The sequence below is a fragment of the Lactuca saligna genome, chromosome 5 (genome assembly GCF_052625555.1).
Source record: "Lactuca saligna cultivar CGN05327 chromosome 5, ASM5262555v1, whole genome shotgun sequence".
Lineage (NCBI taxonomy): Eukaryota > Viridiplantae > Streptophyta > Magnoliopsida > Asterales > Asteraceae > Lactuca > Lactuca saligna.
The window spans coordinates 203,268,246-203,340,334 of record NC_136421.1 but is presented as its reverse complement, the minus strand read 5'-3'; positions in this window follow the sequence as shown (position 1 = coordinate 203,340,334).

Here is a 72,089-nt window from a genome sequence, read left to right as displayed (position 1 = left end):
TTCCAGGAGTAACTCGTCGGGTCAAGGAGGACACCCGACGAGTAGAAGGGAAAACTTAGAGGATTGGAGGACGACTAGACTCACCGAGTCGCTAGAGTACTCGCCGAGTCCGGTCGAGTTGACCGTGGACTGTTGACCAGAGTTGACCTATGTGTGATTTCTTAGGGTCAGTTGTCTTGAAAGATAAAAGTATTAATAAAAGATTACATTATCCAGGGAGTTTGAAGCTCGGCGGATCAAGTGCAAGTGATTTCAGGAGTTGCCAATTTCCAGTATCCACGAGGTGAGTCGTCTCACTATACTGTACCCGGAAGGGTTTGACTGTGTGACCGGAAGGTCGGATATGATATGTGTTATAAGTGCTATAAATGGAAAGGTAATTGCTATGCGTGCTATGTATGTTATGTGGGCCGGAAGGCAGTATGTTATGTGACCGAAAGGTCGGATATGATATATGATATATGTGTTATATGTGTTAGGATAAATGTATTATGTGCTGTGTATGTTTATGGGCCGGAAGGCATTATGTTATGGGCCGGAAGGCAATATGTTATGGGCCGGAAGGCAATATGTTATGGGCCGGAAGGCATTATGTTATGGGCCGGAAGGCAATATGTTATGGGCCGGAAGGCAATATGTTATGGGCTGGAAGGCGAATATGTTATGGGCCGGAAGGCATTTATCTCATGGGCCGGAAGGCGTTGTTTTGTGGACCGGAAGGTGGAAAGGCGTATATGCGTAAGTTGTATATTGGGGAACTCACTAAGCTTCGTGCTTACAGTGTTTTGTGTTATGTTGTTTTCAGGTTCTTTCAGTAACACGGGATGGCACCGGCTCGATTGTACACACCAGAGAAAGAATTATGTTTTGGAGGATCCTGGTTTTCTATTCAAGTGAAAATGAACTATGTTTTGTAATTCAATTATGAATGAGATTTTAAACAAGTGTTCTAATAAAATGATTATTTTAAATGAAAAATTTTGCCTTGAAAATCACGGTGTTACAATTCACTTCATCCAAGTGCTTATAGGCGTCTTCATGATCTCTCTCGTGAAAAGATATCTCCTTGAGTTGAGCGAGAATATGGCCCTTTAGTTCAAACGTAGCGGTAGCGGGAATTGCGGGTTGCACAAGTCCCGGGCCAGTGTCATCACACATCCTTTTCTTCCACTCCCCCATGGGGATTTCGTCAATATTAGCCATAGCGGTGGCTAAATCGTCTTCAAACTCGGATGTGTGCTCGCTTTCTTCCTCGGTCTTGTAATCGGTGTCTTTTGGGATCGGGTCTTCGGTTGTCAACGATGCACTAGATGCTCCTGAATTGCTGCTCCTCTTCTTGCTAAAAACGGACTTGAGGTTTTTGAGTGGTGAGTTCTTTGAAGAAGCGGTTTCTCCAACGGTTTTGCCCTTGTTTCTTCTTAATGCGGTTTCCGGATCTTCAAGAGGGGGAACTAGAGGCGTAGCAGATCCTCGAGTCATGAACCAACTGCAAACAAAACAAAATAAAACGCGTAAAAAAGAACAAAAAATTAAATCTGATTCAGCGTTGTACTCACCGAGTCGGGGCGAATGCACTCGGCGAGTTAAAGTTAAAATCAGGGTTTTTTTTTTTTTTTTTTTTTTTTTTTATATACCTAAAAACTAAAAAAATTAAACAGAAATTAACTTTGTGTAAGATGAATCTTACACAAAAGATCGATTGAATTAGAATTTTAATGCTAATTTTAGAACCGTTCCCCAGCAACGGCGCCAAAAACTTGATGTGTGTAAAACTCACTTAGTTTTAATCCTACTTTAATTATCAAATAACACACAAAAGGCAGTGAACCTATCGATTGTGGTATAGCTAAATAAGCAGGGTATCGAACACAGGGAACGGCAAATTAAATTAAAAACTAATTCTATCTAAGTTGATTAAGCAAAAAGGGGTTTTTCTCTAGTTTTACAAGACTAGAAACTTACTAACTAAAACTAATTTAAGACTAGAAAATGACAATTTAACTAGATTCAATAATGGGAAAGGAACTTCTGTTTAGTTCAACTCGGTTAACTTTATGGTTGATTTTAAGGTAATAGTGCAATGGATTAATTCTTTCGTTGGTTACCGATTCAAGTGATTAGGTTTATGTTCACTACCCTAATCCTTAGCAAATAAACTAATTCAAACAGTGGCCAATTGCTTAATTTAATTATATTTACTAGATTAATTATTCGGGTTAAGTTAGACTTGCAATAGCTAATTAATTCATTATTCTTAATTAACCTCTTGTTTGATGGTCCTCTTACAAGCTTGCAAATAAATTTACTCAATTTCCTTATTAATCCTAGTTTCATATTCATTAATTCTAGACATATGGTATAGTGGTCACATATCATATGAGGTTGATAATCAATAGATGTTCATGCTAATCAATTATCTTCCTATTAACAGAAAATTAATTATCATTCATACACAAGGTTCTTTAGCAAGCTAAAATAACAATAATTCACCAACTTGGAATTAATCCTACCAATTAATCAAACCATATTGTCAACTTTGTATTCCCAAACAGAAGTCTAAAGAATTTAGTTCATAACTAAGGTAAATAACAGCAAACAAATAAGTTCAAGTTGCTTAACCATGTTGACAAAACAAAAGAAATAAGTAGAATGATGAAATTATGCCTTAATTACTCCCGGAATTGGATTTTAGCTTCCTTGGTCGACTTCTAGGGTTCTTCTTGCTTCTTATTCGCAGCTAAGCACTTCTGAAACTTCCCAGAATTTTTCTTTCTCTCGATTTGTGGAGTTATCTTTAAATATGCGTTCCGACTCGTCGAGTCATATTGTGACTCTTTGAATCCCTCTCACATTCTTCGTATTACGATAACTATCTTGACTTCCGAATCATTATCCTTCTGATTCCGCGACCGGACTCGTCGAGTCCATGCCCGACTCGACGAGTAGAAGCCTTTTTTTGGGTGTTTTCCTTCTTCATTCCACTCTTGAGCTCCTAACTGCTTCTCTTGCTTCCTTTCGCTTCGGAGCTTCATCTTTGGACTGAAAAACATAATTTAACACTTTTAAGTACCTTTTGTCCATAATATGCAACAATTTAGCTAATATATGAATAAATAAACTACACTTAATACACACTAAATATGCACATATCAAACTTCCATACAAGCCTAGCCCATTAACAAATGGGTGTTAGCCCACACCATATAAAACCAATAGTCCACAATCTAATTAGTCTTCCTTTTAATCTCTAAATTAATTCATAATTAATTTAAGACTAAGACTAATTAAATAACATGACTTCATATTAATATATTATAACTTATAATATATTAATAATCATATGTGTATAACTCTCATAAAATTATCCATAAATAGTTTGGATCAAATGCAACCCAAATTGACCATATAGGGTCGGGTCAAGTATATACCAAATAAGTTATGGACTTAGACACCTTATCCAACAGACTCCCACTTGGATAAGTCTAATAACTGTATTTGCCTATTACTCCACAAATGTTAAGATTTTGATGTTCTAAGTCCATTCATGCAAGTCCCTAAGTCATATCTAAGCTCCAGAAGTGGTTTGGAACGGTTTTGGGGCTCCAAAACCCATTTAAGGGTGTTTACAGTTTGGGATTGTTCCTGGGCCATGAACACAAGTTTTTGGTCCTTTTGGATGATTTAGACATGGATTTAAAAGCTAAACATGCTACACGTTTCAGCTAGGATGGATTAGTTACCAGTTTTGAGCTTTAAATGGGTTATTTTTTTATCAAAACTTGGATTTGTAGAGAGAGAGTTGTGAGAGAGAGTGAAAAAGCTTCAAATGAGGTCCTCTCAACTTTATATATGGTTTGAGTTTGATACTCGGTGGAAATCTACCCGATACTGACATTAAACGAGGCTTATGGTCGTACCCGATTTAGTTGTCGTATCCCGATGTGGTCGAAACTAAGATTTTTCCAAATAAAAATTTGGGGTGTTTTCATGTGGTTTTATTTTGTTCTGAAACTTAAAATGAAAACATTAATTTATTTTCCTAATCCAAAAGTTAACGGAAAATTTCGATAAAATAAATTTTATTAACGGAAATAGGTTACAGTGACGGAATAAATTACGACTTGTCACAACTAAGTACCATGAATTTACAGCCGTAAACTCATGGGGGAAATGACCTTAGGCTGTAAACTCCTTAAGGAGTGGTCCATGGGCCATAAACTCAAATTCCATGCCATGCAACCTTTAGATGCAGCCCTTTGGTACCTATAGCACTTGAATCAAAGTGTTTTCATGTATTATATGATATTTAGGATCATGTGTGTTCAAGTCTTCACTTGACACCTAGCACATTTTCCAACACTTCCGTACAATCCACTCGCTACAGGTGAGTTCATACCCTTTAATTAACCTTTTAAATGTTTTTAAACACTTCTATGGTGGGAATAAAAGTTGAATCATACTAGTTATTAGATCAATCACATGTGGTTAATAACTAGCATACAAATGGATTTTCTATACTTTAAACTATTTTACTAAACAAATGACTTCAAACTACTTATCAAACTATTTTACATGTTAAACTTCTTATCAAACTCACTTTTATATACCAAACCTTTTCTATGACAACTTTTAAAGTTATATATTGTTAAAACCATGTCTATTACATATATAATGATATAAGTATGGATCGAAGGACTTAGGACTGCCAACTCACTTTATTTCCTGTACCTTGTTTGGTTGTGGACTTAGAGTATCATGTTGTTTGTCCAAGTGTCATTGGATCCTTACTTATATTTTATGTATATATATGTATAGATATAAAGACTTTTATCTCAGTTCAATAGATTCAGTCATACAAACGATTACCCTAGTAACTATAACTGGTATAGTTAGAGATATACTACTGTTGGATTAATGTCTAAGCCTGTAACTATATTTGGTATGTAATTGACCCGGTTATGCATGGTCCTTTTGGGTTGCCTTCACCAAAGCAACTTGACTAGGTAATTTAAGGAGAGAGAGAGAGAGAGAATATTACGGTTTATTAATATATTATAAGAATAATATATTAAAGGAGAAACCGTATTTAGTTAATTAGTATTGGTTATAAATTAATTAGGAATTAATTTGGTGACTAAAAGAGATTGAATAAATAAAGGGGTATAAACTCTCAAATATATGATAGTTGAGTTTTGGGCTGGGAAACCTAATGGACTATAGGAGGAACGAAATTATGATAGGGATCCATCATATTTTCATCCATGGCCTTATTCAAGAAGTTTCCTTGGGCTGCTTGGTGGCTAAGCTATCTATTAGGGTTTAGATTGAAACCCTAGCAGCCTGCAGTATAAATAAGACCCCTAGGCTATGAAAATTGGATAAACTTGATTCCAAGATAACCATAGGGTCGATTTTAGCATCTCTCACCCTCTCTCTTATTGCCTTCTTGATTGTGGGGTTTGTGAACCATTATAGGAGTTACAATTGTGACTCTAAACTCAAGATCAAGAAGACTACAAGCATTTCAATCTATTTGATAGAGGTAAACACTTAGATCTATCCTTATGATGTTAATTTTGAATTATATATGATAGATCTAGGGTTGTAAGTCTTGGATTCAAAGCATGCTCAATAAAGAAACCTAGATCCAAGCATTAGTGTTTGTGTGAGCACATAGGATTGTTCTTATGCATATAACCCATCAGTTGTCACACCCCAAAACCGAGAACGGCGGAAACGTTCTGGGGTGGAGGACGTCATGTACTGTATCACAACAATGAATAGTAGTAAACAAGCAACAACATCATCCATTGCATTAATAATATAATTTGAATACAAGTGTTCTAACATGTTTAATAGATACTAAAGTATGAATCAAAATGAAAGATGAGTCTTGAACGAGCTCCATCTTCTCTAAACATTGCATCGGTAGCTGTCTACTATTGACCTGAGGATACAAGTTATTTTTAAAGAGAGTATCAGCTTTAAAGCTAGTGAGATCATAAGTATTTTAGTGTCTGTAATTTTCATAATGTATTTGTAAGAATGTAATTGTAAGACTGTAATTATAAGTATGAGTATCTAAAAGTTTTCAATAACCTAGAAAACCCTATGCTTCCTACTGAAAGTAGCCTTCTACCAAGGCATCTAGTATCTGACTGTGTCTCTTGTAGGAGTGTGTATTTTCCCAAATCTAACTATCATTAACCAACAATATAGTATTTACATTACCGTGCATCGTGAGAATGTTCAAAAAGTGAATGTAATTGGGAAATAATAATGTACTGTAGTTTTATAATAAGTGACTACTACTGTACTAACTACCTTAAACCAAATGAAATATAAAGTAACATGGGATCAGCATGTATCCTGCTACGGATTCAATGGTAAAACGATGATGTAAGACATCATAAGAAATGACATTTGGCACCCGTAGACTTGCAAGTCCCACTGTAGCGAGTAACAAGGTGTAAGATAGTTAATCCAATATAGATCTATACGCAAGCTCATGCGCTCCCCAATTAAGGAGATTCTGGATAAAAAAACGGTCATGGAAGGTAGTGCCATGACCTATTTAATGGCTGACATAACTGAAAGTAATGTATATGTAATGTACGCTAGCTGTATTGTATGTTCTCCCTCTGTCTAGCTTGTATGTTCTCTCTGTATAGTATTGTAATGTATTGTGTCTACTAGCTGTATTGTGTGTTCTCTCTATCTAGTAAGTATTGTAATGTTCTGTGTGTACTAGTTGTATTGTGTGTTCTCTCTATTTAGGAAGTATTGTAATGTTCTGTGTGTACTAGCTGTATTGTATGTTCTCTCTATCTAGCAAGTATTGTAATGTTCTGTGTGTACTAGTTGTATTGTGTGTTCTCTCTATCTAGCAAGTATTTTAATAATCTGTGTGTACTAGATGTATTATGTGTTGTATCTATCTAGCAAGTATGGTAATGTTCTATGTGTACTAGCTGTATTGTGTGTTCTCTCTATCTAGCCAGTATTGACTCATTTATGAACTGACACTTTGTATGATTCATGGTTCTAGTATTAGTATTTGTAAAACCCTAAACCACGCCTCTTATAGTTTACTAGTAATTTGATTTGTACGTATGAACATGGAAGTATACCCTTGCTACCCAAGGGTATTGAATTGACTGGAAGAACCCTTACGACTATATATGTACACATGATATATAACTAATAGTTAAACAACCTTCGGACGGATACCCGATACCCTACCAGACCACATCCCAACGGGGAAAAGGAAATAAAGTGGGTTAGCCTTCGTAAGTCCTTCAAACATTACTTATATAACTATACATATCTAGGCATGCAATTGACAATATAAAGTATAGAAGAATTTTTGTAAAACCTTTGAAAAGTTTTATAACTAGGAAAAGATGACTTGATGTCAGTTTGTAAAACGATTTGAAAATAGTTTATTTGATAAGAATAGTCTAAAGTATATTGAAACCTTTGTTTTGGAAACACAATTGTAACAGAGTTTTGAAAAGAAACATTCAGAATGTAAGACAGTTTGATAAAGATTTATAAACTAGTAAAATTGTTTTGGAAAGCCATTTGAAGTAATTTGTTTGGTAAAACTGCTAAAAGTGTAGTAATTCTATTTGTATGCTAGTTATCAATCACATGTGATTGTTATAATAACTAGCATGATTCAACTTGTATCCCCCCATAATAGCATTTAAAAACGTTTAAAAGATAGATTTAGGGTATGAACTCACCTGTAGCAAGTGGTTAGGATGAACGGACTGTATAGGATGCTAGGTGTCAAGTGATGACTTGCACACACTCTATGATCCTAGATAACATACAATATCACATATATGTAACCAATTACCCTTTAAAAAATTAAATAACAAGGTTAAGACGTCCTAAAACATGTTAAACACTTTATATAAGTGTTATAAGTGCTAAGGATTGCATCTAAGTGTTGTAGGACAAAACTATTTAGCTTTAGGGTTCAAGGGAACCCCTAATATGAGTTTACTCCCTAAAGACCATAACCCCTTGAGTTTACGTTCGTAACCGTAAGCTCACAATCTTTTGACCATTTGTTGGTTTGAAGTCTTCTAAGCCATTCCAAGCATTCCTACTTCATGTTTAAGCCTTAGGAAATGTTTTGTGGCATCAATGCACTCATAAATGGAGTTTACGGCCCATGGACCATTTCTTCATGAGTTTGCTACCGTAAACTCCTATGGAACATGGTTTTATGATGTTTTCAAGTCTTAAACACTTCAAGGTAAAAGTCTAGGCTTGATTCAAGCCATAAAGCAGGAATATGGGTCATTTATACTCATCTATACTCACTTTGGGGTGTTTACGGTTTTGGGAGATTCCCAAACCGTAAACACATATAAATGAGAGATTTTTGTGCTTTTATACGATAAACACATCAAGGAAGGATTTAGACATGTCCCTAAGGCTCGTGAATGGACTAAGGCACCCTTTGGCACCTTTACTTGGTGTTTACTGTTCAAGAGCTTCTTGAACCGTGAACACCTTGTTCTTGGTGTTCTTGGGACATTTCCTTGATGTAAAGATGTATAACAATCTTTATAAGACTCTAGGATAGAAGTACTTACTATATTGAAGCTTGAAATGAGCTAAAAGTCCAAGAACACTAGTGTGTGTTCTTGGTGTTTTGGAAATCTAAACAAAACACGAAATTTGATGGGTGAAAAGATATATAATCACTAGTTGTTATGATATAACAACAAATCAAGCGAAGAAGTACTTACGTTTTCAGGAAATCGGGTGAAAGACGGGATGGTAGTTGAGAGTGTTTGAAGTGTGCTCTTGAGATTGTAAGTAAGAAGTAAGGTATTTTGGGGAGTAAACTGATGCCTAAGACATGAGTTTACGGTTTTCGAAGGATTTATGGCCCAAACATAAAAGTTTGGCCGTGAATTTCTTAACTACGTGGTACTCACGGTTTTGGAATTTCAAGACTCGAGACGACACTTCCTTTCATCCGTTCGTTTAAGGAATTATAATTAAAATAATCAAACGAACTTTAACTTTGCTAAAAAGAAATAAAAATGAACTTGACTTATAATTTGAAGTGATTGACTTTAGGGTTGGAGCGAACGAAAATTCCGGGTTGTCACATCAGTAGTATCAAAGCCTTGATTGGTTTCAATTGTATGTGATGCTTTAACTGTTTGCTTGCTGAAAATCATTTTTCTTGCCTCTGCCCGACTCAACTCGGCGAGTCAGTATCTAGACTCAGCGATTTGGCCCTACTCGGTGAGTCCATGAGTGACTCTATGTGTCTGTGCACCAGGCAAAGGATATTTCGAGATTTTGTTGTTGTTTTGTAATGGGATTAATGCCTAAATTGTTTTTTGAAGATAAAATCCGAATTTTATTGTATTTAAATGATTATCCCCGCCAAAACAGTAGATAATTCCAAATCTTTTGAATATTAGTTGTTTATATGATAAATATGGACTTTTTAAAGTTAATTGGTAATTATCTTATGACTAAAATAGGATTAGGTCAAATATAGGTAATCATGATATTAATTGTTTAATTTAAATAATTTGTTATTTGATCCCTTGTGTTTTGAAAAGTTCAAAAGTTGCCCTCAAGTTTTGAAATTTAAATTTTGTGATTAAAAGTTTAATTTTGAATAATTTAAATTTCAAACCATTAGAATTTTACAAGTTTAAAATCCAACCCTATAGTCTTATATTATTATAACTTAACAAATATATATATATATATATATATATATATATGTGTGTGTGTGTGTGTGTGTGTATATATATATATATATACATATAATTTAAACTGCTAGTCTTACCGTTAGTAGGCCTCATGCACGAAGCCGGTCTATAAGATGCGTATAAGGTTGCTGCCAATAAAATGGCGTTTAATGGGTGTACACTCACACATACCGCTTGCTTGACTGGTGGAGGGTCGTTAGTCGAATAGGTAGGATAGGGCAATCCTCTCCTCATTAAAAGTATAATGTAAGATTCAAAGTAACTACAATGTTTTTTTTTTACAAATTCCCAATCTTAGTAACTTTAGGGCAAAATGTGAAAATGAAACTATTCCATGGAATTACACTTTGTACCCTTGTCAAACATTACTGGAGCTTGCGTGGTTAACCGACACACTAATTTGGGATTAATATTGGTGGAAAAGGGTGACTCGATGGTTTTCATAGATCAATGGAGCGTGTGTGGTTTACCGGCACATTGATTAGGTGATAGAGACATTGAGTGCACCATGTTGATTTGCATGGTTTTTCACAACTTGTTTGCGGTCCTTGGTATCCCAGTCACAAATTTGAAGTGCACATCGAGATTTAAACATGCCATTGAAAAGTTCAAAGAATCTCAAAGATCTAGGAGTTTTCAATACATTTAAAACTTAAAAGCTTTTTTTGTTTTTTCATGGTGAGAATTAGTGAATCGTCATTCACTTAGCTTCAAATTATTTACTTTTAGAGTAAGCCATCCCTTTCTAAGTTATAAATAATGTGGTTGGGTCCTAGCCCTAATTTCTTAATTGGGTGTTTAATTAGGGACTCATTTCTAATTAAACTTTGTTCCTTTTCTTTTTCAGATGCCTGCAAACAACAACAACAACAACGATTCTAGTTCATTTTCGTTGATGAACCTATGTCAAAAGGTGACATTTGATGGGTTAAACTTTAACGAGTGGATGAGGTATATTCGCATGATCACTCGTGTAACGACCAAAATTTTCAACAAAATTTAACTTTTCAAAAACAATCCATTTTAATCACGTTATTACAAAAAGGTTTTAAATACATTTATTATCAGAGTATTCCCAGAAACATAACATGAAACATAAACACGAGAAGTGGTACGATCATGCCTTTGCCTTGCCACGGTCTCCTGAAGAACCTGAAAAACATTAAACCACAACTGTAAGCCCGAAAGCTTAGTGAGATACCCCCAAAATACCAACCACATATACCATACACATATAACATGTCATATCAAAACCGATCACAGAACATCCATGCATATCGGGTCTACTGTATGACTGGTCTGCTATATCGGGCCTTCATTGCATCGGGTCCACCCTCCAAGTCTAGTCATGTCCCTCGAGTCTACAGTGTGGTCGGTGCGCCCACATCAGGCCTTCAACCCACCTGGTACACTCTCTTAGTCTACCGTATGACTAGTCCGCCGTATCGGGCCTTCAATCGGCCTGGTCAACTCTTCGAGCCTCAGCATGTCTGGTCCACCCTCGTGGGGCCTACAGCCTATCCGGACCGCTCGCTGGGCCTTGGGAACAACGAGTCCGCCCTGGGTATCTTGGCTGACAGCACAAAGCATGACCTGCCTCAACCCAACTCCAGTCCAAACAACCATTTGCACATAAACATACAATCATATAACAGTTCACAGTCAACAAAGCTGATCAAGTAGATCGCATAACATATCATCATCCTAACCAGGATACCGACCTGACCGGTCACTAGCATATACCATCCTAACTACCAGCATGCAAACATATTAAAGCAATAGCATAACAACAAATACCCGAATCTCAATCCGATAAAGGGCCGAACTTGGTGCCTTAGACCCTGTTGATATAGTGAGGATAACTCACCTCGCGATTACTGATACTCTGAACAGAAGAAATTGATTCTCGAATCACCAACTCACCAAAAATGGAGGGAAAATAGGTTTCTAGGGTTTCTGAGGTTAAGGGTGAGCTTAAGGAGGCTAGGGTATGAACCAACATGTGCCTTATATAGTGGTTGACCCTAAAATTGGGGTTTGTGGTTTCTGAGAGTACGTTGGGCGTACCTCTAGTACGTTGGGTGTACTCACCCAAACACCCACGTATTACTCCCCTAACTACGTTGGGCGTACGTCCAGCTTACGTTGGGCGTACCCAGCCAACTTCGAGCATGCATGCCATGCATGCATGGGACATTTTCCACTTTTTCCATAAAGGGCTATAATCAATTATCATCTTCAAAACGCCGCAACTCCTCTACTCTAAACCCGCTCCTAATAAACTTAACATTCACACGAGGGTGGCGAGAAGCCCTATGCTTCTATCAACCTGCACACCTGAGCAACCCTTCTCGGATAAAACCCATTTCCCGCAAAAGGACCAGAATTACCCTTCCTCTTAAATCTCAGGGATTCATAATTAAACACTTTAAGAACGAGGTGTTACAATTCTCCCCCACTTAAATTACGCTTCGTCCTCGAAGCCTGCGACAACACTACTCCAAAAGTACCCCGCAACGCACCACCTAGCATTCACCGGACCAGGTTTCTCAAGAATCGACCATCGAGATCCGAAACCCAACTTTACCTTTCTTGCTGACAGGATGACACATGCTTCAGCCTCAGAGCCTCTCCCACGAGTTCTCCACCGCAATATCATAACCACACTGAACTGGCCCTGGTTTCCTCGGGTTAGGAAAAACCCGATACACTGATGATACTTCCAAACATCCTTCAGGATGAATTTCCACCACATAAAACCAAGTCTAACTAGAAATCCGAGATTCCATCCATGCATTCCTACCGAGTCTCTGCAACCATCCAACCTGGATGTGATCCCATACCACTGCCGCAATCACGCTGCTCAATGACCATAATGGACCACTCCAATCATAACTGTATGCTGCTACTTTCACTTCCGTAAATTTACACTCCCTCTCGGAGCTACATTTCTCTCTCTTTCGTTACGAAGGAAATCCACTCAGTCGCCTTGTCACTACGACAAGTACCACGGTGCTCGCCTAATGCTACACCACTCTGTTATAGCATAACCGCTAGCCATGCAAAACACATGATCTGGATATGCTCGCAAGGACTCTCAAGTCCATGCACTATCTGCACTAATCAAGATCAATACCCGGGGCCAGACCTTCTAATGATAACACATCACGGCATATTCAACCCTTTCCCTCGAACCAGTCTAACAAAACCTGCAGACTCTTCAGCATGAATAGTCCGCCTTAGCAGGCCTTCAGCCAATCTTGGCCACTCTTAAAACCTTCAGCCAATCTGGATCGCCCTCCAGGGCCTTCAGTCTGGTTGGATCGTCCTCCGAGCCTTCGACCTGACTGGTACGCCTACCGGCCTTCAGCCTATCTGGACCACTCAACTAGCATTCATCACTCCGAGTCATCTCTCCGGGAAATCCTCCCATGCATACTATTCTAGCCCTCAAAGGGGTTCCGAACTCTATCTCCATCATACATACTCGATCCTGGCCTGATCCCAGGGCCTCCACAAGCAAATGCCATAGGTCTGTATCCCGCCACGCACGCCTGCCAATTACTCATACCAACATGCACTCTTGACTGACAGAACCACTGCTGAATCCCAAGCAGCTAAACAACCTCTTATGCCTGTAACAACGCAAATTTTCAAATAATTTTTTTTTTCATTTAAAATAAAGTGGTTTCATTCAACCAATCATATTTATTTCATGTTCATATCAAATACAAATATAAAATCCCCAAGATCTCAAATAGCAGCAGTGTGTATGCATCATGCCGGCGCCTTCCCACGGTCCTCGCTAGTACCTGAAACACATACATAACAACTTGTAAGCATAAATGCTTAGTGAGTTCCCCAGTATACCACCTACACATATACGCCTTTCCAGGCCCGGACCTTCCGGTCCACAGTACAATGCCTTCCGGCCCATATGATTATCGCCTTCCGGCCCATAAGATAATTGCCTTCCGGCCCATAAGATAATTGCCTTCCGGCCCATAAGATAATTGCCTTCCGGCCCATAGGATAATTGCCTTCCGGCCCATAACATGATTGCCTTCCGGCCCATAAACATATATAACACATAATACATTTACTCTAACACATATATCACATATATCATATATCATACCTGACCTTCCTGTCACATAATACATTGCCTTCCGGCCCATAGAAACATACATAGCATGCATAGCAACTATTCCTTTCAATTATAGCATATATATAACACATAACATATCCGACCTTCCGGTCACACAGTCAAACCCTTCCGGGTACAATATAGTGAGAAGACTCACCTCGTGGTAATGTAAGCTATCAACTCTTGAAACTACTCGCACTCGATCCGCCGATCTGCAAACTCCCTATAATACCATATACCCTTATTAATACTCTTATCATTCAAGACAACTGACCCTAAGAATTTACATGCAGGTCAACTCTGGTCAACGACCAACTTGACCGGACTCGTCGAGTGCAAAGGCGACTCGGCGAGTCTAGACGTCCTCCCCAAATTTCCCTGTTGTTCCCCTTCTACTCGTCGAGTATCCCTCTTGACTCGACGAGGTCCTCGTGGTAGAATCGCGGGGCCACCCCGACTCCACTCGCCGAGTCTGAAGAACAACTCGGCGAGTCCCAGTGAATCTTCAAGCTACTCGCCGAGTCTGCTCATCCGACTCGGCGAGTCCATGCCATGCAGTCGATCAACTGCTTCCTGAAACACGTATGGTCCCGAAATACACACTCATGGGACTATCTGGACCTCTAAACATCCTATTACTGGGGTATAAACACTTGGGTAACAACATAATAATCCCTCTAATCATCAAATGGGTTCTATAAACCCTAACTTCATATACACATCAATCACAGAAGAACGAAATCCGAGATATTACCTGATTGATGCACTTTCTGTGTCCCCAATCCTCAGAACGTGATTCTATTGCTGTTCCTTTAGCTAAACCTTCCTCTTCCTTGCACACAACTCTTCCAAACCCAACAATGGTCTTCAATCCTTGTTCCAGATGCACACAATCGTTCTAGGGTTCTTCTCAGTAAGCAAAAACGAACAATGACGGCCTAAGAGGCGTTATAAACTATCCAAAACCAAACGGCTAGGGTTTCTGCTGAACAGCGTCGACTCGCCGAGTCCCTAATGGACTCGTCGAGTCCAGTCGCGAATCTGCGACCAAGTTTGTGGTCCTACTCGGCGAGTCAGGCGCCAACTCACCGAGTCCCTTCCTAAAATGTCCCCAAAAATAGTTTTAAAACAATACTTGAAATTCCGGGCTGTTACAATGCCTATCGACCTTCCGATGAATTTCCAATTCTCCCCCACTTAGGGTACTGACCATCGACCACCAGGCGCTGTCACCGACCTCCCAAACCAACCCTGCACAAACCTACACTTACATGCAGACTGATTCCCACTAGCACTAGCAACCTTTAGAAAATCACATTTCCACACTAATCATCCCACTCGAAAGAAACTCAATCTGTAGCTAACCATTCCTCAGAATGCAGATGCTACCCAATATTCAAACTAGACGCCAGATTTCCATTAATAACCCCCATGAAAGATAACCAACGAAATTCCAAAAACTAACCCATAACCATACCAAACCCTCAAGGAACAACGGATACCAAACCGAAAACCACATAACGAGACTAACAGATAATAATACTCCACAATAATCACTAGATAACAAGATATCAAGAAAGGAACATACCCGCAGCTGCATCCAGCACTGCTTTGACCTCCTCTGCTGTAAGCTGAAAAGCACGACCCTGAGCCCTTGGGGTCTCCGCTCCACCCTGACCTCCACCCGAGATCCTCAAAGTGGCCGGTGCTGGCGCCTGCACCGGTCTCGCAGCAAGCTGTGGAGAGTTGACCCTCAAGTGCCCAACCTGATGACTATGATAACAAATCCTCAAATCCCAACCCGGGGTTGCCTGCCGACAATCCCACGCATAGTGCCCCTCCTTTCCGCACTTGCGGCATGCACCACCGGACCTACAAACTCCAGTGTGACCCCTCTCACAATTCCCACAAACGTGGCTGCTCTGATCTCCCACCCTGGAATCAACGGTCTTGGACCGTTTCGACGCCGGATGCGAATGCACCGGAGCTTGCCTCAGATCACGCAACTGCAACTCAATCTCTAACTGATGCCGCTTGGCGGCCTCCTACAACTCCAACAAAGTCTCGCACCTCTACGTAGACACAAACTGTCTGATATCTCTCTTGAGCATACTCAGATATCGAGACATCTCAGCCTGCTCCGAAGCAAACTTGGGGCAAAACATCTCCCTCTCAGTGAACATCCTGGTGATCTCAGTCATCCACTCCGAACCCTGCTTCAGCTCAAGGAACTCCTGAGCCAATCTCTCTCTCTCTCAACCTGTGGAACATAAAGAGTGCTGAACCTCTCTCTGAACTGATCCCATGAAATCGCAGCCCTCTGCGCATCCGAATATGACCTCGTGGTCAATCTCCACCAATCCTTAGCCCCGAGCCTTACCAGGTTCAGAGCACACCTCACCCTCTGATCAGCAGGGCATGAACACATGTAGAAACACACCTCCACGTCCGATAACCATCTCATAGCAACAATTGGGTCCTGAAATCCATCAAAGGTGGGAGGCTTCGTATTATCGAAGTCCCGTTACTGAAAACCTCGACTGGCTCCTCCACCTGCCGCTGCTACAGCCGCAATAGTCGCCGCGACAGCCGTCTCAGTGAGAGCCGCATAACGCTCATCAATTTACTCCACTATGGCGGTCTTGATCCACCCAAACAGTTCTGGCAGCTCGGCCCGGAACAACGCAGCAACCTCATCATGCAGAATCTCGCGAATCTTCGCATCTAACTCGCACGTGCCCATTTGACCGATAACCTTGGGCGGTACTGACCCGCCCGGAACTCCCTCTCCTGCTCCCGATCCTGACCCGGATCCACTCCCAGCATGCCTTGAAATCTCCATACTGAAAATAAACCACAAAATCTCAAACATTTCCCACTATCGTGGGAACCAACTCTCAACCCAACCCTAGAGGTCATGGTTTCCCTGATATGCGTATGGGTCCTATGATTTCAGTAGTATGGGCCCATACTACCTTCCACACCTACCCATATTTGTATGAAGTACTACCACAACACCCTAGTAAGAAATATACATAACAAGCGCTCAATCCTCACTCCTAGAGGAACACTGGAAATCTCATACCGAAGGAAGCCCTAGGCTAGCAGGCATCATAAAACAGGCAACATTATCATGAAATCCTGAAGATCCCTAGCCTAGTACTAGCATGTTGTTCTATCAAAGCTCGAAAACAAATATCATGTATGGTATTTTCGGATTACTTACTGGCTCCAGCTGATCGTACCTCCGCATCCTCCTTTTACTTAATTTGAAAACCATTTTAAATTCTCTTTTAAAAACTCTCCTTGATTTGAGACTGGATTCACACGAATGTTCCTCCAATTCACTCAAACCAAGGCTCTGATACCAACTTGTAACGACCAAGATTTTCAACAAAATTTAACTTTTAAAAAACAACCCATTTTAATCACGTTATTACAAAAAGGTTTTCAATACATTTATTATCAGAGTATTCCCAAAAACATAACATGAAATATAAACACGAGGAGCGGTACGATCACGCCTTCGCCTTGCCAGGGTCTCCTGAAGAACCTGAAAAAACATTAAACCACAACTGTAAGCCCGAAAGCTTAGTGAGATACCCTGTAACAGCTCAAATTTTCAAATAAATTTTTTATTTAAAATAAACAGTTTCATTCAACAATAATATTTATTCCAAGTTTCATTCCAAAATACAATTAAAAGAATCCCCAAGATCTCCAACAATGGCAGTGTGTACGCGTCACGCCGGCGCCTTCCCACGGTCCTCGCTAGTAACTGAAATACATACATACAACTTGTAAGCATAAATGCTTAGTGAGTTCCCCAGTATACGACTTACACACATACGCCTTTCCAGGCCCTGACCTTCCGGTCCACTATACATTGCCTTCTGGCCCGTAACATATTCGCCTTCCGGCCCATAACATTTCGCCTTCCGGCCCATAGTATATTGCCTTCTGGCCCATAACATTTACAACACATAATACATATAACATAACAAACATAGCACATACATCATACATCATACCTGTTCTTTCTGTCACATAACATATCGCCTTCCGGCCCGTATAACATACATATCATGTATTGCATCTACCTTTCTAATTATAGCATAAGTAACACATATCACATATGACCTTCCGGTCTCACAGTCAAACCCTTCCGAAACTCACCTCGTAGTATGCAAGCTATAAATCCTTGGAGCTACTCGCACTCGATCCGCTAATCTGCAGGCTCCCTATAATACCACATACCTTTATTAATGATCTTATCAAACAAGACAACTGACCCTACGAAATTACATGCAGGTCAACGGTCAACTTGACCGGACTCGTCGAGTGCAAAGGCGACTCGGCGAGTCCAGATGTCCTCCCCAACTTCCCTGTTGTTCCCCTTTCTACCCGTCGAGTATCCCCCTTGACTCGACGAGATCCTCGTGGAAGAATCGCGGGGCCACCCCGACTCCACTTGCCGAGTCTAAAGAACGACTCGGCGAGTCCCAGTAAATCTTCAAGCTACTCGCCGAGTCTGAAGAACAACTCGGCGAGTCCCAGTGAACCTTCAAGCTACTCGCCGAGTCTGATCATTGGACTCGGCGAGTCCATGCCATGCAGTCAATCAACTGCCTCCTGTAATTCGCATGGTTCCGAAATATATAGACATGGGACTTCCTGGACCTTTAAACATACTATTACTGGGATTTAAACGCTTGGTAACAACACTATAATCTACCTAATCACTAAATGGGTTTCCTAAACCCTAGATTCGTGTACAACACCAAAACAACAGAATGATCCGAGTATTACCTGGAAAACGTGTTCTCTGTGTCCCCAACCTTCAGAGCTCAATCCTCTTGATCCTCCTTTGACCACAACCTTGCCTCTTCTTGCCTAACAACTTCTTCAAGTTTCCACTAGCCTTCACTCCTGCTCCAGATGCCCACAGACATTTAGGTTATCTTCAATCGGCCAAAAGATGAGAAATGATGGCCCTAAAGACGTTATATACGATCCGATATCAAAACGGCTAGGGTTTCTGCTGAACAGCGTCGACTCGTCGAGTCCAGTCGCGAATCTGTGACCAAGACCGTGGTCCTACTCGGCGAGTCAGGCACCAACTCGCCGAGTCCCCTCCTAAAAATGCCCCAAAAATAGTTTTAAAGCAATACCTGAAATTCCGGGCTGTTACATACCCCCAAAATACCAACCACATATACCATACACATATAACATGTCATATCAAAACCGATCACACAACAGCCATGCCTATCGGGTCTACTGTGTGTCTGGTCCGCCGTATCGGGCCTTCAGTCCACCGGGTCCACCCTCCGAGTCCAGTCATGTCCCTCGAGTCTGCAGTGTCGTTGGTCCACTCGCACCGGACCTTCAACCCACCTGGTCCACTCTCTGAGTCTATAGTATGACTGGTCCACCGTATCAGGCCTTCAGTCGGTATGGTTTACTATCCGAGCCTCGGCACGTCTGGTCCGCCCTCGTGGGGCCTACAGCCTATCCAGACCGCTCACTGGGCCTTCGGAACAACAGGTCCGCCCTGGGTATCTTAGCCTACAACACAAAGCAGGACCCGCCTCAACCCAACTCCGGTCCAAACAACCATTTGCACATAAACATACAATCATATAATAGTTCATAGTCAACAAGCCGATCAAATAGATCACATAACATATCATCATCTTAAGCAGGATACCGACCTAACCGGTCACTAGCATATACCATCCTAACTACCAGGATGCAAACATATCAAAACAATAACATAACAAAAAATACCCGGATCTCAATCCGATAAAGGGCCTGCCTTGGTGCCTTAGACCCTGTTGATATAGTGAGGATAACTCACCTCGCGATTGCCGATACTCTGAACTGAAGAAATAGATTCTCGAATCACCAACTCACCACAAATCCCGAACTAGCACACATAGCACAAATACCCATTAGGCCAAGCATATATTCACTTATCAGGCCAAGGCCAAAGTCCAAATCTTAAACAAAGTCCAATATTGGCCCAATTTACCAAATTTGGCCCACCTCACCAAATGGGCCTAGATCAAAGGTCCATAACAATAATTGGGCCCAAAATACCCTATCCATAATTTCCAAACATGGCCCATAAACCAACAACCCACAAACGACCCAAACTCTAAGGCCCAACATTAAAGTCCAATCAGGGGGAGTACGTGGGGTGTACCCTCCTTGGTACACGAGGCGTACACTCTTATTCGCAACAAGGGATCAGGGCTCTGGCCCGCTACGCGGGGCGTACGCATGTGTTATGCGGGGCGTAACTACGCTACTCATTAATTTCTTATAACTTCTTAATGACTTAAGCTCTTAAGCCTAAACTTTAGATCCTTAGGCCAAATATGCCTAAGATTCAGAAAATCTAAAGCTTTATCACTTGGGACGTCCAAAAGCTCTTTATCCAAGGTCTAAATCCATTAAGAACTATATTTCTCACACATGGAAACAACTACAGCCCTTGGGACCTCATTTTTCTCACTCAAGACCTTTCCAAAGGTCTGAAAGGACAGATAATCTCCGCCAACACGAAGCATCAATCAAGATGAGGACTTTTGGGACAAGAAAGACGCTAAAACTTCACAACACTTAGATCTATGCAAAATAATTGGCAAGCAAGAAGTTTTATACCTCAAATAAGCTCCAAAGGATGATATCTCTCCAGATCTACAAGTTCCAATCGTTCCTCTCCTTCTTTGACAACTTCTCCTTTCTTCTTCTAGCTTCTCTTTTGCCAAAATGAGCTTTCCAAGGCCAAACACACCAAAAAATGGAGGGAATACAAGTTTCTAGGGTTTCTGAGGTTAAGGGTGAGTTTAAGGAGGCTAGGGTATGAACCAACATGTGCCTTATATACTGGTTGACCCTAAAATTAGGGTTTGAGGTTTCTAAGAGTACGTTGGGCGTACCTCTAGTATGCTGGGTGTACTCACCCAAACACCCGCGTAATACTCCCCTCACTACGATGGGCGTACCCAGCCAACTTCAAGCATGCATGGGACCTTTTCCACTTTTTCCATCAAGAGATATAATCGATTATCATCTTCAAAACGCTGCAACTCCTCTACTCTAAACCCGCTCCCAATAAACTTTACATTCACACGAGGGTGGCGAGAAGCACTATGCTTCTATCAACCCACACACTTAACCAACCCTTCTCGGATAAAACCCATTTCCCTCAAAAGGACCAAAATTACCCTTCCTCTTAAATCTCAGGGATTCATAATTAAACACTTTAAGAACAGGGTGTTACAACTCGCTACGAGGACAAGAGTATGTCCTTGATGAAAAGCTTGAAAATATCATCCCAAATGTTGCTACTATTGAAGAGTTGGCCGCCTTTGAGGCCGACGAGCATGATGCTACGAAATTTCAATGCATCATGTTGGCCACCATGAACCTCGAACTCCAAAAGTCCTATGAGGACATGTATCCATATGAAATGCATCAGGATTTGCTGGACCGGTACCACCAAAGCGCGAGGTAAGAGCGCTATGAGATCATTACTAATATGATCATTGCTAAGACGGGGAGTGGAGAATCCCTAACCTCTCATTTGTAGAAAATGAAGAGGTATGTTGATCGTCTTCTCAAAATTAATGTTAAGTTTGATGAGGATTTGGCTATCGACATAATCCTCCACTCCTTGCCTTCATGCTACAACCAGTTCAAAATGACCAACCACATGAATAAGGAAGAGGTCTGCTTGAGCAAGCTCCAAGGACTGCTGAGAGCAACCTCAAAGACAAATCTGTTGCACCATCCCCTGCTGTGGCTACTCCCATGTTATTAATTGTTCAAGGAAAGGGAAAGAAGAGGAAGGCTCCATGTAACGGCCACCATAAGGGTAAGACCCAAGATGGTTCTTCTTCTAGTTGAACGAAAGCTGGTTTGGTCAAACCCTCTTCCGACCCCAAAGAAGCAGAGTGCTATTACTTCCACCAGAAGGCCCACTAGAAACGAAGCTGCCCTAAGTATCTGCAAGACATAAAGGATGGGATGATTAAGCCCACCTTCGCAGGTATGTATTCCATTAAATCTAATAACTCGTCATTTGCAACTTCATGGTTTCTTGATACAGGATGTGGTTACCACCTTTTTTCTGATTTGCAGGGCTGAAGAAGAAGTAGGGAGATGGAACATGTGAAGATAAACATGATTATGGGAAACAGAAGATCATCGCCTGTGACCAGAATCAGAGTTTATTCTTTAGTGCCGAGTAATAGGTTAAGGTTAGATATAGAAAACTGCTATTATTCGCCAGATATTGAAAGAAACATTATTTCATTTCATGGATTGTTTAGACAAGGTTTCAGATATTCTTTTGTAAATAGTAATGGTTCTATTAATGTTTATTTGAATGGTGTTTTTTTCAATGCATTACCTTGTAATGGGATTTATGAATATGTGATGGTTGTTGATAATTTTGGAAATGAAGTGTTGAATACTGATTCATCTACTAGCATAGACAAAGCATGCTTGTGGCTTTGTCTCCTTGGCCATGTCAGCAAGAAACACATAGCCCAACTCCAAAAGGATGGAGTGTTGGAGTCATTCGACCTTAGGGACGATGAAACATGTGAATCTTGTTTACTTGGGAAGATGACCAAGTAACCCTTTACTGGCACTTGTGAAAGGGGTGAGGGTCGACTGGATCTGATACACACCAATGTGTGTGGGCTCTTTAGATCCACCACAAGGGATGCTTGCCGCTTCTACGTGACTTTTACGGATGATTATCACAGATATGTATATATCTACTTAATCAAGCAAAAGTCGGAAATCTTTGAAAAGTTCAAAGAGTTTAAGAATGAAGTGGAGAATCAGCTGGGCAGGAATATCAAGATGCTTCGGTCAGGCCGAGGAAGAGAGTACCTAAGTATTGAGTTTCATGACTATCTAAAAGAATGTGGAATTGTTTCGCAATTGACGCCTCTATGAACGGCACAATTGAATGGTGTGGCTGAGAGACGTAATCGAACCTTGTTGGACATGGTTTGTTTTATGATGAGTCGGACTTCGTTACCAATAGCTTTCTGGGGGTATGCCTTAGAGACTACCGCCCACATCCTTAGCTTAGTTTCCACCAAGAAGGTTACCAAGACTCCTCATGAGATGTGGATAGGGAAAGCTCCCTCGTTGGCACATATTAAGGTTTGGGGTTGCGAGGGTTTCGTAAGACGAGAGAATCACGACAAGCTCAAACCTCATAGTGAGAAATGTTATTTCATCGGCTATCCACATAAGTCTTTTGGCTATCTTTTCTATATACTGGATGATAATGTTGTCTTAGTTGCTAGAAGAGGAGTTTTCCGAGAAAGGGAATTGATAAGCCAAGAAGACAATGGGAGGCAAATTGATCTTGAAGAGATTCAAGAGCAAAACGATGAAGGAACTTCTAACACTAGCACACAACACAAGGAGGAAACTCCTATTGAACCCGTTGACTAGTCCTTACCTCTTAGACGTTCTAGTAGGGTTAGTGTTCAACCCCAGTTTTATGGTTTTCGTATTACTACTGAAGGGGATACGATTATTAGTGATGAAACACTAATGAATTTGGAAGAACCTAGCAGCTACAAAGAAGCCATGGCAGGCACGGAGTCTGCTAAATGGAAAGAGGCGATGGACAGTGAGATTCAGTCCATGTACGACAACCAAGTTCAGAATTTGGTTGATAATGTATCGGGTCGTAAGACAGTCGGGTGCAAGTGGATCGTCAAGAAGAAGACGGACATGGATGGGAATGTGCACACTTATAAAGCGCAATTGGTTGCGAAGGGCTTTACTCAAACTCCCGGATCTATCTATGATGAGACCTTTTCACCAGTTGCGAAGATAAAGTCTATTCGGGTAATGATTGCAATAGCTACGTTTCATGATTATGAAATGTGGAAGATGGATGTGAAAATTGCTTTCCTTAATCGGAAGTTAGCTGAGGATCTGTATATGAATCTACCAGAGGGTTTGGTCGATGTGAAGCATCCAAATAGAGTGTGTAAGCTTGAGAAATCCATTTATGGGTTGAAACAAGCATCTCGCAAATGGAATCTTTGTTTTGAAGAGAAAGTTAAAGAGTTTGGCTTTATGCGAAGCGAAGATGAATATTGTGTATATGTCAACGCTAGTGGGAGTATAGTGAGCTTCCTCGTATTGTAAATTGATGACATACTACTCATAGGAAATGATGTCCCAACCTTGCAGGAGGTCAAGTCCTGTCTTCGGAAATGTTTCGCTATGAATGACCTTGTAACAACGCAAATTTTCAAACAAATTTTTCATTTAAAATAAAGTGATTTTATTCAATTGAATATAATTATTCCAAGTTTCATATCAAAATACAATCATAAAATCCCCAAGATCTCAAAATAACAACAGTGTGTACTCATCACGCCGGCGCCTTCCCACGGTCCTCGCTAGTCCCTGAAACACATACATAACAACTGTAAGCATAAATGCTTTGTGAGTTCCCCAGTATACTACTTACACATATACGCCTTTCCAGGCCCTGACCTTCCGGTCTACAACACAATGCCTTCCGGCCCGTAACATAATCGCCTTCCGGCCCATAACATATACGCCTTCCGTCCCATAACATATTGCCTTCCGGCCCATAAACATACACAACACATAATACATTTATCCTAACACGTATAGCACATATATCATACATCATATCCGACCTTTCGATCACATAACATATTGCCTTCCGGCCCACATAAACATACATAGCACGCATAGCAATTACCTTTCCATTTATAGCACTTATAACACATATCATATCCGACCTTCCAGTTACCCAGTCAAACCCTTCCGGGTACAGTATAGTGAGAAGACTCACCTCGTGGGTAATGAAAGCTAGCGACTCCTGAAATCACTCGCACTCGATCCGCCGAGCTACAGACTCCCTATAATATCATATATCCCTTATTAATAATTTTATCTTTCAAGACAACTGACCCTAAGAAATCACATGTAGGTCAACTCTGGTCAACGGTCAACTTGACCGGACTCGGCGAGTGCTAAGGCGACTCGGCGAGTCTAGACGTCCTCACCAAATCCTGATGTTCCCTTTCTACTCGTCGAGTATCCCTCTTGACTCGACGAGTTCCTCGTGGAAGAATCGCGGGGCCACCCCGACTCCACTCGCCGAGTCTGAAGAACAGCTCGACGAGTCCCAGTTAATCTTCAAGCTACTCGCCGAGTCTGTTCATTGGACTCGGCGAGTCCATGCCATGCAGTCGATCAAACTGCTTCCTAAGATCGGTATTGTCCCGACCATTCATAGGTTTGGTCCTCCTAAGTTGGTACAACACGTAAGGCCTTCATTTAGGTGCTCATGCTACACCCCAAAGCCTATAATTTACATTTTGACCTAAGGCATAAGGATTCCAATCCAAAACCTCTCTTAATTCCCGATATACACAGGCATGGGACATTCTGGACCTCTAAAGGTCCTAATACAGGGTTATAATCGTTTGGGAAACAAGGATAACAATCAATCTAGTCACAAAAGGGTTCCATAAACCCTAAATCCATGCACACATCAACATAGCAGATTATAATCCGAATTGTTACCTGAATAATGCACTCTCTGTGTCCCCAATCCTCAGAACTTGATTCCATTGCTGTTCCTTTAGCCAAACCCTTATCTTCCTTGCACAATAACTTCTTCATGATCACCAATGGCCTTCAATCCTTGCTCCAGATGCACACAACCGATTAGGGTTCTTCTCAGTAGGCTAAAGACGGACAATGACGGCGTATAAGTTCATTATATACATTCCAAAACCAAACGGCTAGGGTTTCCGCTGAACAGCGCAGACTCGCCGAGTCCATAATGGACTCGTCGAGTCCAGTCGCGAACCCGCGACCAAGTCTGTGGTCCTACTCGGCGAGTCTGGCTCCAACTCGCCGAGTCCCCTCCTAAAACACCCCAAAAACAATATTATGACAATACCTGAAATTCCAGGCTGTTACAACTCTCCCCCACTAGGACTAGACTTCGCCCTCGAAGTCTCACTCTGCAAATAACTCCGGATGTTGCTCCAGCATCTCACGCTCCGACTCCCAAGTCATCTTCGATCCTTTCCGGTGTTGCCACTGAACCAACACCAGAGGTACCTCCTTGTTCCTCAGAACCTTGATCTTCCGATCCCTGATGGCTACTGGTCTCTCGGCGTAATTCAGGCTCGCATCCACCTGAATATCCTCTAATGGAACCACTGCCGATTCATTGGCTATACACTTCCTCAACTGCGATACATGAAAAATATTGTGGATCTGTCCCAACTCTGCTGGCAACTCCAACCGATAAGCTACCCGGCCTACCCTTGCAATCACACGAAATGGACCTATAAACCGGGGCCCCAACTTGCCCCTCTTCCTGAACCGGATCACTCCTTTCCAAGGAGAAACCTTCAGGAGAACGAAGTCGCCAACCTGAAATTCAAGCTCAGACCGGCGTCTGTCCGCATAACTCTTCTGTCGGCTCTGGGCGGTCAATAACCTATGTCTAACCTGCTGAATCTGCTGTGTCGTCTGAAGTACGATCTCCGTACTGCCCATCACTCTCTGTCCCACCTCTCCCCAGCAAATGGGGGTCCGACACCTCCTACCAAACAACAACTCAAAAGGTGGCATACCAATGCTCGAATGATGGCTGTTGTTGTAGGAAAACTCTGCCAAGGGTAAATGCGCATCCCAGCTACCCCCGAAGTCTAACACACACGCTCGAAGCATGTCCTCCAATGTCTGAATCGTCCGCTCGCTCTAACCGTCTGTCTGGGGATGGTATGCAGTACTAAAATGCAGTTTAGTAGCCAGCTCCTCATGGAATTTCTTCCAGAACCTGGAAGTGAAGCGTACATCACGGTCCGAAACAATCGAGATCGGCACTCCATGCCGAGATACTACTTCCCTCACGTATATCTCCGCCAACTTCTCCACTGATGAACTCTCACTGATGGCAAGGAAATGTGCACTCTTCGTCAACCTATCCACAATCACCCAAATTGCATCGACTCCCCTGGCAGTTCTCGGCAATTTGGTGATGAAATCCATAGTAATCTGTTCCCACTTCCACTCAGGAATCTCCAAAGGCTGCAACTTGCCATGCGGTCTCTGGTGCTCGGCCTTAACCCTACGGCAGGTCAAACACCTCTCAACGAACCAGGCGATGTCTCTCTTCATACAAGGCCACCAGTCTTCTTTCCTCAAGTCCAAATACATCTTTGTAGCACCGGGATGAATCGAGAAATTCGATCTGTGAGCCTCTTCCATCAAAGTAGCATGCGTACCGCCCACGAACGGTACCCAAATCCGACCCTGAAACGTCAGAAGTCCTCGTCCATCCTTAACGAACTCTGAGATTAACCCAATGACCCGCTCTTTCTTCTTCATCTCGGATCTCACAGCCTCGGCCTGTACCCCACGAATAGCATCCAATACCGGAGTCATCACCGTCAGTCTCAGACATACATCTCGCAATGGAGTGCTCTCCGCCCTGCGGCTCAATGCATTGGCTACCACATTAGCCTTACCCGGGTGGTATAGAATTTCACAGTCATAATCCTTGACCACATCCAACCACCTCCTCTGACGCATATTTAGGTTGGGTTGATCCATCAAATACTTCAAGCTCTTATGGTCCGTGTATATCGTACATCGAACCCCATACAGGTAGTGACGCCAAATCTTGAGAGCGAACACTACTGCCCCCAACTCTAGGTCATGCGTGGGATATCTCGCCTCGTGAGGCTTTAGCTGCCTCGATGCATAAGCTATCACATGACCTCTCTGCATCAACACTGCACCCAGTCCCGAAATCGATGCGTCGCAATATACGACAAAATCTTCCATCCCTTCCGGGAGAGCTAATACCGGGGCTTCGCACAATCTCTGGCGAAGTGTCTCGAAAGAAGTCTGTTGCTCGGGTCCCCAAGAGAATGCAACACCCTTCTGTGTCAATCTGGTGAGCGGTACTGCGATCTTGGAGAAGTCCCTAATAAACCTCCGGTAGTACCCTGCCAACCCCAGGAAACTCCTGATCTCGGAAGGTGACCTCGGTACCTCCCAACTCATCACTGCCTCAACCTTGGCCGGATCGACCAATATCCCTGCCTGATTAACAACATGTCCAAGGAATTGGACCTCCCGCAACCAGAAGTCACATTTGGAGAATTTTGCATATAGCTTCTCCGACCTCAGTACCTCAAGGACCTCCCTCAAATGTCCCTCATGCTGCTCTCTAGATCGCGAATACACTAAGATGTCGTCGATAAATACAATCACTGACTGATCCAACATCGGCCTGCATACCCTGTTCATGAGGTCCATGAACACCGCCGGGGCATTGGTGAGCCCGAAAGGCATCACCACAAATTCGTAATGCCCATATCGCGTCCTGAATGCTGTCTTCTGGACGTCCTCATCCCGCACTCTTACCTGATGGTACCCTGATCTCAGATCGATCTTGGAGAACCAAGACGCCCCTTGCAACTGATCGAATAAATCATCGATCCTCGGTAACGGATAGCGGTTCTTGACCGTCACTTTGTTCAACTCCCGGTAATCAATGCACATCCGGTGTGAACCATCCTTCTTCTTGACGAACATGATCGGTGCTCCCCACGGCGAGCTGCTCGGCCGAATAAATCCCTTCCCCAGCAACTCCTGGAGTTGCGAGGACAACTCCTGCATCTCTGGAGGTGCGAGACGATAAGGCACCTTCGCAATAGGCGCGGCCCCCGGAATCAGGTCGATACCAAACTCTACTTGCCTCGCAGGAGGTACTCCCGGCAGTTCCTCGGGAAATACATCTGGAAACTCACGCACCATTGGAACCTCCTCCACTAACCTCGGTCTCTCGGAAGCCTCCCGCGTATCCATCACATACGCCACAAAACCCTTACATCCCTATTGTAGACATTGCCTCGCCCTAGCGGCCGGACAAAAAGCTGATCCCGAACGGGTACCCTTGCCGTACACCGTAAGAACTCCCCCACTAGGGTCTCGTATAGTCACTAGCTGGCGCTCACAGTCGATGACAGTGCTGAATCGACTCAACCAGTCCATGCCCACGATGACACAGACATCACCCATCGCAATAGGAATTAGGTCAATCGGAAACTCAACCCCGAAAATCTCTAGTACGCACCCCCGAAGAACCTCCGTGGCACAAATCACCTTCTCGGCCTCTATAGAAACGCTCAGAGGCCGACTTAACGGCTCACGACTACTGCTGATATGCTCACTAAAAGCTAAACATACAAAGGACCTACTCGCACCCGAGTCAAATAACACTAGAGTAGGCATAGAGTTCACAAGAAAAGTACCTGCCACAACATCGGGCGCAGCGCGGACCTCCTCCGCAGTCAGCTGAAAGGCTCTCCCGCGAGCCCTCGGGGACTCGACCTTCGCCGGTCGAGTCTCAGTAGTCCTGGTAGTAGGTGTAGATCCCTGACGAAGCTGCGGGCACTCGGCCTTCCGATGGCCTGTCTGGTTGCAATGAAAACAAACCATAAATCCCTTAGGACAATCCCTGGCAATGTGTCCTTCCTTGCCACACTTGTAGCAACCACCAGCTCGGCACATCCCCTCATGACCCTTGCCGCACTTTCCGCAAGTGCAGCCCTTCGGACCTCCCGTCTTCAAATCAGCGGACTTGGTCCGCTTGGCTGCCGGCTGAGACTGAGCCGGCCGCCGGTCCACCTGCCGAGACTCGGCCTCCTCCCTGGCCTGGGTCTCCAACTCGATCTCGCGCTTCCTGGCATTCGCCTGAAGCTCAGTGAAAGTACGATAGGTGGAGTTTGACACAAACTCCCAGATATCCCTCCTCAAAACGCCTAAGTACCGGCTCATCCGTGACTGCTCTATAGACACCAGCTCGGGGCAGAACATCTCCCTCTCGTGAAACTTCCGTGTGACCACCGCAACCGAATCAGTACCCTGCTTAAGGGTCAAGAACTCCTGAATCAATCGTTCCCTCTCCACTGGGGGAATGTACTCGTCCCTGAACATGTCAGTAAACCTCTCCCATGTCACTGCTGTAATCTCCGCCAGAGTGAAGTTCGCCGTCACGAACTTCCACCAATCCTTCGCTCCCAGACGGAGCTGGTTCAAAGCGAACCGTACCCTCAGGTGCTCTGGGCATGAGCAAGTGTAGAAGCACCCTTCAATGTCGGCGATCCACCTCATCGCAGCAATCGGATCCTGCATCCCATCGAACTCAGGGGGTTTCGTGTTGCTGAATTCCCGGAATAGCAACGAATCGCCCCCTTGCGGCCTGGCAGCAGCCACGGCTACGGTAGCGGTAGCGGCTGCAGTCTCAGTCAGTGCGGCGTACCGCTCTTCGAACGTCTCCATCAGAGTGGTCTTAATAGACCCAAACATCTTCGGGATCTCAGCCCGGATCGCTGCAGCTACCTCCTCCTGAATTATCTGACGAAGATCCTCGTCGCTCACACCGCTCGAACTCGCCCCGTGGCGTGTGGTAACCATGATGTCTCTGAAATACAACATAAAATTATCAGAGACTCCATCAAGTACAATTGCACTTGATACGCAACCCTACTCAGTCTCCGATATCCACGGATTCTTACTTGGGTCTCCCACCGACCCGGTGTCTTCGGTAGTACGGGCCCAATACTACCGACCACACCGTATCAGCATTCATCCCAAATCTTCCTCCCCAGACCCCGAAAAGTGAGTACTCTACTTTTGATATGCACTATCTACCTACACGCTATCAAATATCTCATATCGGCAAACTCCCTAGACTAAGGCATCACAAATCAGGCCACTCTAGTCCTATTATGAATACCTAGCCTTCTAGCATGCATAACAATTCATAATTAATTGCATAACATAACATTGTAAGGTATTCTGGGGATCTTTACCGTTCGAGCGCTGCCTGATTGTACACACTGCTTCTTTCTTGTTTACCACTTTACCATTTATAAAAGTTTATGCCTTTATTATTTTTAAAAGATTTTCCTCAAATCCTCGGTTTGAGTTCAGTTACACCCGAAGGTACACCCGAATCCCTCAAACCAAGGCTCTGATACCAATTGTAACAACGCAAATTTTCAAACAAATTTTTCATTTAAAATAAAGTGATTTTATTGAACTTAATATAATTATTCCAAGTTTCATATCAAAATACAATCATAAAATCCCCAAGATCTCAAAATAAGAACAGTGTGTACTCATCACGCCGGCGCCTTCCCACGGTCCTCGCTAGTACTTGAAACACATACATAACAACTGTAAGCATAAATGCTTAGTGAGTTCCCCAGTATACTACTTACACATATACGCCTTTTCCAGGCCCTGACCTTCCGGTCTACAACACAACGCCTTCCGGCCCGTAACATAATCACCTTCCGGCCCATAACATATACGCCTTCCGGCCCATAACATATTGCCTTCCGGCCCATAAACATACACAGCACATAATACATTTATCCTAACACGTATAACACATATATCATACATCATATCCGACCTTTCGGTCACATAACATACTGCCTTCCGGCCCACATAAACATACATAGCACGAATAGCAATTACCTTTCCATTTATAGCACTTATAACACATATCATATCCGACCTTCCGGTCACACAGTCAAACCCTTCCGGGTACAGTATAGTGAGAAGACTCGCCTCGTGGGTAATGAAAGCTAGCGACTCCTGAAATCACTCGCACTCGATCCGCCGAGCTACAGACTCCCTATAATATCATATATCCCTTATTAATAATTTTATCTTTCAAGACAACTGACCCTAAGAAATCACATGTAGGTCAACTCTGGTCAACGGTCAACTTGACCGGACTCGGCGAGTGCTAAGGCGACTCGGCGAGTCTAGACGTCCTCACCAAATCCTGATGTTCCCTTTCTACTCGTCGAGTATCCCTCTTGACTCAACGAGTTCCTCGTGGAAGAATCGCGGGGCCACCCCGACTCCACTCGCCGAGTCTGAAGAACAGCTCGACGAGTCCCAGTTAATCTTCAAGCTACTCGCCGAGTCTGTTCATTGGACTCGGCGAGTCCCAGCTACTCGCCGAAATACACAGGCATGGGACATTCTGGACCTCTAAAGGTCCTAATACAGGGTTATAATCGTTTGGGAAACAAGGATAACAATCAATCTAGTCACAAAAGGGTTCCATAAACCCTAAATCCATGCACACATCAACATAGCAGATTATAATCCGAATTGTTACCTGAATAATGCACTCTCTGTGTCCCCAATCCTCAGAACTTGATTCCCTTGCTGTTCCTTTAGCCAAACCCTTATCTTCCTTGCACAATAACTTCTTCAAGATCACCAATGGCCTTCAATCCTTGCTCCAGATGCACACAACCGATTAGGGTTCTTCTCAGTAGGCTAAAGACGGACAATGACGGCCTATAAGTTCATTATATACGTTCCAAAACCAAACGGCTAGGGTTTCCGCTGAACAGCGCAGACTCGCCGAGTCCATAATGGACTCGTCGAGTCCAGTCGCGAACCCGCGACCAAGTCTGTGGTCCTACTTGGCGAGTCTGGCTCCAACTCGCCGAGTCCCCTCCTAAAACACCCCAAAAACAATATTATGACAATACCTGAAATTCCAGGCTGTTACAGACCTCAGAGAGGCTGCTTATATTCTAGGGATAAGTATAGTAAGAAACATGGAAAAGAGACTGATAGGACTCAATCAAGATACATACTTTGATAAGGTACTAAATCATTTTAGTATGGAAATTCCAAGAAAGGGGAGTTGCCAATCCAAAGCAATGCCAAGTTAAGTAAGACTCAATGCTCGAGTACGGAGGCAGAGATAGCAGATATGAGCTGAGTACCTTATGCTTCCGTAGTAGGCTTCATTATGTACGCTACAACTTGTACTCACCCTGATGTGGCCTTCACTTTGAGCATGGTCAGTAGATATCAAGGAAATCCTGGTAGAGCTCATTGGATTGTAGTTAAGAATATTCTTAAGTACCTACGAAGGACCAAGGAATGGTTCCTAGTCCTCAGTGGGAGTGATGACTTAAGGGTACAAGGGTATAGTGACACTAGTTTTCAGACGGATCAGGATAGTTACCGATCGCAGTCGGGCTGGGTTTTTACCATAAATAGAGGAGCATTGACTTGGAAAAGTTCCAAACAGCATACCGTAGCTGATTCAACGTGTGAATCAGAGTACATTGCGGAAAGTGAAGCGTCGAAGGAGGCTATATGGTTGAAGGAATTCATTGGAGACCTTGGAGTTATGCCATCCATAAAAGAGCCAATGGAAATTTTATGTGATAATGAAGGAGCAGTTGCCTTAACCAAGGAACCAAGAGATCATGGTAGATCTCGAAATATCGAAAAAAAAACCATTTTTGCAGACATCGGGTAGAAGAGGGACTGCTTGTTGTGAAGAGGGTATCATTAGAAGAAAACCTAGCAGATCCCTTTACGAAGGGACTGAGTAGGGTCAAACATTTGCAGTACGCTAGGAGCATTGGGCTGAAGGATGATATAAGTTTGGGTTAGACAGATAAGAAACGTGTAATAGATATTTTGTACTTGACATTTTTATGAATAAATAAAGTTGTGTTATTTATGAGTAAAGCTACTATCTTGTGTATGTTATTTATCTATTGTTTCTATTTTGGATGTTTTAACTTCCTGAATAATAAGATTATTCAAACAGTCCACAGTCGTTCATATTTTTGAAGTAGGTGTGAATAAAGATTGTCATGAATTGTTTGTACAATGTCTAAAAGGTTTTGGGCATAGGAAAAGTTTGTTGCAAAGTTCATGAGTGCTTATGAATATGATTTGAGCATTGGAATAAAACTGTGTTTGCTGGTATCACTTCGTGGTGCTTTACCTAAAGTGATCACAAAGCGATAATATAATATACTTTTAAGACTTAGAGACATGGTTGTTGGTTACTGGTTGGTTATACATTCATGATGAGTAAATGAATCAGTAACATGATGTTATAAAAAACATTATTGTGCATGATTCAACTAGTAAATAATAGATGCATATGAGTCGAAGTTAATATGTTCCTTTTATTCTATAAGAATAAAAGTGATATCTTGGCCACTTGATTATTTGGTCTCACTTATGTGCCGGGCCCGGTCAAAATGAAGTTGATGTGTTCAATTAAATTCTATTTCTAACAAATTAGAGATCAAGAAACAAGTGCTAGATAATATGTATTATGAGCATGATATCTAGAACAGAGGATTATACGATCCCTTATCTGAAGGACGAGCTACTGATCAAAGTTGACAGCGAAGTATAAGAGCTACGATTGCAATTCAGATTCTGAAGTGATATGGGAGATATAGTTACTAGACTTATCAAAGTGGGAGACCGTTGGATTAGTGTCTAAGCCCGTAACTATATTTACTATGTACTTGACCCGTTTGGTCCTTTTGGGTTGCCTTCACCAATGCAACTTGACAAGGTAATTTAAAGAGAAAGAGAGAGAGAGAGAGAGAGAGAGAGAGAGAGAGAAAGAGAGAGAATATTAAGTTTTATTAATATATTATAAGAATAATATATTAAAGGAGAAATCATGTTTATTTAATTAGTATTGGTCATAAATTAATTAGGAATTAATTTGGTGACTAAAAGAGATTAAATAAATAAAGGAGTATAAACTGTCAAATGTATGATAGTTGAGTTTTGGGCTGGGAAACCTAATGGACTAAAGGGGGTACAAAATTATGATGGGGATCTATCATATTTTCGTCTAAGGGCTTATTCTAGAAGGTTCCTTGGGCTGCTTGGTGGCTAAGTTGTCCATTAGGATTTAGACTGAAACCCTAGCAGCGTGTAGTATAAATAAGACCCCTAGGTTATGAAAATCGACTACACTTGATTCCAAAAGAACCCTAGGGCCGATTTTAGCATATCTCACCCTCTCTCATGTTGCATTCTTGCTTGTGGGGTTTGTGAACCTTTAGAGGAGTTACAATTGTGACTCAAAGCTCAAGATCAAGAAGACTTCAAGCATTTCAAGCTATTTGAGAGAGGTAAACACTTAGATCTGTCCTTATGATGTTAATTTTGAATTATATAAGATAGATCTAGGGTTGTAAGTCTATGATTCAAAACATGTACAATAGATAAACGTAGATCCAAGCATTAGGGTTTGTATGTGCACATAGGATTGTTCTTACGCAGAAAATCCATCAACTACTACTAGTTTAATAAAACATACTAAGAGTCAGTTCATTCATGAGTTAATACGTAGTATGAGGAGAAACTATACAACTATACTATGATGACAAACTATACAACTATACTGTGATGAGGAACTATACAACGATACTATTATGAGAAAGTGTACAACGATACTATGTTGAGAAACAATACATTCACTACACTAGTACATACATTACATATACAAGTATACTATAACATAAATGTGATCAACTGTTTCAAAGCATGTCTTCACTGCCATGGCCTGATTTGTATCCAAAATTTCCTGCAGGGAGAGTGTGAGTTTGTGTATAGATCTATATTGGATTGACTATCCTACACCTTGTTGCTAGCTACAGTGGGATCTGCAGGTCTACAGGTGCCAAATGTCATTTCTTACGACGTCTTACATCGTTGTGTTCATAGTCGATAGTATGGTGAAATTAATCACATAATACCTTAATATAAATCCAGTTTAAGGTAGTTAGTACATCAATAGTTATTATAATACAAGACTTCAGTACTACATTAATTTATCCTTTACATTTATTTAGTGATCATTTCACTTAAACATTAATGTACAAACTATATTTTGATAATGATAGTTACACATGGGAAAATTATACACTTTTATAAGAAAAAAACGTACATAATAGTCGTACCTTGGTAGAAGGGTACTTTTAGTAGAAAATATAGGATTTTCTAGGAGTTACAAACCTTTACAAACACCTACAAACATTCACATACTTTTACTACAAATGTTTACAAACTCGTACTTCAAACACTGTTTCAAACATTTTGATACAATCATTGACACTAAAAGTCTTATGAACTCACCAACTTTAATGATGATAAACTCTTTCAAAATAACTTTTATTCTCAGGTCATTAGTAGACAGGTACCGCTGCCAGCTTTTGAGAAGTTGGAGCGCATACAAGACTCATCTTTATTTTGATTTATATTTTGGTGTCTTATAAACCACAAAACACACGTGTATGAAAGTTATATTATTAATGCAATATATGATGTTGTTTACTTGTTTACTATTATACTGTGCTGTGATAATATACATGACATCCTCCGCCCCAGAATGTTTTCGCCATTCTTTGTGTTGGGGTGTGACAATCTCGAATGGTCCGATGTACCTTGGACTTAGTTTTCCACTTTTGCAAAAGCATATAATTCCTTTCCAAGGCGATACCTTTAGCAAGACATTGTCACCAACCTGGAATTCCAAGGTTTTTCGTCATTCGTCCGCATAACTCTTCTGTCTATCTCTAGAAGCTTTCAATCATTCCCGGATTTGTACAATCTTTTCTGTGCTTTCTCAAATGATCTTGGGACCGGTTAGAGTACTGTTATTTATTTGGTTTTTGTCTAGTTGTGTATCGCTCACTTCAGCCCAACAAAGTGGAGATCTGCACTTATGGCCATAGAGAGCTTTAAAGGGTGCATATTTGATGCTAGTGTGATAGCAATTGTTGTAAGAGAATTCAACTAGTGGTAAATGGGTATCCCAAGCTTTACCAAAATCTATGAAAAAGATCTTAACATATCTTTCAGTGTTTGTACGGTTCTCTCACTTTTCCCATCTGTATAAGGACGGTAGGCTAAAATCATGTCAATATTTGTTCCCAAGGACTTTTGTAGTGATTGCCAAAAATGTGAGGTAAATCTACTATCTCTGTCAGAGATAATAGATATTGGCACACCATGCAAACGTACTATCTCTTTAAGGTACATCCTTGTTAACTTCTTCATTTTATCAGTTTGTTTTATTGGTAAGAAGTGTGCGAATTTGGTTAATCCATCAACAATAACCCAGATGGTGTCATGACTACCTGTTGCCATGGGTAACTTGGTTATGAAATCCATTGTAATTCGATCCTACATCCACTCATGTATTTCTGGATGTTGAAGTAAACCTAAGGGCTTTTGATATTATACTTTGATTTTGACACAAGTTTGCCCACATAAGTAGCAATTTCAGCTTTCATTTTGGCGACCAATAGAGTTTCTTAAGGTCCGGATACATCTTGTCTGAACTCGGGTGAATGGAGTATCGAGTTTTATGGGCTTCATTCATAACAACATCTCAGTAACCACCAAACTTCGGCCCGAGTACTATTTTCGACTAAGGGCATCTACTACCACATCGCCTTTTCGGGGTGATAGCGAATCACACATTCGTAATCATTTAGTAGCTCTACCCATCATTGCTTTCTCATGTTAAGAACGCAGCCTAGTCCTTGTTTCGACGCGTCGCGGTAAAATACAAAACCTTTTGTCGCTTCTAGGAGGGATAAGATTGGTGCGATGCAAAGGGATTGCTTTAGTGTCTGGAAAACAGTTTGTTGTCTCTCCTCCTAGGTGAATGTCACACTTTTCTTGGTCAATGTGGTAAGTGGCTTAGCAATATTTGAAAAGTTTTGAATGAATCTCCTATAGTAGCCAACGAGACGTAGAAACTAACGAAGCTCTATTGGGGTTCGTGGGGTCGGCCATTTTTTGATAGCTTTGATCTTGGAGGGATCAACATGTATCTTCCTTGTTGACTACCTGACTTAGGAATTCCACCCTTTGAATCCAAAATATAAATTTTGAGAACTTCGTATACAATTTCTCTACCCTTAAGGTTTCCAAGATTTGTTCAAGTGTTGGATATGTTCTTCTTTACTTCGGAAATAGACTAGTATATCGTCAATGAAAACTATAGCGTACTTGTCTAAGTAAGGTCGAAACACACGATTCAGTAGGTCCATGAATACTGCAGGCGTATTCGTTAGACATAAGGGCATTACTATGAATTCATAGTGAATATAGCGACTTCTGAAAGCAGACATTGGAATACTCTCCTCTTAGAGAAGAAACTTGCTCCTTGAAGTTGATCAAAGAAGTCATCAATTTGAGGAAAAGGTTATCAGTTTTTAATAGTAAGTTTATTCAATTCACCCTAGTCTATACACATGCAAAACGATCCATCCTTCTTTTTCATGAACAAGACTAGTGCTCCCCAGGGTGAGAAGCTTGGTGTGATAAAGCCATTACTGATAAGTTCATTCAATTGACTGGATAGTTCCTGTATCTCAGAAGGTGCAAGTCGATACAGGGATTTAGCTAATGGGTTAGCTCTAGGGATCAAGTCGATTCGGAATTTGACTTGGCGTTCAGGAGGAACTTCTGAGAGATTTTCAGGGAATACATCATGGAAATCATTGACTTCAGGAATATCCTTGATGTTTTCCACTTCTTGTGTTTTATCAACTACATGAGCTAAGAAGGCACAATAATCTTTGTGAAGATGCTTCTTTGCCTTTATGCAAGAAATAATTTGAAGATTGGCACCAGGTTTATCGCCATAGATAACAAGGGATTCACCATTTGGTAAATTGAGGCATGATGAGGACTTAACTAGTCCATGACGATGAGAATCTCAAAGCTTTTCATGGAGACCGACATAAGGTCTATTTGGAAGGAATAACTTTTTAATGTAAGTTTACACCCTGTGTAAATATCATTTGTGCTCTCGATCTTGCTGTTATCCATCTCTACAGTGAACATGTCGTTTAGGAATTGGAGATTTTGTTTTAGTAGATGTTTGAATTTATGTCTTACTAACATTTTCTCCACACCAATATCAAAAATAATGCATGCGTATGAATTGTTGAGAAGAAACATTTTGGTGACCACGGTAGGATTTGTCATTGCTTCTTCATGGCCAATTGCTAAAACTCTTCTTGTACCCCTAGCATTCTTAATCTTTGGACTGTTTCTCATGTAATGCCCAATTTTTCCTCACTCCTAACAAGCTTGACTAACTCTTGGGGTGGAGACTTGAGATATGGGTTGTATCGGTGCTTTACAGAAGCGGGTAGTATGCCCCTTCTTGTTTCAATTTCTGCAGTGCATTTTCCTGCAAAGTTGAGTGTGATGGAAGTTGCACTTATCGCACTTTGGCAATGTTCCATCATATCAACACAGGGTTGTTGAAGTAACAGAAGTAGTGGTAGATGTAGGAGTAGGAACGTCAGCAGGAATAATAGTAGTGTGTACTGCCACAGTTTGTTGTTTCTTACAAGGCTCTTGCTATGATTGCCCCTTCATTTATTCTAGAACTTATTTTTGCTACTTCCTTCCTTGGGTTTCTCAGGAATGGCTTGTATTAAATCTTGAATAACTCCATGATCCACTAATGTTTGTGGTAGGCGTTTCACACTATCAAAAGTAAGTGGATTTGCGATAATAACATTTCCTTGAGTCGGGGAAGTTAATCCCCATATATATATATATATATATATATATATATATATATATATATATATATATATATATATATATCTTTCCACCTTTTTACACTCCGGGGTGACCATTATGGAAAACAGTAAAGCTAGGTCACTGAACCTAGCAGTGTAAGAAATGATATCAGAGCCCTTCATCTTCAGACTCCAGAGTGCATGTTCTAGTTTTTTCATTTCTCCCCTCTAGCAGTATTCAACTAGCATTAGTTCTTTCAAATCATTCCAACCCATACTGTTGGCTATCGAGAGAGTCAAGGACTTGACTTGGCTATTCCAGCAAGTGAGTGCTCTGTCTGTAAAGGTGCATGCTACAAATTTTACATTGCTAGACTTGGGGCATGCGAACATATTTCGATGTCACACCCCAAAACCGATAACATCGGAATACGTTTCGGGGTGGAGGACATCATGTACAGTATCATCACGATTGCATAATACTAAAAACCAGAAACATACAACCATTTCATTTACTTAGTGAGTTTAGTTACAAGTGTGTTTCGTAATGTTCAACAAACACCAAAAGTAATTCAAAAATAAGAGATGGATCTTGTATGCTCCACCTTCTCCAAAATTTCTGCACTTGTACCTGTCTATCTTTGACCTGAGGATACAAGTTATTTTGAAAACGAATATCAGCATAAAGCTGGTGAGTTCATAAGAGTTTAGTGTGAGTTTTCATATCAAAAAGCATTAGAACCGATAGTGTGAAGAGTTGTAGTTCACAGTCATAAGTAGTGGTAAAAACTAGAAAGTCCTATATTTTCCAGAAATACATTGTAAGTGAAAACCTTTAAGAAACATGTCATTTTTCTTCTTTGAAAACCATTTATCGTAAAAGTATAATAGTGACTCTCCAATAAGAAATGCAATATGGTAAGTTATGCCTAAAGTCAATAATAGTAGTACCAACTTCCTTTAGTGCTAGATACTTGGTTACTTCAGGCTATTAACTTAACCTTGAGTTTAGTATTTTAGTGCGGTTATAGTGTATTCCTTGTATGTTTCTGATAGTGTGAGCAATAGAGGACCCCATGACCTTCCCGGTCATACATAGTGTACTGAAGTAGTGGCATCCCTGAGCCTGCACGGCTCGGACTGAAGTTAACAGTCGGGATGTTATAGTGTACTTTAGTTTAGTATTTTAGTGTGGATATAGTGTATTCCTTGTATGTTACCGATAATGTGAGCAATAGAGAACCCCATGACCTTCTCGGTCATACATAGTGTAGTGAAGTAGTGGCATTCTTGGGCCTGCATGGCTCAGACTGAAGTTAACAGTCGGGATGTTATAGTGTCTGCCCCGTATAGATCTATACATGTAGTGTCTTCTTCCTGTCGGAAAAACTCTGGGCATAGTATGTAGCGAATAGAGTATCTCATAGTGAGTTAGTGTGTTATCTTTTGTTTAGTGCCTTTTCTTGTATTATATTGTGGTAGTCTTTTGTATAGCTCGTAGTGTGTTCTCTTATTAGTGTATCATCTCGTAATAGTGTGTATTATAGTGTGTAGAGTAGTAGTTATAGCGAGTAGTAATGGCCTTAACTATACCTATTATAGTTAACTTAGTGGGTATAGTTCTTACCAATTTAGTGGTTTAAACATCGGATGCAATGAAAATGCTTGTATCCAACACTAATATACATGATATATAACTAAGAAATCATTGACAATCGGATGGATAACAACTAACCTAAGCCCACAATCAAACAAGAACAGGAAATAAGGCGAGCTATTGGTCCTAAGTCCTTCAAGTCTTACTTATATAAATATATTAGTGTGGTTACATTTTATAAGAAAATTTATTTAAGAAAAATCTTGTCCAAAGTGAACATTTAAAGAGTTGTTTATTTATTCAAAATAGTTTTGAAAGCGTAAAATCCTTTTATAAGGCGTAGTGGTAAATCACATGTGATTTGATCTACGAATAGTGAATCACATGTAATTAATTTCCATAAACATGTATAATTGACTTGTATCCCCCCCCTAAAACATATAAAAACATTTGAAAGGTTCATTAAAGGGGTATGAACTCACTTGTAGCGAGTGGTTCTGATGACAAAGTTGGATTTCATGCTAGGTGTCAAGTGGTGACTTGAGTACACACGCAAAGCCTATTTAGCATATGTAGGCACATATATAGATTTAATTAGTGTTATGAACATCTAATTGATGATTTTGGGACCACCTTAGGGACTAGTAAACACTTATAATGAAGTGTTATAAACATATATGATTGTATGAGGGTTTATAAGGCTATACAAGAGGGTGTATGGCCAACATACACAATATATGTGTGTGTGCGGCCATGTGTGCTACCGGCACTTGTGTGCGGCCCTATGTGTGTGTGCGGTTGCACACAAGTGTGTGCGGCCGTACACTCCTCTTATGAGTCCAAATTAAGTGTTTGCTCTTCACATTAAGGAGTTTTGAATGTGTGCTGCTCCCGCAGGAAGGTGTGCGGCCGTTCACGTTCAAGGGTCCATGAATATGATGAACATGATGAGTTCTAAGGCTTGGGACTCAAGTGTTTACCTCTAAATAAGCTTGAAGACGTACTAGATCACAAATATGAGGTCTTCAAGGTGTTCTTGGTTCAAGATTTTAGAGAGAGAAAGTAGGGAGAGAGTAAAGAGTATCCAAATGAATGAATGAAGAAGGTACCTAACTATATATATATATATATATATATATATATTTATATATATATATATATATATATATATGTTTGAGTGTGAGGCTGGAGGATGCGTGCTTGGGTGTGCGGCCGCACACATGGGTGTCTGGCCGTACGCAGAAAAGTGTGGCCGCACACACCTCTTTTCGTGTGTTTAATTCGATTTCATGATGTAAAACACTTTCCAACACCTCCTAAGACCCATAACTAGACTATATTGTGTCCAAAACGCATTCGGAACCACAAGATTTCCAAAGGGATGATAAATTCAAGATTTAAAGACAATATGCGGACCAATTACATAGGATGAAAGTTTCGGGTTGTCACATTCAAATATTGATTCGATTTTCTCGAACCAACGAGTTAAAGTAATGAAGCCTCCAGTGCCGTCAAAGGATCGATGTTTATGTGACATCCCCAATTTCACGGCCAGAAAAGACCGGTTTTATTTATACCTTATTTCAAAATCAGAGTAACCTTTTAATAAAAGAATGCGGAATTTGTCCCAAAACAATAATATGATAAAGATTTATCAAAAGCATTTCCTTAGAAATGTATTTCATTAAAAGACTTGGGATGTCATGTTCGATACAGTACGTAAGTATAAACAGTACATTATAAGCCTTACAACTAATGGCCTATAATCAAAAAGTCCCTCATCATCATCATAATTATGCTCTGAGTCCACTACCTGCAAAAAGAAAGCTGAGTGGGTCAGGCTTGGGAGCCTGGTGAGCATATAGGATTTTCAACCCACAAATAATAATAAATTTATTAATTTCATCGATCAACAATAAATTTATTAATTTCATCAACCAACAATAACCCTGATTACCCATTCCCGTTATCCTCACTTTACATCCCTAAACACGTATACATGAGACCTAGTCTAAGGATTTAATCATCGGGATGGACACTACTGCTTAGGGGGTTCCTCAACAATAAATATCCTAACGGCAACCATGAGGGGGATGGAGTACACCGGTGAACACATCGTTCACAACACCTACAGGTTGCGAGCCTACTAGCGTTCGACTGGACTGTCTAGAAGAGTCTGTGGTCGTCATGCATACTCCGCTAGATGACTAGAACAACAACAACATCGAGGCCTCTCATCATTTTAACACACATCAACTATTTTGTCTACCTATGTTCTACCCAACATATTTGTAGATAAAATACATATACAGTTTATAACTTGTATAAAACACGGTATTCAACAATCATCTCAAATAAACAATCAATATAATTACACATAACACGTATTTTATTGAAAATACTTCATATCTATGTGTAAGATGAAAGTGATTATACACTCACTTGATTTGATGATAATCGGGCAGCAATCCGTTCCTTAAAATGATCGTTTCTGATAAAACCGGGAGTTTTATTGAGAAACCGGGCTCTGCGAGAGTTGGAGCTTCAAAACCGAAAAGATAAAAGTTTCCGGGTTTTCGGGCACTTCGGGACGTATTCCGAGCTTTAGAAATGATACCGGGGCTTCGGGGGAAGTCAAAATAGTCAAAATATAAGTTTAGGGGTGAAAAATGACAACTTTTCAAAAGTAGTCGGGAGATCTCGCAGCCCCCCTATTTATAGGGTGCGAGGCCGAGGTCCCCGTGGCTGAGATGCTTCCACACAGCTGCTTGCTGTTGGGCTGAAGATCATTTTTGTTGATTGCGTCTTTTGGGCTCGCTTAGCCTAAGGCTTTTTGTGTACCGGTTTGGGCCTGTCCAACCGTGAACCTTTTATGTTTTGTATATATGTTTACACTTGCATGCATATTAGGTTTAGGTTTTACAGATCTGAGAATAGCGATACATCTAGATGACAACAGGTTTCTTTGATTGTTCTTGTAACCTTCCAATCCTCTACAGTTGATGTTCTTAATCGAGCTCTTCTGAGGATTTTGTTTAATCATTCGACACGTTTGATTCAATCTTGTCTCGTTATTATTATTATGTTTTTATCATCTTTGTTTACTTACTTGTTCAAGATCTAATCGATCTTCATAGATTAAAAGATTGTTAAATCTCATCAATTGGTATCAGAGCAGGAGGCTGTGTAATTGATACACATCTTTTCTGTGAAAAAGATTTCCATTAGGGTTTTTCCGCAATCATCAATATTTATTGAGCCGTCATCTCTTTATTGACGTATCTTGATATTTATTACTTTGCCCTAATCTGCTTTATTACAAGTCTGATCTTTGAATAGGTTTTTACGATCATAATGGACGCGACACAATCAAACCTTATTAATATTTCCAACAGCATTGGTTCGACGACAAAGATTCCGATCTTATACACCCATGACTATGAAGTATGGGCACATCACTTCGAAGACTACGTTATTGGATTGGAGGATAATGGGTATCTCATTTGGGAAGCCATCACCAATGGACCATTTTCTCATTCTACAACGTCCAGAATCATCAAGACACAAAAGGAGTACAATGATCTGCTAAAGGACGTGAAAGATATTGCACAAGATGAAAAGGATAAGTTACAGTGCAATATCAAGGCATTAAGGTTGATCAGGTTCGCCCTTCAGTCCGATACATTCAGATTGGTTAGCTCATGCACGACGGCAAAGGATGTTTGGGATAGACTTCGTGAATTGTATTCTACAGATGACGATCTCGAACATTCTATTCAAACTTTGCTCCTATATGAGTTTGGAGAATTCAGGCAAGGGGTTGAAGAAACTAGGACCCAGACGTTCGATCGCTTCAATCATCTTCTCAGCAAGATGATCAAACACGATATTGAAAGGAAGCTTATCGAACAGAAGGTTACATTTCTGAATGGTTTGAGGTCTGAATGGAGAGTAGTGGTTTCCACAGTTAAAGCCCATGAGCAGTTTAAATCATACTCTTTGGCGAAACTGGTGGGTATTCTCAAGTCCCAAGAGAAGATTGTGCTGCAAGAAAAGAACGTAGTTTCCAGTCTCGGTTCGTTGGCCCTCCTATCTAAAAGTAAAGCTGCGATGGAAGCTGAAGATCTCAACCTGGAGGAATATGATCTCACGTCTGAGGATTATACCATGATGGTGTCCAATCCCAAGAGGTTCATAAAGAAGAGATTCCCCAGCAACAAAAACCGAAGCTGGCAGGGGAGTTACAGCTCTGAGAAAGTGATTAATGAATCGAAAGCTGAGGAGCACAAAAAGGAACCGAAGGTGGATGGCGATTCTGGAGTAAGCTGTTTCTACTGTGGTCGGAAGAATCACTATGCTAAGGACTGTGTCCTTAAGAAGATGGCTGAAAAAGATGATGGGAATGACGAGGAAGCCGTGTTGCAGAAAAGACTGGATGATTTGAGAAAGAAGAAGTCTGCCGTTAACCCTTCTATTAATGCTCTTATTGTGCAGGGTTCGGTTAAAGGTGATGAATTCGGCAGCACGGAAGTTTGGTCCACCGACTCAGAAGACGAGGAAGTGAGGCAGCCTACCCATGGAAAGGCCTACGTGACTAAGGAAGAAAGTAATGGTGGAAAGTGCTTCATGGTAACTGACGTATCTCAAATGAGGGGATATAACACCGACGGAGGAAGTGATGGACCGAAGGCAAAGGAGGATATGTGCTTTACGGCCAAACCGCTCAGCCAGCAGTTCAATGAGCTCGATGAACTGATAAAGAAGGTACAATCTATTTTTATTTCATGCAAAGTACCATCATCCTCTTATGAGAAAGAACTAAAAAACGTCAATACAAGAATTTCACATCTAGATAGTAGCTTAACTCAAACTCGGGTCACAAATTCTAACCTAACTGATCAATTGAGCAGGGTGGCGTCGAAGAGTGAGGAGCGGAGAATGTGGATAGAGTTAAAGGAGTCAGACTTAGTCAAAGTTAAAGATGAAAACATTTATTTGCAAACAGACAATTTAAAATTGTTAAAACAACGAAATGTTTTTTGTTTAATCGCTAAACGTCTGTATTCTAATATTACTCAGCTTCATTTGGATTGTGAAATAGGCCAAAAGATCCACCGCATGATCTTGCCCTTCCTAGAGTTTAAGGAAGATGAAATCGATGCCGAAGCCTATAATTGTGAGAGTGTGATATCGTCTGATGATGTCAATCCAACCTACGTGTATGGACTGGACAAAATTGAGTCCTTCATTAAATCCAAAGACCACAAGAACATGCTTAAAAATCTTTTCGATGAAAATGACAGACTTAAACTGAGAACCGAAACCATGCAAAAATTTGACTCTTTAAACGCCAACGTAAGCTCAGAAAACAAAATTGATGTTGAAAATGCATCTGAGCTTAACGAGGACGATAACATGAGCGAAATTTCTGTAGAGGACACGGTTGACTGCTCAGAATTTATTAAAACCGAGCCTGAAAATCACAAGAATCTAATTTCTGAAAATTCAGTGGAGTTCGCTCGGTTGTCCCATCAAAAGTCCCCAAAATTAGTTGAGAAAGCTGTTGTGTATCAAAAGGTCAGGACCACTCCAAATCAAGTATACAAGGTAACAGGAGTAACCGAACATCAAACAGCTGAACTTGTAGCCATTGTAAACGAAGACAATGCTGATGGCTGTGATGAGTACTTCTGGGAAGCTCCAATTGATAATGCAGACGAAACCATTGGTTTATCTGAAAGAACTTCCTGGAAGAGCAAAGGAAGATACATACCTGAACCCTTGAATAAGCCGAACAACTTCGATGAGCCGAGCACCAGTGGTACAAAAGATATTCCTCAGAAGAATGATCACTCGGCAAAAGAAGACATTCCCTCAGATCCTTCGGCTCAAAGTAAAACTCCTGCAGTTCAAAAGGAACCAGCCAAGGAGTAACCAAAAACGAAAGCAAATGTTCATCATCAACCTTCTCAGATGAGGAATAGGAAGATAGAAAGGAACAATAGATACAGGAAGAACCTTTCTGAAAGGAAACAATTCTGGCATTCCCAGAATGCATATTTCTCTCATCAAGACAAGAATCTAAAGTATGAAAACAATCCTGCAGGAAAGCTTGAAAGTCATAAAAACCAAAAGCCAAGGTTCGGTTCACAAGAATATATCAACCGAAAGCCAAGGTTCGGTTCACAAGAAGATATCAACCGAAAGCCAAGGTTCGGTTCACAAGAAGATATCAACCGAAGGCAAAAGTTCGATTCTGAAAAGGACTTCAACCGAAACCAAAGGTTCGGTTCCAAAAACAGTTCCAACCGAACGCAAAGGTTCAGTTCTGAAGTCAAAAGAGAACAAAACTCGAAGGTCATTCCCTCCAATGATCAAAAGCAAAAGGGTCACCTAGAGTCTCAAGCCCGGAACTTCTCTCAATCCAAACCCTCTTGTCCAAATTCTTCTCATTCTTCTAATTCCTCTTCTCGGTCTCATAATTCTTCTACTCCCACCGATTCGTCTCCATCTTACTCTAAAGCTGATTTCTCTTGTTTTCAAAAATCTCATTCGTCAACTGAGCAAAAGTGGAAGAAAAAGGTCAATGAATCCCAACCAGAATCCAAACCTAATTCACCCAACCCTAACAAAATAAAAGTTTTTACCATTAAAAGGAAAGATGCAACAACTCTTATAAAACGAACTTATCTTGTTGATGTCTCTCTTATTGTTCCCGTTCCCATGCAAAGCTCACGTGGACCCAAGAAATTTTGGGTTCCTAAATCTGTCTAATTTTTGCAGGTTATAAGTGACGAGAAGTTCGACGAAGAATGGTACATCGATAGTGGCTGCTCACGTCACATGACAGGGAGGAAAGAGGAGCTTAGGGAATACAGATCTCTTGCAAATGGTGGCAACGTCAAGTTTGGAAACAATTCTTTTGGCACCATAAAGGGATACGGGATGATAACAAATGGAGACTTTACTATAAGGAAGGTGGCTTATGTGGAAGGACTCCAACACAACCTCATTAGTGTATCTCAGCTTGTTGGAGGTACAGGTCTCAAAGTCTCATTCGATGATGAAGGTTCTGAAATCATAGAGAAAAAGTCAAAGAAAGTGATTCTCAAGTCAGAGCGAAAGGGTGAAATGTTTCCCTTAAACCTTAAACCCATCAAAGGAAACCCAGCTATATGCTTGTTGTCAAAAGCTCAATCCGACGAAAGATGGTTGTGGCACCGAAGATTATCTCATCTTAATTTTAAAGATATCAACCGTCTTTGTAACACCGTGATTTTCAAGACAAGATTTTTCATTTAAATAATCAATTTAATATTAAAAACACTTGTTTAAAATCTTATTCACATTCGAATTACAAAACGTAGTTTCATTTTCATTATAATAGAAGACCAGGATCCTCCAAAACACAACTCTTTCTTCGGTGTGTACAATCGAACCGTTGCCATCCCGCGTTACTGTAAGAACCTGAAACAACATAACATAAACAACGTAAGCACGAAGCTTAGTGAGTTCCCCAATATACACCTTACGCACGTACGCCTTTCCAGGCCCTGACCTTCCGGTCCACTGCACAATGCCTTCAGGCCCATGAGATACTCGCCTTCCGGCCCATAAGATATTTGCCTTCCGGCCCATAAGATAATTGCCTTCCGGCCCATAAGATAATTGCCTTCCGGCCCATAAGATAATTGCCTTCCGGCCCATAAAATAATTGCCTTCCGGCCCATACACATATATAACACATAACACAAATACTCTAACACATAAAGCACATATATCATATATCAACCTGCCTTCCGGCCCGTAACATACTCTAACACATAAAGCACATACATCATATATCATACCTGACCTTTCATTCACATAGTACTTTGCCTTCCGGCCCATATATAAACATGTATATCACGCGTAGCAGCTAACTTTCCATTTATAGCATATAAACATAACACATAACATACTTGACCTTCCGGTCACACAATCAAACCCTTCCGGGTACAGTATAGTGAGAAAACTCACCTCGCGGACACTGGAAGATAGCAACTCCTGAAATCCCTTGCACTTGATCCTCCGAGCTACAAGCTCCCTGTAACATCATATATCCCTTGTTAATACTTCTATCTTCCACGTTAACTGACCCTAAGAAATCACACCGGTCAACTCTGGTCAACAGTCCATTGTCAGGTCGACTGGACTCGGCGAGTTCCCTGGCGACTCGGCGAGTCTGGTCGTCCTTCAATCCTCTAAGAGTCCCCTTCTACTCGTCGAGTATCCTCTTTGACTCGACGAGTCACTTCTGGAAGAATCGCGGGGCCACCCCGACTCCACTCGCCGAGTCTGAAGAACAACTCGGCGAGTCCCAGTGAATCTTCAAGCTACTCGCCGAGTCTGATCATCCGACTCGGCGAGTCCACGCCATGCAGTCGATCAAACTGCTTCCTGAGATACATATTTTCCCGAATATACCAACATAGGACCTTCTGGACCTCTAAGGGTACTAATACAGGGTTATAAACGTTGGATAACAACACAACAATCCATCTAATCTCCAAATGGGTTTCACAAACCCTAAATCCATGCACACATTCACATAACAGAAAATAATCCGAAAGGTTACCTGAATCATGCACTCTCAGTGTCCCCAAGCCTCAAAACGTGATTCCCTTGCTGTCCCATTAGCCAAAACCTTCTCCTTCTTGGACAATAACTTCCTCAAATCACCAATGATCTTCAATCCTTGTTCTGGATGCCCACAACCGATTTAGGATCCTTCTCAGTCGGCCAAAAGGCGAACAATGGCGGCATAAGATCCCTTATATACATCCCAAACTGAACGGCTAGGGTTTTCCACTGAACAGCGTCGACTCGCCGAGTCCATACCTGGACTCGTCGAGTCCAGCCACGAACCCGCGACCACAACTGCGACCCTACTCGGCGAGTCTGGCTCCAACTCGCCGAGTCCCCCCTTTAAAACACCCCAAAATGCTATTAAACAATACTTAAGATTTTGGGCTGTTACAATTCTCCCCCACTAGAATTAGACTTCGCCCTTGAAGTCTCACTCTGATAATAGTTCTGGATGCTGCTCCCGCATCACACGTTTCGGCTTCCCTAGACACTTCCGATCTCTTCCGAGGTTGCCACTGAATCAATACCAGAGGTACCTCCTTGTTCCTCAGAAACTTGATCTTCCGATCCCTGATGGCCACTGGCCTCTCGGCGTAACACAGGCTCGCATCCACCTAATCGTTCTCTAGTAGAACCACTGCTGACTCATCTGCTATACACCTCTTCAATTGCGACACCTAAAAGTGTCATGGATCCATCCCAATTCCGTTGGCAGCTCCAACCGGTAGGCCACTTTTCCTACCTTCGCACCTTCACGCAAAGACCCAACATACCGGCCCCTACTTACCCCTCTTCCTGGATCCAAACACCCCTTCCCAGGGAGAGACCATCAGGAATACAAAGTCGCCGACCTGAAGCACATGCTCGTAACGGCGTCTGTCTGCACAACCTTCCTGTCAACTCTAAACGATCTTTAACCTCTGATTAACCTGTTGCATCTGCTCTGTCGACCAAAACACGATCGCTGTACTGTCCACCACTTCCTGCAACCGAGAATTTCCCAAAAGGCGACTCTGCTCTAAATCTCAATGATCACACGACCCATAAGGGTTATGAAACTCTGAATCACCGGTTCCCCGATCCTAAGCCCACTTCATCCATATCGGAACAACTGAGGGATCTATTCTCAATTCTTAGGGCAACTCTCACGAGTTCACCTCTTGAAATCGTATACACATGCTGCACTCGCCCCATCATACCTTTCCCTTCCCTCACTAAGTGAAATCTGCTTAACAGCCTTGCCACTACTCCCTGTATCACACATGCACTGGATCTGCTCGCAAGGACTCTCGGGTCCATGCATTACCTTTCCTCAATGAACGAGGTTCCGACATCACCTTCCATGCAACAGCTCAAAGGGCGGCATACTAATGCACTAATGATGGCTGTTAATATGGAACAACTCAACCGACGATAATTACGTACCGCGGCTTCCTCCGACAGCTAATACACATGCCCGAAACATGTCTTCGAACGTCCGCATCGTTCGCCCTCTCTATAGTGTCCTCAGATGTCATCATGATAAGCTCCTTTCCCATATTCCTCTTCAAGACTAAGTACCAGATCAACTTTTGGCTCCACATCTGAGCCCCCAACGGTCACCCACATCGCGATCCAAATATTCCACTGACTTTTCTCCCCGTGATCACTATCCCGACCCAGTGACACGTAAGTCACAAAATCTTCTTTTCCTCGTGAGAGAAAATACAATCCCACCGAGGATCGTCTCAACTCTAATCTCTGGTTTCTGCTGCGCATAATCCTTGCGTATCTCCCTGCGTCTCACGACAGAGATGAAGACCCCCGTCTCGCCCCCGTCTCAACATCCAAGCTCCAAAGACTCAATATCAGGGCTACCCAAACTCGAAACTCTTCCACCTCATACGCTGCTCGAAAATATTCCAACATGAAAATTCTCTTGCCACCCAGTGAGTACTGCAACTCCACGCAGTATCACAACACCCTCTGACTAGTGAGTACTGCGACTCAAACATCCACCACAGACTATGGAGGCAATCAACATAAAGAACGCCCATCTTGCGAAAATCCACCCTCTCAAATAATCTCCCTGAATGCCCATACCCGAAGACTCCTACTAAATCCGCAGATACCTGATATGCCACACGTCGATTCAATTTGGGACTCCCGAATAACTCCAAAATAAGAATATCATACCCGAATATCCCAGAATACTACCACCACCACTGATCTCCTGCACCCACATAATTAAATCTATATTTCCCCGCCTTACAACCTTGGTGCATATAATTTCTCGATTGGAATGCGAGATAACGTTGACGTACGAAATGCGCTGATAATTCTCCAATCCCTTTTTCCCGACACTCAAAATCCAAACAAGGATACGCATACCGACTCCGGAAGTTGACTGCCCAATCATTCTCTATCTTCTTGCAACAACACCAATCAACTGTCATGAATACGTTCGTTCTCCTCTTCAAGTACTTCCCGCATTAACTCACTCTGACCCCTTTACTCGATCATCGACACCTCTGGTCTCATGATTTCCTACTGCATCTCTATACTCCACTTATCACTACTCTTGGCAATTCTTTGTTTTCTACGTACTGCACCCGGTTCTCCCCCACTAGGGTTCGAACCGTCACTAGTTAGCATACCATCAACTCACGACTATCTTTCACCAGCGAAATCGTACCTGCTCCAGGAAAGTGCTATGCAACGCCCAATAGTCCCTCCCCTTATAAAGTCGATCAACCCTCTATACTCTGAACCTCTGGTTAACTCTCCAAGAACTTCTCATCACGGCTGCCTCTAATCGTTCCAAATCCCATACCAACCTAATACTAAGCACCTGCTCTGCTCGATAACATCTTTGACTCGTAGACTGCACCGCAAAATCATCGTTCCTCTCAGCTCAACTCATCAACCCATATCCAACGCCGGATTTGTCCCAAGGACAGGAACTCACTCTCAACATAGACGAAACTCTCTGCACTGCAAAACTCGACTGAACTCTTCACTGCTACCACTATAACACAACCTGTCATTCTCAATTAGGTGTGGTGTGGTTCTCGACTACCTCAGTCCCAACTGACTGTCTACTCACGGTAAATCACTGTCTCGCGGCACACCCGCTACCTGATGCTCTGAGGAAAGTCATTATTGATAACCACCTGCAGGGTGTACTCCCAAATCCAAAACTGAAACACCAGACCTCTCGTGTCTTGCACACGAACATAAATGGCACTACCCACCTAGAAGGTGACCTCTCCTTTATCGACTAATTTCTCGACTCAGACCGAAATTTCCTCTCCCTTTAACTCCCTACCACCATACTCTGATAGGTACTCGCCTTTCCCCTCAAGGAACGCCTCTCCATCCTCAATCATGGTCCACAGGCCTAAAACCCATAGCGTCCGATCTCTACCTCATCGATCCTAACCGGATAACAAGATAGTCACCAACATCATCCACTACGAACTACGATACTCATCCCATGACATCCCTTCTCAATTTGCTTCGGTGCATGGTGCCTGAACCATAGTATTACTCCTCAATCTGTTCCGACGTATGGCACACGAACCATAACATCACTCTGTAATCCGCTCCGATGTATGGTGCTCGAACCACAACATCCATCCTCAATCTGTCCCGATGTATGGTACCCGGACCATAACATCGCTCCGCAGTCCGCTCCGACGTATCGTATTCGAACCATAACATCACTCCTCAATCTGTTCCTTAGGATCTTCAGAATGCTCCCTGTATCAAGTATGGGTCCTCTGCTTTCAGTAGTACGGGCCCATACTACCTGCCACATCTACCCATACTTTCCACACGGACCATCCCAGAGTTCCTAAGTAGCTGATCGACCTGCTCTTTTCACCAATCCCATCGTGCATGCTCGCTCCCCAGCGAAATCCTCTACTCTACCCGCGCACCCATCTTGGCTAGGTTTAATCTCTAGCCCCTTCCGCCGTCCTCCCACTTCTTTGCTATCAGCTGCTGAAGAGCTCCTAATGATGCCAAACATCTACCTCCTGAGTATCGTCATACTCACTTAGTAGATGTCTCCCATCATCGAGAACTCCACAAAGCACGAAGCAAGCAGCATTCGAGCATCGAAGCATACATAGGACTCCCTATCTGTGATAGCTCCACATTCTCGGCTCATCCTCGGAAGTACTACTGTACTCTGTAGCTCTACCCCTCGTGCGTTCTAACTAGATACCCTCACTCATCACATACACACAAAAGCATAACGCACATATAACAACCAACCCTAGACTAAGGCATCACAAATCAGGCCACTCTAGTCCTAAGATATGAAATACCTAGCCTGTCTCTAACATGCAATAATATCTCATAAGTGCATAATAAATATTTCGTAACACAAAAGTAAGGGTATTTTGGGAAATCACCGTTTGGCTCTGGCTGATTGTACACACTGCTCTTTCTTGCTTTCTCTTTGAACTCTTATTCACTTTTAGAAAACCATTTATTTGGAAAACTTTTTCTTACTTCCTCAGTTTGAGTCCAGATTTACCCGTAGGCGCGTCCGAATCCATCAAACCAAGGCTCTGATACCAATTGTAACACCGTGATTTTCAAGACAAGATTTTTCATTTAAATAATCAATTTAATATTAAAAACACTTGTTTAAAATCTTATTCACATTCGAATTACAAAACGTAGTTTCATTTTCATTATAATAGAAGACCAGGATCCTCCAAAACACAACTCTTTCTTCGGTGTGTACAATCAAACCGTTGCCATCCCGCGTTATTGTAAGAACCTGAAACAACATAACATAAACAACGTAAGCACGAAGCTTAGTGAGTTCCCCAATATACACCTTACGCACGTACGCCTTTCCAGGCCCTGACCTTCCGGTCCACTGCACAATGCCTTCCGGCCCATGAGATACTCGCCTTCCGGCCCATAAGATATTTGCCTTCCGGCCCATAAGATAATTGCCTTCCGGCCCATAAGATAATTGCCTTCCGGCCCATAAGATAATTGCCTTCCGGCCCATAAGATAATTGCCTTCCGGCCCATAAAATAATTGCCTTCCGGCCCATACACATATATAACACATAACACAAATACTCTAACACATAAATCACATATATCATATATCAACCTGCCTTCCGGCCCGTAACATACTCTAACACATAAAGCACATACATCATATATCATACCTGACCTTTCAGTCACATAGTACTTTGCCTTCCGGCCCATATATAAACATGTATATCACGCGTAGCAGCTAACTTTCCATTTATAGCATATAAACATAACACATAACATACTTGACCTTCCGGTCACACAATCAAACCCTTCCGGGTACAGTATAGTGAGAAAACTCACCTCGCGGACACTGGAAGATAGCAACTCCTGAAATCCCTTGCACTTGATCCTCCGAGCTACAAGCTCCCTGTAACATCATATATCCCTTGTTAATACTTCTATCTTCCACGTTAACTGACCCTAAGAAATCACACCGGTCAACTCTGGTCAACAGTCCATTGTCAGGTCGACTGGACTCGGCGAGTTCCCTGGCGACTCGGCGAGTCTGGTCGTCCTTCAATCCTCTAAGAGTCCCCTTCTACTCGTCGAGTATCCTCTTTGACTCGACGAGTCACTTCTGGAAGAATCGCGGGGCCACCCCGACTCCACTCGCCGAGTCTGAAGAACAACTCGGCGAGTCCCAGTGAATCTTCAAGCTACTCGCCGAGTCTGATCATCCGACTCGGCGAGTCCACGCCATGCAGTCGATCAAACTGCTTCCTGAGATACATATTTTCCCGAATATACCAACATAGGACCTTCTGGACCTCTAAGGGTACTAATACAGGGTTATAAACGTTGGATAACAACACAACAATCCATCTAATCTCCAAATGGGTTTCACAAACCCTAAATCCATGCACACATTCACATAACAGAAAATAATCCGAAAGGTTACCTGAATCATGCACTCTCAGTATCCCCAAGCCTCAAAACGTGATTCCCTTGCTGTCCCATTAGCCAAAACCTTCTCCTTCTTGGACAATAACTTCCTCAAATCACCAATGATCTTCAATCCTTGTTCTGGATGCCCACAAACGATTTAGGATCCTTCTCAGTCGGCCAAAAGGCGAACAATGGCGGCATAAGATCCCTTATATACATCCCAAACTGAACGGCTAGGGTTTTCCACTGAACAGCGTCGACTCGCCGAGTCCATACCTGGACTCGTCGAGTCCAGCCACGAACCCGCGACCACAACTGCGACCCTACTCGGCGAGACTGGCTCCAACTCGCCGAGTCCCCCCTTTAAAACACCCCAAAATGCTATTAAACAATACTTCAGATTTTGGGTTGTTACAGTCTTGTTTCTGGAGGTCATGTTAGGGGCCTTCCATTGCTCAAGTTCGACAGGGATCATCTGTGCGCTGCATGCGAAATGGGGAAGCAGAGTCGTCAAAGTCATCCATCTATAATCAACACAAAAGTTGTTGAACCACTCGAATTACTTCATATCGATTTGTGTGGTCCTTCATCTATCGAAAGCATCGGTGGTAGCAAGTATATTCTTGTTATTGTTGATGACTTTTCACGATTTACATGGGTGTTCTTTCTAAAGCTCAAATCTGAAGCGACTCAAAAGCTGAAAGTGTTTATCAAGCAAATTGAAGTACAGCTTAAGAAGGTTGTTCGCAACATCAGAAGCGACAATGGTCTCGAATTCAAGAACAGGGAGTTTGAAGAGTTTCTTGCACAAAAGGGAATAAGTCACAATTTCTCAGCTCCCTACACACCGCAACAGAACGGAATAGTCGAAAGACGAAACCGATCTTTGTGTGAAGCTGCCCGAACCATGCTAAGTTTCGCTTCCTTACCTCTTTATTTTTGGGCTGACGCTATTTCAGCTGCTTGTTTTACACAGAACTGTTCATATCTCAACAAGAGGTTCACGCTAACTCCATATGAGATACTGAACAACAGAAAGCCAAATGTGAAAGTTTTCCATGTGTTCGGCTCAAGGTGTTTCATCTTTAATTCTAAAGAACAACGCAACAAGTTTGATGTCAAAGCCGACGAGGGAATATTTCTGGGTTACTCGCTCACATCCAAGGCATACAGGGTCCTAAACAAGCGTTCGAGAAAGATTGAAGAGACATACTATGTGACCTTTGACGACACCTATGTCAAGAAGCTACAGGCCAAAGAAGACACCGCAGGGGAAATCTTTCCTCTAACTGGCCAAATCACAGTCTCGGTCGCCAATTTATACGAGAAATTTCTAGAGCTCTTTGACGAACCAGAGAAAGCTTCACTCTCCAAAGCAGGTGCAACAGACAACAAAGTTGATCACATGAAGCAGATTGTCGAAGATGCTGCAAGAAGAATGCATGAAGGAGAATCAACCTCTGATGACTCTCCATCCAACAATGCTCAAGTCGAGGGGGAGCCAAGCGCTCAAGTCGAGGGGGAGCCAAGCTCACAAGTCGAGGGGGAGCCAAGCTCACAAGTCCAGGGGGAGCCAAATTCTACATCTTCAACCGAAGGTCCTTCATCAACCGAAGAGGCCTCAACACCAGGAAGCTCAGTACCACAAGAAACACCTGAACCTCATGTTTTTCAAAACTCATCAATTGAGGGGGAACATAATGATATGACGCTTGGTTACGATAGCCAATCTGATCCAGAAGAAATAATTAATGCTGAACTAGACCCAACCTTTGATCCGAATTACCCTCCTCTTATCAAATGGACCAGAGATCATCCTGTTTCTCAAATAGTTGGAGATGTCTCTGAAAAGGTCTTGACCCGATCACAACTGAAAGCAAAACAGACTTCCTTATTTTCAAAGGTTGAGTTTTGCATGTTCAACTCATTCGTATCAAAAGTTGAACCAAAGACAGTTAATACTGCCCTCGATCACTCTGATTGGGTTCAAGCAATGCAAGACGAGCTGAACGAATTTGAATGGAACAAAGTCTGGCGCCTCATTCCAACTCCTCCAGATGCTTCGGTTGTTGGTCTCAAATGGGTATTTAGGAACAAAATGGACAAGGAAGGTAATGTTATACGGAACAAGGCTCGTCTGGTGGTAAAGGGATACTGTCAGGAGGAAGGGATAGACTATGAAGAGACTTTCGCTCCAGTAGCTCGGCTAGAATCTGTTAGAATATTTCTGGCTTATGCTGCTCACAAGAACTTTGAGGTTTTCCAAATGGACGTCAAGTGTGCATTTCTCAATGGAGAACTCGAAGAAACGGTGTACGTGGAGCAACCTCCTGGGTTCGTGAACGAAAGGCATCCAAATCATTGGTATATTCTGGATAAAGCTGTGTACGGCCTTAAGCAAGCTCCGAGAGCCTGGTATGAAACGCTTACAAAATTTTTAAAGATGTCTAAATTCAAACAAGGTTCGGTTGACCCAACCTTCTTTCGCAAAAAGGAAGGTAACCACCTTATGATAGTTCAAATTTATGTCGATGACATCATCTTTGGTTCCACAAATCCTAGCTTAACAGCTGAATTCAGAAAGCTGATGGAGACTAAGTTTGAAATGAGCTCAATGGGTCCTATTAATTTTTCCTTGGTTTAAACATAAGACAGGGACCCGAAGGCATCTTTATTAATCAGGAAGCCTACACGAAGACTCTCCTAGCAAAGTTTGGAATGATGGGAGACTCAAAAGTCAAAGTCCCAATGGCATTCGGCACCAAGCTTACCCCATCCCTAGACAAACCGGCTGTTGATATCACGCTCTATCGTCAAATGATTGGCTCATTAATGTATCTAACCGCTAGCAGACCTGATATCATGTTTTCTGTTTGTTACTGTGCTCGATTTCAGGCAAACCCACGCGAACCTCACAGGCTTGCAGTGAAGAACATCCTACGCTACCTCAAGCGAACCACCTCCTTAGGTTTATGGTATCCATCCAACTCAGGCTTCTTTGTCCAAGCCTATTCTGATGCTGACATTGGAGGATGTGGACTCGACCGTAAAAGCACAACTGGTGGCTGTCAATTTCTTGACGGGAAGTTAGTCAGCTGGCAACCCAAGAAACAAATGTGCGTGTTGCTATCTACTGCCGAAGCGGAATACATTGCAGCTACATCATGCACGTCACAAGTGATTTGGATCCAAAGTCAACTTTGAGACTACGGACTCAATATGAAGAAGATCCCACTATATTGTGACTCTGAAAGTGCAATTAGCATCTGTCATAACCCAGTGCAACACTCCAAAACCAAACACATAGCACTGAGGTATCACTTCATCAAAGATCACGTGGAAGATGGAAACGTTGAAGTTCACTTCGTAAGAACCACTGATCAACTGGCTGACGTCTTTACAAAAGCTCTTCCTGAAGCATCATTCAATAAAATATTGCAAGGACTAGGTATGATGGAATCAGAGTTAGTACCTCACGCTACCTCTAAAACTCAAACATAAGAACCGAAACCAACCGAACGTTCGGGTTCGGTTCAACTATCTGACCCACTCATTTCTTCAAAGGTAGTTTTTTTCAATGTTGTATATTCCTTGTACAATTCTGTTTTTCCTCGTTTGATTCAAAAAAAAAAAAAAAATCTTGTTTTCTTACATTTCCAGGTTCTTCAAAATTTTCTAGAACCGAAACCAACCAAAGGTTCGGGTTCGGTTTTTCAGAATTTTCTAGAACCGAAATCAACCGAAGGTTCGGGTTCGGTTTTTTCAAAACTTTTCTCAACCGAAACCAACCGAAGGTTCGGGTTCGGTTTATCTCAAATATTCCAAAAAATTTTCTTGTGTGTTAGTATTCGTTTATGGGGATACATTTGATGAATTACCTAAATATCCCTAGAAGCATGCTGCTGTATGTGTCTCAAGCCTCATAAGATTTTGAATAATGGCCTTCATGACCTGGTATACACAAACCTTATCTTCCCAATAAGGCCAATTCATTTATTCTAATCGTGAGCTACCTCACTCTTTTCTCACATGAGTTAAGAGTTTCCTGCTTGGTCCTTCTTTTCGCAGTAGAGGTACTTTGTTCTCTTACACCATCTCTACATTACTTCTCCACTACACTCATTCCATCATGGTAACCCTTGAGACTCTCATAAATTACCACTGAGGTTTATGGTTACACAACATCTGTGTTTATGATCTTAGTATTGTGTCACTACGAACTAAGTGAAACCCAAAATTCCACACCTAACGAATTGACGGTGAACAATTAAATTGCTCAAGTTCTCACTAAAGAATTGATGAAAGTACCCTATTAAAATCTCCAATTTTATGTGATTCCTATGAAATTGTTACAAACCCATAACATTTCTACCCTTGGGATCTAGTTCTTATTTTTCTTTCTGAGATTTTATTTTCAAGCTAGTCGTTTTTAGCCTAATTAAAAGAAGCCTTTCAACATTTCTTTATAACTGGTTGATCGTAATTTTAACGGCCATTCTTTTAAACCTTACGTTCTTTCTTGTCATGTGGCATTTAATGCGCGTGGTTCAACAGTAACGGCTTGTCCCTATGAAACGGCGCTTATTGGGCGGCGTGGTCCTAGGAACCTGACACTCTCTCTCCTACGTGATCATCGCACGTTCCAATTGTCATCCATAAGAGATTTGACACGATTTTTCTCTCTCTTATCACCCACTATAAATAGCCCGTTACACCTCCTTTTACCTCTTTACCACTTTCAAAATTTCCGAAACGCAAACACTCCCATACAGTTTCCTGTTCATCATCTTCTTCTCACCTGCATCAATGGCTGACTCCTCTTCAGTTCATGCTACCTCACAAATTCTTCCCATTCGCCCACAACAATGTTTGGTCATTGATCTTAACCCAATGGCATACGACTCCTACATGTCGCCGGTCATAGAGTGCTTAAAGTATTCCCAACTCGTTCCAGCACTTTCCAGAATCGAATCGGTGCCGATGGCGGCCCTATCGCAGGTCTACGCGACTGCATATTATGACAAGGCTGTCGACCGGGTATTTTTTGAGATTGAAGACCACAAAACCTCCGTCTCTCGCCCGCGTTTCTTCACTTTGCTCGGATTTGCTACTGACCATTCCAGAGTTCATCCGGAGTCGATACAAATTGGTCATCTGTATAACATGTTTTACAACATGGGATACACAGAGTTTCTTACATCAGTTGCAAGATTCAAAAAGTCATGCTTGCCGCCACAATGGAACGGTTTATTTACAGTCCTTTTCAACGGATTGTCAGAGAGAAGTTCAGGTTCAGATGGTGCAAGTCGTCTGTTCCTCACCATCATGTACGGAGTTTATAATGGGATCAACCTAGATTATGGGTTTGTTCTATGGCAACAACTTATTCAAAGCCTCTCCTCTTCATCCCGACACTCTGAAGTTTCGTTGGCCCGATTCTGGATACTGATAACTAAATGGGCCATGGACAGATTCGATGTTCCCACTGCTGAAGGTGCATCGATGTCTTCTGTTGGTACTTTCCATACCAAGAAGATCATCGTCTCAGATGCATCAAAATTCTCCTTTATTGGCTCTATCCCGGAGTCAATGTATGGTGATGTGCCTTTGGATAGCAGGTTGATTCGGAAGCTCAAGGAGCTAAGGCCATCTGGTCCAAGGGATCTGACCCCGGATATGCTCAGGTCTATTCATGATGAAGATAAACCGGTGAGCAGGGGTAAAAAGGAAGAAAAAGGAAAGCAAGCCTCCAAAGCTTCAAAGGGACCTTCTCCTAAAAAGAGGAAACAGCCAAAAGCCGCACCATCCCCACCACCGAAGAAGAGGAAGACCCAACCGAAGCGAAAGCTTGTTATACCCTCTTCTTCGAGTGACTCTGAGGGTGAGAGTTCGGTTTCTGACGACTCTCAAGGGGATGCATCTCCTCAACGAGGCAATACACCACCTCAGTCCCCTACCCCAGAGATTGAACTACCCATTTCCCCAATTCCTTCCCTCCACCAATCTTTACAACTACAACCGAATCACCACATGTAACCGAACCTCCTCAACCCAAAACCCACACAACCGAAACTACTCATACTCAACCACCAACCGAAACTATACCATCACCCACTCAACATGCTCCTATCAAACCCTCAACACCCCCAACCTCTCCACCCTCTTCATCTCATGAAAATGCATCTAAGGGTGAAAACCCTTATCTTGGGGGAGAAAACATGATCTTTGATTCGGTCTACTATAGTCCGTTTCAAGGTCAAAGTGACGAGGAGGATGATGCTCCAGTAACCAAGAAACATCTCAAAGAGCTCAACGAGAAGATTGACCTACTTCTCGCCTCCTCGTCTAACCAACAGTCCACTTTGTCTGAAGCTGCCCTTCAGAAGATTGTTGATGCCTTCTCCAGGGCTCAACATGATTCAGCAGCCTCAGCAACTGCTGCAATTCAGGCATCTACCAGGGCATGTGAGGCAGCGACCGAAAAAGTCGATAAACTATTTTCTGATGCCTCTACCCTGCTGCAGTCCCTGCAGGAAAGTGCAGATGCCACAAAGGCATCTTTGAAAGCAATTGTCCATCAATTGGTCAATTTTGTCTCATCGGAGTTGCCTGCATTCGCAAATCTATGTCAAACCATAAGCGACGACAACTCGGCCTTTACTGCCTCCATTGATGCTCGCCTCGCCAAGCTACAAGAAGATCTGGCAACCGAGTGTTCGTTAATGGACGATCTGGCAATCAAAACAACTGCACTTGAGGTCAATACCACACAACTCTCTCAATCCCAACAACAAATGGAAGATCTTCGATCTGAACGGGAGGTGGTCAAGACTTGTGTTTCGGATGTCCACGCTGTTATATCCAACATTCTGGAAGCACACGATCCAATCTTAAACTTTTCGGTGAGGCGTTCCCTTGCTGAAAAGCTCTCTCCAGCCATCGATCTTCTTAACAAAGTAGAAGGCCTCCCAAGTTTTGTGTCCATTCCGAAACAAGGGGGAGATGAGAAGACAGGATCAAAACCACCTCCTTCCTCCAAAGCTACTCACACGACCGAACCATCTCCAACTGATCAAACTTTAGGTTCGGGTGTGAAGAACAAAGGCAAAAACATAGCTGAGGACGAAGACGAAGAAGGCGACAAGGAGACCATTGCTGACATTTTAAAATGAAAGAACAGTCGCAAGGATGGTGAGGATGCCAGTCGTGTGGCGCGTGAGGCTGCCAAAGCCGAACGCAAACAAAAAGAAGCCCACGATCTCCTTGAGAGCCGAAAGACTCTCTTCCCTGCCTGGACCAGGGAACGCTTAATCAAAGAGGCCATTGAAACTCCCAGCATCTTATGGCTTGAGCCGGTTATATCGTTTGACTGCAGCAATACTGTCGATTCGCAGTTCGATATGCCGCTGACTCGAAAGGCGTTCATCTTCCACGTCTTCTCTAACATCTTTGAAGTCCCTCACCCGAACGCTGAGCTTGACAGGGAGCTCATTGACTTCTATCTGGCGGCTGCTCGTCCACAATTCCTTACATGGAGCGCCCAGAAGATTGTAAACGTTCGGGTGCTAAAACCTTATACTGAGGGACGTTTTATAAACGTTCAATTCAAATTGATTCGGGGATCTGCAAAGACTGCTCATCTTATCTCCCTGGCAGATCTACCGAATCTAAATCCTCATGATTGGATCGTCCTGTATAATATCCTTTTGACTAATGAAGCAGAATATGGTCCCATTCTAGACCATGTCAAAAGGATGTTAATCTGCTACATCATGGAGGTTGCCCTAATGGATCAGGAGGTCGCCACAGTCTTCAAGAAGAAACCCAAAATTGCTCCTGTGGGATCGGCCAGTGATCTCAATCAAATGCTACTGGGCAGGATCGACCCGAGACGCAACACAGTTATGTTCACTCGAGCGGAAGGATAGAAATGTCTCTTCACTTTAGCTGACAAGCATCTTTACACCACAACCTGTTTGGAGCATGTGCTGTTCATTGTCAAACAGTGTAAAGAGAACCCGGCCGATGATGTCAATTATTTTGAAGATATGATTAACTGGTACATCCGGTTTAGACAGACCATTCTTTCAATCACCAAATGTCTGTTTAGTACCGTGAAGAAGGTACCGGTTTCAGCTGCTGGCCCAAGTAATAAGTGAAGGTCTCGCTCCAAATTGACGCAAAGGGGGAGATTGTTGGGCTGAAGATCATTTTTGTTGATTGCGTCTTTTGGGCTCGCTTAGCCTAAGGCTTTTTGTGTACCGGTTTGGGCCTGTCCAACCGTGAATCTTTTATGTTTTGTATATATGTTTACACTTGCATGCATATTAGGTTTAGGTTTTAGAGATCTGAGAATAGCGATACATCTAGATGACAACAGGTTTCTTTGATCGTTCTTGTAACCTTCCAATCCTCTACAGTTGATGTTCTTAATCGAGCTCTTCTAAGGATTTTGTTTAATCATTCGACACGTTTGATTCAATCTTGTCTCGTTCTTATTATTGTGTTTTTATCATCTTTGTTTACTTACTTGTTCAAGATCTAATCGATCTTCATAGATTAAAATATTGTTAAATCTCATCACTTGCTAAGCTCGGACACGGAAGGGAGGCGTGGCTGCGAGGGGAGGAGGCGCGTGGCATCAGCAAGGTGAGACACGGAGGCGGCTACGAGGCCCGGACGTGGCTGTGCGAGGTTCGGCCACGAGGCGGCTTCTGATTGGCCGAGGCTTCGGTCCGAGGGATTTGCGACACGCGTCTGGTCCGGATTCGGCCACGTCCTCGGTGACGCAGCAGCTTCGTGCGAGGTGAACTGTCGGTTACTGTTCATGCGAAATTTTTCGAATTTTGAGCCCCGAACTTATAAAATCCATAACTTACGCATACGAGCTCCGTTTTTGACGTTATTTATATGCACGCGTAGCTAAAATCATGTTCTACAACTTTCGTTTAGACATCGTCGACTAATTTTGACTTTAATTTTAATATTATTAATTTTTACAGACCGGGACAGGAAAATCCGTTAAAAATTCATAACTTCTTCATCCGACGTCCGTTTTCATCAGTCTTTTTACCGTTGTACTACTATTGATGAGACATTCGATTCTCGTTTAGGTTGTGTCGGCTAAAATTCGAGTATTTAGCTGTCAACAGCTAAGCTAAAAGTTAGAAAAATCATAACTTCCTCATACGAAGTCAGATTTGGGCGTTCTTTTTATCGAACTTCTCGGTTTAATGAATACTACGTCTTTAGTTTAGATTGCTAAGGCTAAAAAGCACTTTATCGTAATATTTACTTTTTACGCTTCCCAGTGTCGTGCCAGTTTTGTCGTGAAACTTCGACAGGTCATAACTTCTTCGTTATAACTCGGATTTCGACGTTCTTTATATCTCCGGAATCCTTGTTTTGGCCACTGCAACTTTCTTAAAAGATATCGGCTTTTTATAATATTTATTTTAAATGCTTGCTTTTATTATTAATTAAGTAAATCATAGTAATTAAGCAAATAAGCATATAATTCACATAATATTCACATAATTCCTCTTTACTACTTCAAAATGAGTTACAAAGGTTGACCTAGACTATTACAACTTTATGAATGCTTTTAGCCCAGAAACACGGGAGTTACAGTTTAGCATTGGTGAAATCCTTGTATGAACACTCCTTTAGATGATCATGACTATCCCCATTATTAGAAGGATGGGCACCATTACCTGCCCCACTGATGTCACTGGCATTAATATGTGTTATTGTTCCTGCCACGGCAACATCTGCTGCTGCTTGAAAGACAACATCATCATTTTGTGGAGGTGGCGGCGATGCTGGATTTGGTGGATTATTGTTGGAAGGCCTGAGATTCTTTCCTGGAAACACCTTTTTCTATAATATTAATTGAGGTAATGATAACCTTTTGATAATGATTGTATATCGGGTGTTAATAACTAAAAATTTTAGTTTATTATATGCATAATGATCGACTTTAAATGTGTTTTTCATTCAATTCACAATAGTAGTTTATATATAAACTTATGAATTTCGATGGTGATAACCAACAAAGTAAAATGCTAGTCAATTACTTAGATATATATATATATATATATATATATATATATATATATATATATATATATATATATTGATACATAATGTTACTGGTCTAAAATACCTCAAAGTTTAAAGAAAACTTGATAGCATTACATTTCCCTGATAACAGGGTTAGGTTATACATATATGAGATCTGTATTAATATACGTATACATAAATATATATACATACATACATACATACATATATATATATATATATATATATATATATATGTATACGAAGTCCTAGCTTATATCAAAATTGGAATTAGTATAAATACTTCTTTGGGCGAGTCCTACGCTGAACACTAGACTCTGCTTCATGATCTTCTGTTTCCATTAAACGCCTTCCAGGGTAAACTGATTCTCCCTTAGTGTTCGCATTTCATCTTAGGCAGCATCCACTTGTCTTTGTAGTACTTCGGTGTCAATTTGGGTTTGGTCATGAACTTCATCTAGATAACGAATATCAGCAATGTTAAGTTAGGCAGTTGCATTTACTTCAAGGATTCAGTTTATTCAAATTCGCGCCTAATCGGTTTAGCGAGCAATGCAGTGTACTATGACAGGGAGAGCCCTATCAGCTAAACCTCCTTCATAGAGGTCATAAAAACCTCTTGCCATCTTGTAAGGAGAGCGTTGTCTTGTTGTCTACTCCAGTGGTATAAGTGTACGACCCATGTTAGTGGGGGTCTATGAAAATCATGTCCTATTGTGTGGTGTTGGATGATTGGTGGGGGTTGTTAACTTGAGGTTCTATTTCAGTGCCATCAGAATCTTCTTCTTCTTCTACTATTTCTTCTAGATCCTCCTCAGGATCTTCTTCAATCAAGTCGTAATTCCCTTAACCAGGGATGTAGGGATCTCCAAGTGGAGGATATCATGCCATAAAGTCTATAAGAGAATTTAAAGGTAAGATGCGTAGAAAGAATGTAGTTTTATAGTATTATAAAATACTCCTATAGTAGTTTAAATTTGTGATTTGTTCTAGAGTCCCTCTGTATGAATAGAGTTTAGTATGTTTTAGACTTCTCGCAACACTACCATCACTCCCAAACATATATTGATCATATCTCAAATAAATATAGTTGATCAGGCTACATTTATCCCAAATATGATTACATAATTGTCGAAGTTTAACTACAGTGTCCAACATCCAAATAATTTAAGTAGTTATTACTATGATACTATTTTTGTATGTCTGAGTGTTAGTATACTTATTATAAAATACTTATATTTTAAAAGTCTAGTTGTAGTCAGAGCACTCCGACCCCATTGTATTTATAGTTGTATATCATTTATGAATTGATATACTGAGTTCACTATAAACATTGCTCTGATAGAAATTTGTCACATCCCAAATCGGAATGGCAGAAACATTCGGGGATAGATGACCTCATGTGTAGTATCACAACAATGCACAATAGTAATCAAAGTACAATATCCATTAAATTGATAAAATATAACTTCACATTCATGTTCAAAATATTGTATATTTTACACCACAAATTATAATTAAAAGATATGATAATATGAAACTCTGTCTTACTCAAAGCTAGTGGTTACATGTTTATCAATTTCCTGAAAATACGAGTAGTTTTGAAAGGAGTGTCAACAATTAAGTTGGTGGGTTCATAAGCATGATTGTAATTGAAATCTGTTATTTGTTCCTTTGAAGAATATGAGTATGTTTTCCCAAGAAAATCCTATATTTTCTGTTGTAAATGTATTTGTGTTCTGAAATAGTATGATATAGTTTTAAATTACCATAAAACTATGAAAAGTATGTTTTCTATGTACTTGAATAGCATTCTGTATTTTTACTTGTATGAAAATTTGTGAAATTGTAAATATCTGGATTCACCAATTATAGTTTTATTTATATAAAACTAATTGAAGTTGTTTACTTATTCATACACTATACGCATTGTTCAATACCAAATTGTGAGTTATCATAACCATGCTAGACAACCTAAGTCTCGCCTAAAACACGACATTCTTCAGGTGTCGAGATATGATATGACAATTGTCACAACAGGTCTGCCGACCTAGCTGTTGCAAGCAGCTCTGGTGCAAGATTGTCGGTCTCATATAGATCTATACACATGTTTCATGCTCTCCCTCTAGGAGACTTTGTTATAATTTTCAGGACTTTCTTTTTATACTTAAATAAGTACTTGAAGCGTGTCTCACAAATGCTATATTGATAGTTACATGTATAATAACGAAAAATATCCTTGTAATAGATAAGTTATAAATATCTCATAAATTATATTTAATATAATTTATATGGTTATTTTCGTATGTTACATTGAATATGTAAATAAATATGTAGTTCCATAAACTATATTGATAAGTATGCATGACTCATAACTATACCTATTATAGTTTATATGCTTGTTTTTGTATGAAATCCCGAACTGGTAAAATAGTATGTTTATTCTTGTAAAAATAACAATCATAAACTATCTGAATAATTGTGTAATTTATATAAGATTTCTTGTATTTTCCCCGAATATATTTATAAATATAGTAAAAAGGGGTATAAAATCATTTGATGAATGGAAATTCAGGCAACATTTCATTTCTAGGAAGGACTTTTCTTGACGAAACTAAGAGTATTTGATGAAAGTCGGCTTCACTCGGGCAGAGTTTTAGCTAAAAGTTGAGGACTTTAGAGCTTTAGGGCTTGCTTCAGGTGGTAGGGAGGTTCTCGGCACGTCGAATGGTTTTAGAGAGGCTTAAATGAGTGTCTAAGAGGAGAAAGGTTTTGAATTTTGTAAAAAAAACTCGGAAGCCTCGCATCCTATTTATATGAGGCTGAAGTCTCGAATTACGCCGGGCGTACTTCTTGGTATGCTTAGCGTACAATTGAAAACCCCAGTACACTGGGCGTACTCATCGTCCACGGCACGTACTAATGTGAGACTTATTCTTACTTTGGAGGTAGAAAGGCTACGAGATACACGTCAAGGTAGTGGGTTTATGATGGGCGTCATCTTCTTGTACGTTGGGCGTCGTAGTGTGAGCAGCAGTACATTGGGCGTACATCTTCGTACGCGGGGCGTAGTCCCTTAGATCGTATTTGAAGTCTCGGACATGTCTGACATGTGTCGCATGCGAGTGTAAGTGTAATGTGGGCAATCCGAGGCCTAATCTTTGAGTACGCTGGGCGTACTCCTTGTACGCGCGACATACTTTAATTTTATAAACTTCAAAAATCTATAATATTAGCATATAAGCTCCGTTTTTGACATTCTTTATATCCACACATAGGTGAGACTATGCTCTATAACTTTTATTTAGACTCCATCGACTAATTTTGATTTAAATTCCAACGTTATACTTTTTAATAGGCCAAAACAGGAAAAATCCATTAAAAATTTCATAACTTCTTTATCCGACATCTGTTTTTGTCTGACTTTATAACATTATACTACTATTGACGAGACCTTCGATTCTTGTTTAGGTTGTGTCGGCTGAAAATCGTCTGACCTTTATTTCAAATTTCAAGCTATGTACTGCTATGTCGAGTCTAAGAAAATCATAACTTCATCACACAAAGTCAGATTTGGACGTTCTTTTTATGAACACCCTCAGTTTGACGAATACTACAACTTTCATTTAGAGAGTTAAGGCTAAAAAGTATTTTATTGAAAAGTTATTTTTTACGTTAAATAGTGTTTTGTTGTTTTTCTCGCGGATCTTCGATTTGTAATATGTTCTTCGTTGTAAGTCAGATTTCAGTGTTCTTTATATTTTTTGAAACGTTGTTGCGATCTCTAACAATTTATTCATACTAATTGAGATTATTGAACAATTTATTTTTGATGCTTGTTTTCATCTCAATAAACTTTTATTTTTATTATTTCAAAATAAGTTTCAATTTGACCTAGACTATTACATTGACTTGAAATATCAGGTCGTTACACACCACGAACTCGTAGTGGCCATAGCGAGTCTGGAAAGAAGTCTTTTGTACATCCTCGTCTCTGACCCTCATCTGATGGTAGCCTGAACGCAAGTCTATCGTGGAAAAAGAAGATGCCCCTGTAGTTGGTCAAAGAGATCATTAATAATCGGGAGTGGGTAACGGTTCTTCACTGTTACCTTGTTCAGCTCCCAGTGATCTTTAGACGTCCAATGCAACCCATCCTTCTTCTTCACAAACTGGATCAGGGCTCCCAAGGGTGAACTATTCGGGCTAATGAATCCCTTGTCTAACAGCTCCAGAAGCTGTGTAGACAATTCTTGCATCTCAGAAGGAGCCAACCGATATGGTGCCTTTGCTATCAGAAACACACCAGGGACCAAGTCGATCCTGATCTCTAGCTGTTTCTCTAGAGGTTTCCCAAGCAGCTCCTTTGGGAATACGTCCAAGTACTCTCGCACCACTAGTACATCACTCACAGTCACCTTACCCGCCTCCCAGGTATCCATAACATAGTTGACATACGCTGCACAACCTTGTTGTAGGTAGCCGCTAGCCCTTGCTGCTGAACACATAGTTGGTCTATGTTGTGGTATCTCTTCCTGAATCACCAACTCTCCCCCACTTTGGGTCCTGACTTTTACCAATTGCTGCATGCAGTCAATCACCACCCCATTAGGGCTCAACCAGTCCATACCTATGATAAACTTGTTCCCACACAATAGAATGGGAACCAAATCCACTATGCAACGCTCCGCATACAACCTCAAAACAAAATATTTGCAATCCTCTTGTGTTCGTACTGATCGTTCATTAGCAATCTCGACTTCTAGAGGGAAATCCAACATGCCCAAAGACTAAAGAAACCTCCTGCTGTGTGCAAGAGAGACAAATGATCAGGTGTCACACCCCAAAAACCAAAGGCGGAAACGTCTCCGGGGTTGACTACCATGTTGTGTATCAAATCCAATGTACATAGTATTCACAGTAAACAAACATTACATTACATATATATGAAAGTTTACATGTTTTTCAAAAGTAAAGTTATACAAATATACATATGCATCATATTAACAAAAGTTGAGACGAGTCTTCTACGCACTCCGTCTTCGCCAAAAGAGATCACGGGGTACCTGTCTAACTTGGACCTGAGAATACAAGCGGTTTGAAAATCAGCATAAAGCTGGTGAGTTCATAAGCGGTTTTGTTTTGTGAAAATGTATCGGTTTCCTTTAGTTTCCGAAAAGATTTGTTATCCAAGAAAATCCCATATTTTCTTATGGGAAGTTGGTTAAGTTATCGTTTGTTACCAATTCGATTATGTATTGTATTTACCCCAGGAAAATCCCATATTTTCCTAATTGTAAGATCAATAGTATATCACAAAGTATAGTTTAGCACACAAAACTATATAATGAAAATCTTGGGATCACTATCCCGAAAGACATATAAGTTAGTTTGAGATATTCGAAAGTACGGTTCAAGATCATGGGACTATCATCCCGAACTAACACGAGATAAGTTAATGTATGTATGTAAATATAGATTTGAAACCATGGAATCACTATCCCGAATAAGATACAAATTTTAGAACCCATGGGATCACTATCCCGTATAAGATATAGATTTAGAAAACCTTGGGATGACTATCCCGAATAGTTCACAGATTTAGAAACCATGGGATCACTATCCCGTATATAGATTTAGAAAACCATGGGATCACTATCCCATATAAGTTATCGATATGAAACCTTGGGATCACTATCCCGTATAAGATATAGTTAAAGATCATGGGGAAAGACATCCTGTACAGATGGTAGACATAAAACCATGGGATCACTATCCCGAACTAGATACCAAATAGTTTAGTTAATACCATGGGATCACTATCCCGAAAGAGATATAAGAATAAACCATGGGATCATTATCCCGTATAGGACATAGATATAGAATAGTTTGATAATACCATGGGATCACTATCCCGAAAGAGACATAGAAACAATACCATGGGATCACAATCCCGAAAGAGACATAGAATATAGATACAAAACCATGGGATCACGATCCCGAACGAAATAAAGATCCTGAACCCAAACTGTGAATAAGCTGGTATTAATACATATTGTGAGTCGGGTAACCATACTAATACGACAACGTGACCTCCTTGACGTTTGTCAGACGTCGAACGATATCCAGAAATTTGTCACCCTAGGCGTGCCCGCCTAACTGTAGCTAGCAGTTAAGGTATGGGATTGTCAGTCCCGAATAGATCTATTCACAAATTCCGCGCTCTCCCTCCAGGAGACTCTGGTTACACTTCCGGAGAGGATTTACTGATCATCCATAAAGGGTAGTGACTATCTCACAAGCTAGTACTAAACTATTCACAGGGTTTTTGTAAGATATTGACATAAATAAAGTTATGAAACATAGTACAGTAAAGTATAGATACATACATGAAATCATCGGATAACATATTCAAATGATACGGAGATAAACTGAACAGACATAGTTTATCT